Raw genomic sequence first — 72,089 nt, 5'->3', positions numbered from 1 at the left:
GGAGGAAGTGCTCCAACGATGGACGCTGGAGCGTGAGCACGCCCCATGCTTCAGGACCTCCGGAACAGGGCTAATACATCCCTGGGCCACATCTGTGATGAGAATGCACCGCACCCCCACTCGAATGACTACCCCAGCCACCTGATCTTCTTCACCGACGTGGTGACGCGCCTGGAAGCCCGGTCTGACAGGGCTCGCCGGCTCGTGGAGGAGAGAAGCCGGGGCCTGCTCGGGCGCGCGTTCTCCCGCGTCTTCAGCCACCTCAGGAACACCTTCCCCGACTTCGACTTCGACGCCGCCATTGCCCCCGTACCACAGGCCGTTCGGGGCGACTTGGCGCGGTGGGTGGAGGACAATGTGGATGCGTTGGTCAGAGCCTTCACTTCAGAGGACGGCGCGGTGGTAGTCGCCGCAGAGGGAGGCGACGTGGTCGATGATGGGGACGCCGGCGCTGGTGATGGTGGCAGCGGCGCCAACGACGACGTCAGCGACGCGAGCGGCGCGTCCGAAGATGACGCGGAGGAAGCGGCGAGCGACATATCCGGCTAATTCCTCATCCCTTTACTGCTTCACCTTGTATGCAAAAACTCGGGCGTGGCCCCTAAAGATTGTGAGAGCATTTTGGGAGGGGAGCCCCTCATGTAAATGAATCATGATTTCTATTTCTCTGTGCTGAATCAAGGGTGCGTTTTGGCTGGCCATGACTCTGATGGCAAGTCTTGCCGCTGCAGTTTACCTTAGCTGGGGCAGGCCCTAAATCGTATTGTAAGGTCGAGAGTCGCCGCGGGGCTCCTGAAGGGTCTGCTGACCTACCCGAGAGGGCCTTGTGAGGTTCCTTCGCCGATCGGCGCGCGCCCAGCCCTGCTCGCGAGGGGCCCGCGAGGGGAGGCGACGAGTGTTAGCTCGAGAACAAGGCAAGAACCAGACGGCAAGAAATCACTTTGAACGAGAAAATGCACCCCCGCACGCATCGATAAAAGCTTGACTTCAACTTAAATCCAAATCCAGAAAGCAAGGCTACAGAAGAAAAGATCCAAAGCAAATGGCCGCGTCCGGCGCCTAGTCTAGTCTTTGGGTCTTCAAGTCTTCTCACCAGCGCGGAGCTAAGTGCTGCCACTATGCATGGGAGGGAGCCCCAGGGCCTAAGGCCGGCACCCCTGAGACTCCGGGGCGTGTACAACCCCACTCATTATTACGTGAGAGTGTCACGGGCGGCGAGCTTCACAGGCACTGGGCCTTCTTCACAGGAACTGGCCTTGCTTCATATCGCTAGTCGAGGGCCCCGCCTTCCGCCTCCCTCGACCACCTTTGAGCCGACCAGCAACCTGGACGACACAAAGGGGGGAAAGGGGACGCCAGCGGTGCCCCCGGCGACCACGGGTCCTCTGCTGGGGGTAGGCTCGCCGGCACCTCCCCGACAGAGGGCCTACCTCCGGGCGTTGCCTGGCTTCGCGTGACGTGGGGAGGGGCCTTGCTCCTGGCTCCCTCCTCGTGGCCCCCAGCGTGATTTCCCCCGGCGGAAGGGATGCTGCTGCGCCGGGGTCACTGACCGACGCCGTGACCTGATTCACTTGCAGCCCATGGTTAGCGTAAGCCTGCTCCTGAGAGATTAGTGGTACCCTGTAGTCGTTGTCGCTGGCGCGATCTTTGCGTTTCTCCGTCAGTTCCTGGAAGGCTTCAATTTACAGCGTCCCTTCTTCCCACTCTTCTCCGAGGAATGAGCCAGGTTCGTCCTCCGGTGCGTACTCCTGGTCCATCATGCGGGGCACATAGGCTTCTGGGGCCGTCACCCCGAACACCTCGCCGTGCCCCACACTCCATGTTGCTCGGCCCTGCACGGCGTCCTGAGGATGGTAACGCGGCATCCCACTGGAACCATGGGAGGCGACGCTTGTACCCATGCTCGTCGCGGGCGGCATGGGGGCGGTGGAGCCCCCGGCGCTGCCGGCCGTGCTGGTGTTGACGAAGCCCCCAGGCGCACCCGATGGCGCGTGGTTGCGGCGAGGCCCGCCGTGAGACCCCGGCGTGGCTTGAGAAGGAAGCTGATAGCAGAAGGGCGGCGCTCCTGATGCCGCCGCATCCAACAGCTGGCAACGCGCTCCAGTAGTGCATCCCGGCCGCTCTCCATCAGCCGGCACCGCAGCAGCTCTCGTGCCACCGTGAGCGCTGCCCGCATGTTTGCCTGCTCCCGCCGTGAATGCAGCGCTGTTGCTGCGGCGTGGCTTGCTGCCCTTGCAGCGGCTCGCACTTGCCGTGGAGTGAGGGTGGACGACGCCTGGCTGCGCCGCCCGCGCCCCGCAGCGTTGGACGGTGCTCGCGGCGCCTGGAGCACGGGGTCGAGGTCTTCATGGGCAGGCGTCACCGCCCGGGCTGGCCAAGCTGCCCAGCGGTTGGAGTCAGCCCTTGGGTCGCTGGACATCGTGGCCACGGAGCGTCGGCAAGTTGATTGGCGGAGAAGAAGCTCCGGCGCAACCCTACTTGGCGCGCCAAATGTCGGATGTGGGGTTCCGGCAAAACCCTTAAGGTTCGAACCCTGGGGTGCGCGCGAAGTCTTTCCCCCCTACCGATCTAGGCCCTAGCTCGCTAAGATCTCGCGGACGAACTCGACGCACTCGCAACGGAGAAAGACACGAGATTTATACTGGTTCCGGCCACCATTGTGGTGTAATACCCTACTCCAGTGTGTGGTGGTGGATTGCCTCTTGGGCTGATGAAGAACAGTACAAGGGGAAGAACAACCTCCCGAGGTTGAGGCGTTCTTGTGCTCTGTGGACTGGTGGATGAGAACTCAATCAGTCCCTCTACTGTGGTGGCTAGCTCTACTTATGTAGGCCCTGGTCCTCTCCCCAAATATTGAGCGGGAAGGGAGCCAACAATGGCAGGCAAATTTGAAAGGGGACAGCTAGTACAAGCTATCCTGACAAAAGCGGTCTTCGCCTGCAAAAGGCTCTGGTGGTGACGCCGTCTTGGGCTCCACGGTGACCTCCGTCTTGCCGTCCCGCTGGTCTTGGTCTTGTTGCACCGATATGGAAACCTTTGCCTGATGCCTTGGTACTCCGTGCCTGCGCCTGCCTCCTTAGCACCAAAGAGGAAACAAGGACGCTACGCGCGCTGGCGCCCGCCTGGTGTCGATCGTCATGGCTCACGTCACGAGAGCCTCGTGAGGTTTGCCCCGCCTTGATATCTCCGCTCCTCGCGAGACAGCCTGGTGGGGCCGCTCCCGAGGAGGTCTTCCGTCGTCCGCCTCACGAGGCTTGGCCCCTCGCGAGGGTCTTGAATGCTTTGTTGATGAAGATGGGCCGTACAGGCCCGCTAGCATAGCCACGCCGTGGGCCGTAGGCAGGCAAATCTGGGGACCCCCGTTCCCAGAACGCCGACAACTGGCATCGTTCCAAAGCTTCTTGATGTTATCAGTCATCCGCCAAAACAGACGTACCGCACAGTCATCATCTGGTCCATAGTGGGAGTCGAGAAGCTGGAACCTTGAATTCTTCAGGTCAAGAAATATCAAAACCCAATGACCAACACCACCAATGTGAGCAGGAATTTCAGGCGGGTCAAAAGTGGGGAAAACAACCTGAAGCAACATAAACACACGAATCATTAAAAACTGAAAATTAATATAAAACGGTACAAAGAAAAAAAAAACGATATAAACAGAGTGGATCGCAGTGCAAACTAATACAGAGACAGATATTGCATACAGAATCATGTGCATCCATGCTATCTGGACCAGTCGCCAAGAAGTACTTCCTCACAGGGGAATCAAATTGACCTCTGAAAATCTTGTCCTAAAATAATGCAGACAACACCAACATATAAAATACAAAATGAGACAAACAAGTTTTAACTAAAATGGTAAGGAACAAAACAGAAAAGAAATTACTATACAGTTGACTTACACAAACCCAATACGACAGGATGAGTTTGTCTGATCCCTGGTATTTCGCACGTAGACAATAGAGTGCAACCTCAGCCACATTAGATCGAAGCATTCCGCGAGGAGCAAAAGATATTGCGACATCTTCAACACAAGCTTCACACTCGTTGTTTTGGAACATAATCTTTGATCTAAAACAAGCAATAGAAAGTAAAAGAAGTTCAGCATCAGGAACTCAAGAAGTTCATAACACATATAAGCACAAAAGTTCAGCTACATCACAACAGGCAGTACAGAAAGGCCAGATGTCCAGCACCACAGAAGTAAAATAGAAGTTCAGAAACATAGAGTAAAGAAGTTCAGGTATGAAACCACAGGTACTTCATAGGGGTAGATGGATGTAAATTCTGACCAGCTGCACTCACCTCTTGGAATGATAATTCTTAAGCCTAGTTACACTGAAATAAAAGTCATCAACCTTCTTTTGGACAACAACAAGGTCACTATCTTCTCAGCAAAAGAAATAGAAATTAAGAGCAACGGTCAAGCACATAGATTCATGACAGTATAATTAAGAGCAACATTCAAGCACAACATTCAAACACAAGCACATCTCAGCTGCTACACCAGAAAAGATAAAACCACAGGATTATAAACATCACAACCCATGCATTACAAACCTTCCCCCACATAGAAACAGGTTCACTTAACTTTATTTACAAACCACACGACAAAGCACAAACCAGAAGTTCAACTTGCACCACACAGGCAGTTCATAAGGATATCATGAACAAAACCAACAACAAAAGGGATGGGGATGGGGAAAGAAGAGAGAAGCATGCTCCTCTCTTTACGGATTCTTGCCTAGACCAGTGGCAGCACTGGAATGATCAACCTCCTCTCCAAAGCTATCGCTTTCAGTCTCTTCATCGTCATCCCCAGTAGACATTGCAGCGTCGTCGGGAAGGACACCAATAGCAGCTGGAGCAGCTGGAGAATCTGAAACAACAAAAACTTTTGGTTGTGCTGCACTAGGAAGAGCTGGAGAACCAGCATCAACAACAGCAGATGGTTGTGCTGCAGGAGACTTCTCCGGGCCTGCAGCAGCACTACCACCAGTCTCAACAGCAGCCTCGACGGGATCTTTCTCCAAACTGATATCTCCAGCTGTCTTGCCCTGCTCAGCATCAGAAACCTTAGCCATCTTGCCTTGCTCAGCATCAAAAATCTCAGCGCCAATGGACGACTGAGGTTCAGTTGGGTCCACCCGGTGGAGCATCCGGTGCCTGACACGGACTTGTCTGCAACCTTCTCTGGAGGAACACTAGCATCATCATTCTGTAGCAAGAACAGAAAGTCATTACAAAGGGGCACGTAGTGATAAAATGCACAAACAAGTAAAATAAAAAATGAGACAAATGGACAAGAAAAATGGTACTTTATTTTCACTGCCATGAACCTCATCAACTAATACATCACTCGCGGGAGCAGGTTCATGCACAGGGGTAGGTTCATGCACAGGAGCAGGTTCATGCACAGGTAAAACATCCTCCTCAACCCTAGCACCATCATCAACAGCCTACAAAAAAATCATGTAGAACACAAATACCTAATCAACAGAAGTTCACATTACATAATCAAAGAAGGTCAGCTATGACAACTGACACATAATGGAAGTCCAAATACAGTAAACACAACAGGTTAGATATCAAACTACTCTAATACAAAAGGGAACAAAGAGGGCCAGTTATGGAAATCATAGAAGTTCAGGTGCTGTAGCCCTTGAAGTTCAGGTACTATAAACAGAGAAGGTCAACTAGGAAACACTAGTACTAAAAAGAAAAAGTTTAGGACACATGAAATCAATAAGGGTCACCTATGACTAAAAATAGTAATAACTGAAAGCTAACAATGAACATTAGTGCAAAGAAATATCAAAAGCCAACATAAACAAACCTCTTTGGTATGCTCCACATGGCCTCCTTCACGACCCAAACGAACATAATCCTGCCTCTGAATCTGTCTCACAACAACACTTGCCTCATCTTCAAAAGGCTTGCAACGAGCATCCTGCATTTCCTTGAACAACCCAAAGCTAGCCCGGAGGTGGGAAGTGCTCTGATGAAGCTCTTCTAGAAATCTAGCTTCAATTGACAAAACCTCCTTCGAAGACTCAGCATCAAAACCGTGTCCGGGAGGAAGAATCCCATCAACGCGACTAAGTCGCTCAACAGTTGACGGAACACGGGCCAACTCCCCACAAACAGTTTCAAGAAGACCGTCAATCCTAACTAGGGAAACATTGGCGGCTTCAAAGAAACTCTCGGAAGACACGCCACCTGCAGCACTCACACGGGCAGAAGAACCTCCTGGATTTACAGGGGGGCACCAGTATTAACATCCCGGGAGAATTCAAATCTTGGGGAAGTTCCAGTCCCTAGGCCGGCGGCACGAGGCATAATAAGAATAGACGTTCAATATGCCTAAAGAACACAACCTCAGTCTGTGTCTTCCACTGCATACAAAAACAAAATTCAACGCGTCAGAAAACAAATGAAGGAACATGGAAACAAAAAATATAGAAGAGAATACCAGAAGTTAAAGTTAAACTACTCAGGAAAGAATGATGCATAGAAACACTCACATGCAGTTTCCCAAACACCCAGTTGGCTGGGTCATCATCACCCTTCTTGACCAAGTCAGCCGCAGCATGCTCAAGAACCTTGGCCTGATCCATGAAATTGATGCGAGGGGTCCTCAAGTCAGAATTAGGCGTCTTGCCAATGATAAGGCAGTCCAGATACATAAGAAGCGGCGCGATGGCACAACCCGTGACAACTTTTCCTCTGCTAGTACCTTGCTGATACCTAACAATAGCACTTCGAATATCATCAACAACCAACTGGCAGTAGTCCATATCTGCCATATCCTCAAACACAAGATTCTCAGCCATTGCTGCCTCCCTGTACACTCGTGTAGACGTTCCAGGAATAACCACCTTCATGGAAACAATCAGGTAAAACACCTGCAGAGCAAGATCATCCTTCGTCTCATCCTTCACAAGTTCCCCGAGGATATTCCGCAGATCCTTTGTCTTGATGTCGTCACTCCTAGCGTACCCAAGCTTGCCCTTCAGCCTCATAACAGCATCATCAAACCCATCATTCGAGGGCCTAGGAGGGGTACGATTACCTTGAGAGAATCCAAACAGATGGTGAATAGCATCACTTGTAATATGCAGACCCTTGTTCGCCTCACCCATGTCCAGAATCATGGTCGTAGGGTCAATCCTCGTGTAGATGTTGCCCATCAAAGGACGAGAAATGTTGGAATCAACCTTCAAGTCAAACACACAACCAAAACCAGCCTTGATAACCCTCGTCTTGTGCCTAACTTGTAGCATTTTCGCACATGTCTTGACCTCTTTCAGTGAGCAGCGAACCGTCTTATTAAAATGTTTCGCCTCATCTCCTCCTTGGCCACCTTCTTCAGGCGCTTTGCCTCCTCTCTTCCTCCTCTCAGGCCGCTCCACAAGCTGATACTAAAAAAAATACAATGACAAGGAAAAAAGGCAGAACAATGAGATACACAAGCTACACCAAAATTCCACTAATGCCTACATACGCAGTACATTTCAGAAGTCCAACTATGTCTACATAGGCAGTACAACCATGTATGACCAGAAGTAAAGATGCTTTCAAAATGTTGGAAATGTACATAGCAGAAGTTCAACCATGTACAACAAGGCAGTAATAAAACATGTATACCAACAAGTTAAGCTAATTTCTCCATGTATATATCCAGAAGTCCAACTATGTACACAAAGGCAGTACAACCACGTATGAAGTAAAGTTGCTTTCAAAATGTTGGAAATTTACATAGCAGAAGTTCAACCATGTACACCAAGGTAGTAATAAAACATGTATTTCAGAAGTCCAACTATGTCTACATAGGCAATACAACCATGTATGAACAGAAGTTAACATGCTTTCAAAATGTTAGAAATTTACATAGCAGAAGTTCAATCATGTACACCAAGGCAGTAATAAAACATGTATACCAACAAGTTAAGCTAATTTCTTCATGTATATATCCAGAAGTCCAACTATGTACACAAAGGCAGTAATACCATATAAGCAAAGCAGTTTAGCTAATTTATTCGTCTATATGAAGCAGAAGGTCAGCTATGTATGCCAAGGCAGTGCTAAAAACACAAAAACTACGACAAATCTACAAATGCTCTCAAAAGCAGTAAACATGAGACATTCATACCTGATTAGCGACAACATCATCATCATCGTCAACCTCATCATCAGCGTTGAAATCAGCATCATCCTTGTCCTCTGGATTAACACGAGAACGCTTCTTGTCACCCTTGTTGACCTTTGCAGGTGCAACCTTGCGCTTAACGCCACATTTCTTCCCCTTACCAGATGCACCAGCACTAACCGGAGAAGGTGTAGGCGCGGCAGTGGCAAGAACACGAGGACTACGGCGTGGCGTACCACCGAGGCCTAGCCCTTCATCTTCAGCAAGTTTTGCAGGCCTTGAAACATGTGGGCTCCTCTGAGGAGTAACAACTAAATGCTTCCTCGCAGCGGTCTTCTTGATTTTCTTCTTAAGAGGGACAACCGTGCCATCAGTGCCACACGGCACGTCTTCCTCAGCAACAGAGAAATGCCCAACCGTGAGCTCAGCAACAGCAACAGATTCAGGAACATCAGAACCTTTCTGAAGGCGGGCCGTCCTCTTCTTGTCAAAATCTTCTTGCTTCTTCCTCTTGCGTTGGTCCTCTAGAAGAAGCTGAAGAGGCACATCCTTAGGTTGCGTGACAGGTTCAGTGCCATCAATAGACTTCAACTGCGTCTCTGACATCTGAAGAGAGCACAAAGGATGCGGAACGGAATCACAACCTTCGACTGACAGAGCCCCCTGCTCGGCAGCAACAGTGTTTTTTGATAAATCCAATTCAGATAGAACATCGTTGATGGTATTCACAGCTTCCTCCTCTGTGAACACATCTGCAAGAACAAAAAAAGCAAAGCAAAAAAAAAGACAAGAACAAGAACAAAAACACCCGACGGGAACAACTTAAAAAAACATGGCTCGAGAATTTAAAATGAAAAGAAAAGGAGTTGCACATACTAGGTGAAGCAAGAGCTACAGAAGCAAGATCCTCGAGGCTTGAATTATTCTCAAGGCTCGAAGCAACCTTAGCAATCACAGTCAAAGAAATAATGAGTGATTTAGCCGCATCAGATATTGGAGCATCAGTATTAATTTCTGAAGCTCCATCTTGATCGCGGGCATTTTTTTGGAACTATTAAATTCATCACCAACTACAAAAAATGCAAGTAAAAAGGCAGTTGAGTTCTAATCCGCAATCCTACACCAAAGGGAGTTCTACTTTTACATCAATGTCCAATACCCAGAAGTTCAACAATACCTAACAAAGCAGTAAACACAATGAACAATCTACAATTTACATACTAAATATAGAACAATCTACACCAGAGGGGCTACTACATATAAGATGAATGTCCAAAAGTTCAACAATATATAACAAAGCAGTAAAACAAATGCGCAGAACAGAAGTTCAACCAAATTTCATTATAAAAAAACAATAATTAAAACCAGAAGTTCAACTATGTGACCCAAGCAAGTAGCACATAAAAAAGATGTAGCATGAGCAGAAATACTATTTCACAGGCAAACTAAATATCAATACCATCAAAATGATCACAAAAAAAACAAAGATATACACTATAAATATGAAACATTTGGGAAGTCCAACAACACTTGGTGACATAGTTCACCAGCAATTCATCAAATAAAAATTAAGAAACACTCTACTAACTTAAACTAAGGGTAAAATGCATACACATGACCTTTGTTAGAAGTTCACACTTTTAAGAAAGGGCAGTCCAACAAGACAACTAAGTGAAGATATGGGCAGACATATATAAGAAAACTGCTATTTAAAGTACAAGATCCAACTACAATAAAATACCTGGAGAAGGTTTTGAAGCCATGACAACACAACCCCTTGATGAATGGAACTGCAAACCCTAGAACAACCTACTAAAAACAGGGGATATATTGCATATAGTTAGCAAGTAGAAAATCATACAACAAATACAAAAAGCAACTAAATCAAACCCTCGGATGAAACAACTAGAACATATCAACAAGTATGAAGATATGAACAGTAGCACATCTAGGCAAGCACAACAAAAAAAGTATCCATAAACTAACTAGCATGTAACAGACACAATCTATACTTCGAAATCAACAACACTAAGACAATTAGATACATCAGATCCAGCATCAACCATCACACCACACCCTCTCTTACATGCATCTGACTGCTGAAATCACCAAAGGGGAAATGAAATCCACTCAAGTCTATAGGAAGAAATAGCACACACAAGCATCTCACAGATAAATCTGACCACAGGGGAATGGAATCCACCCACCACACGCACAAGAACCCTACCTAATCTCCCACCCAACCATCAGAAGAAGGGGCAGAAGGCAGATGCGAGAGCACATAGAAGAAACAGAGAGCCCTCGTCAGATGTGGCGAACACTAAGAGCAAGGATTGGGGGGAGGCATCATTTGTACCTCTCCGAACGACCCCAGCACGCATGAATCCGGGGCGGTTCTTCCACCCCCACGACGCCACGTGCACCTTGCAACCGCACAGGCAGTTGCTGCCCCTCGCTTCAGAGCAGAACAGAGCGGGCTGGGCGAGGGAGAGCGGGGCGTGGGGGAGAAATAGGAGCGTAGAGGGTGCCGGCTACTACATGCACGACCGCAGGGGACAGCAACGGAGAAATGGGGGGGGGGTTGGAGGCACCGGAGCGACAGAGAGGGAGAAGAGAGCGAGCGAGAGGGAGGGGGTTTTCTGACAGGTGGTGGCGAGGGAGAGAGACACTTAATGCCTCTCTGTAGCGGAGTGTTGTAGCGCCATGGTAATTACAGTTTTACCCCCCCCCCCCAACAACTAAAAAAGTAAATGCAACTATTGATAAATGAATGCACCATTTGAATGCATCTATTTTTAAAAGTTAAGCACAGAACAAATCTGCTGGTATCCTTAAAACAAAAAATTGATTGCAAGCACAAAGGTCAAGTACTCTACCAAGGGAAGAAAAATACATACACAAATAAGCACCTACAAACAAGAGAAAGAAGTTCAAAAAATAAAGAACAGAAGTTCAAGTACACTAATCAGAGAAGTAAAGGCATATGAATAAATAAACACTAAGAAACAAAAAGAAGAAGTTCAAATGCAAAAACAGATGAAGTCCATATCTAACTAAAAGACACAACTTAAAAACAATATAAAAGTTCAACATTCAAATACACACAAGCTACACATGCGGCTCGGCCTCGCGCTACCGCATTGCACCCCACCGCACGCACCCCACAGCCACACCCCTAAGATAGATAGTGGGGTCACGGATGTGACGGACTCGCCTCCGCATGGACGACGCGGCATGCCGTGTTGTCGCCTACTCCGACTTGTTCCTGTCTCGGCCTCGCAGGGGGAGGGGAGGGGGTCCCGACCCCCCCTCTCCCCCTGCTCGGCCTCGCGCTACCGCATTGCTGCGCGCTAGGTTTTGACACGACACAATGCGGTTATTCTGTTTCCACCCCACCGCACTCACCCAGAGCCACACCCCTAAGATAGATAGTGGGGTCACGGATGTGACGGACTCGCCTCCGCATGCGACGACGCGGCACGCCGCGTCGTCGCCTACTCCAGCTCGTTCCTGTCTCGGCCTCGTAGGGGAAGGGGAGGGGGGGTCCCTCCCCCTCCCCCCTGCTCGGCCTCGCGCTACCGCATTGCTGCGTGCTAGGTTTTGACAGGACGCAATGCGATTATTCTGTTTCGACCCCCACCGCACGCACCCCAGAGCCACACTCCTAAGATAGATAGTGGGGTCATGGATGTGACGGACTCGCCTCCGCATGCGACGACGCGACACACTGCATCATCGCCTGCTCCGGCTCGTTCCTGTCTCGGCCTCGCAGGGGGAGGGGAGGGGGTCCCGATCCCCCTCCCCCTGCTTGGCCTCGCGCTACCGCATTGCTTCGCGCTAGGTTTTGACAGGACGCAATGCAGTTATTCTGTTTCCACCCCCACCGCACACACCCCAAAGCGACACCCCTAAGATAGATAGTGGGGTCACGGATGTGACGGACTCGCCTCCGCATGCAACGACGGGGCACGCCGCGTCGTCGCCTGCTCTAGCTCGTTCCTGTCTCGGCCTCACAGGGGGAGGGGCCCGACCCCCCTCCCCCCTGCTCGGCCTCGCTCTACCACATTTGTCAATAGGTGCAATGCCGATTTCAATGTCTACAATTATTTAAATCCAAAAATAACAAACAAAAATATAAATAAGAAGTTCAAATAGTGAAGATAAAGTTTGGGGTTTTGTAAAACTCAAATTAACATGTTAAAAACGATTATCATACAGAAGTTCAGGATATTTATTCAGCGAAGACCAACAACTATTATAAGTACAAAAGCATACTAGAAAAAATAAAAAATATACGCATATCCGTCGGCCAATTCCATGGTTGCTCATGGGACTAAGTCAAAAAATCCAAACCAACGTAAAGAATGAAAAATAACATAAAAAAAAGAAATACAGAGGACTTGCTGCATTACCTTCCAAAGAAGGAAGATCAGAAGTTCACGTATGAACAACACAGAAGTCGAGCTTGTACAACGACCCTTAGATGATCTAGAAAAAGTGCATGCATACTTGGGCTAATCCCATGATTGCTCACGAGACAAAGTCTAAAAAGAACATCTCAAGAATTAAAATTACAAAAAAACAAAACAAAGAAAATATAGAGCACCATGCACCTTCGCCTTGCAAATGTGGAATGCAATGTGGAAAACCAGAAGTTCAACATTAATAAAAAAGAAGTCCAACTTCTACTAAAGATAGAGGATGATCAAAAAACTATCCCAAAACATAGATTAATGGAAAAGAGGATGCATGTGCCTGTGGTGCAGCTCCATAGTTACACACATGACGACAGTCAACAACATAAAACATACTTGATTTTTTATATAACAACATCAAAAGACTAGATCGTATTGCCTCATCTCCTACAAGCATGCGTAAGGAGCACAGAAGTTCAAGTACGAATGTTATAGCAGTCCAGCTTGTACAACAGAACGTAAAATGATTGAAAAAACAACCCCGATCAAATTTGGTTCCCAGATTTAATCGTTTGGGTCAATTCCAACACGTCAACAGCCATTTCGAACGTCATCATACTCCAGATAAAACATCAAAAATGATCCGCCATCAAGCTGTCCGCTCGAACAACGAACCACGGCAGGAGGCAGAAGGTCCAATCCACAAATTCGGAATGAATGAGCCAACCAAATCAAATTAACAACGCGGGAAGGATTCAACCGCCATTTCAAACGTCATCATGCGCCAGATAAACATGAAAATGATTCTCATCATGTTGTCCCTCGAACAGAAAACCACGGTGGGAGGCAGAAGATCCAATTGCCGGATTTCGATTTGTATGAGCCTGCATAATCAAATTAACAACATGGGCAGGATTCAGTCTCACTAATGCACGCAAATCCGCCGCCAATTTGAACAACAAAACTACAAATCTACAACAGCGGCCGAAACCACTCCCGCGGATGAAGAACAGAGGCGGCAGAACACCAAATCGAATTCGTTTGAAAATAACAACAAAACATACAGTAAACTCGTACCTCAACCCAATTCTAATCATGTTAGAGATTCGAGAACATCCAGTAGATGCAACAAACTTGTAACAGACCCATGTTCATCACTGCCCGAGAGCAAATCCGCCAACAAGCTAGATTCCGAATCAAAACAAACATTTAGATTCTAAAAAATGTGTCCACATTACACTTACATCACAAACAACACGAATGATCAGAAAAACTCGCGGTAGAAGGCACGGTTGCGAAGATAACCCGAAGGTCGGGTTCGTACAGAGGGAAGTTCAGGCGCGTTACTCAGGCAGTTCAGGTTGTGATCAGAATATTATTCTGATCCCGTGATCAGAATAGTGTTTATGTATATATATATAATAAAAGGAGATGATATTCTTGGCATGTTCCCTCATGCAATTTTATAGAAAACCCCCTAACTTTTTTAGATAAATAAGGCGCGGTCCGTTTGTCCATCCAAATGTAGCGTTTTCGGACACACATGTTGCATGCACTCATCGTGCCCATACTGGGCCACGTCGTTCCACCGTTAAGCCTTTTCTTATGGGTTGTTGAGTCACGTGAGAGAAATTCTAGCAATGGTTGATCGAACTCATGTTAAACTGTCCCACAAAGTTCATTTAGGACAATTCACACGTATCTATATACATAATTTAATTACCTACAATATCAGCAAGACGGTGAGAACGAACGAGGGGCTTCACAATGAGCGCTGATGTGCATATCATAGTTTAATGACGAATCAGTCTTGGATCCCACAGATGGGAGCGGCAATAGGGAATACATCCGAGAGGAGCAAACCTTTCCACGTGGGCTCACGGGCGCCATACTGAATGGATTTGACAGCGACATGAGCACACCCCGTGATGGGGGCATCAATACCATTGTTACACCCACAACCCCTGCTGCTATACATACTGGACCAATTACTAGAGCTCGCGCACGCCAATTGAATTACCAGGTACTTTCATTTCTTGGTGACAATTCTAATGTTCATGAGAATATGATGCTGCCTAAATTGGATACATTTGCGTTGATTACTAATGAAGGGCCTAGCATGGACAAGAGGAATGAACACTGGAGCAGGATCAATCATGGAGATAAAGGCGCGCACGAAGGGATCCAGAATTGTGTTTCTAGTGCATATTTGAGCACTTTGAAGCCTCTGTGATGACCTACAAGGACATGGACGAAATATACAAGATGCCCCTTCATAAATTTTGTCCATAGCTTATTTTAGGTGCTACGCCACCTTATTTCTGGGCCATGCCCATGTAATTTCGAAATACAGAAGTATAGGCTATTTTTAGAGTCCATATGTGTGAGGAAAAGAGAGTTAGGGTTGGTTTCGGACCCGTCCTACAAGGGGCCACGAAATTCCCCCCTCTTCCTCCATATATACAGCCTTTAGGGCCTCGTTTAGACCTTGGGTGTTTTTAGATTAAAAGTTCATCATAGTTGCAACTTCGCGTACTTCGTTTGTGTTCAACGACCAGACCAAGACGTCACAGAACCAAACCTTGATAAATAAAGCTTTCATCTTATATTCACAATATCCAGATTGCAATCTTAGTTTCTTGCTTGTTCTTCGATTGCTTGTAGGAAATAGACCTTCGTGGTCAGGTTGATCGTGCTCCGACGTGGTCAATTACCTCCCGGAGTTGGTTTAGTGATTGCTAAGGCGCGGTGTCCTCGCATGTTTGTAGTCGGATCATCAAAGCCTACTCCTCTGAAATGATGATCACCATCTCATCAAAAGATGAGACACCTTTGCCTCTATCAAGTGGTATCAGATTTCCAGGTTGCTCAGTGAGATTTTCTAGTTTTTCGTAGTTTAGATCGAGTTTGTTCTCCATACCTATAGTCCACGAAAAAGCAAAAAAAAAAGGTTAGTTCATCATATCCGAACCAATCTGAGCCTTTGCATGGTCTTTTTAGAGTTTTGCTTTGTTGAATTTGCGGTTGCATCATCGTGTCGAGTTGCTGGTCTTAGTGTCTAGTCCCTTAGAGTTTCGAATTTTGTTCGCACGTTGTCACGCCACCGCCGCACCGTCGTCATCACCGCTGCCATATACCACTATTGTCATCACCGCTGCCATATACCACCATCGTCATCACCGCTGCCATATACCACCATCGTCATCACCACTGACATATACCACATATCCATCGCCATCACGATAATCCAAGTCCACCTCCATCACAGATTCACCACCAGTCCATGTTCCACCGCCCTACATATATCCGCCACCAGTCCGAGTTTCCACCAGATTCATCTCCGCCACCAGTCCTAGTCCGAGTCAAGTATTTATTTCTTTGTTTTTGATTTCCAAATCACGCCATACTTTGAGTCGTGACAAAGTCGGATTCCGCAACTTATGTGCCACCGCACAAGAAAATAGTTCCAGTAAAAAAACTAAGTCTGGAAAATTCTTGCTAGGCAGTTTATAGACCATTTGTAGACTTTTTCGAAAAAAATTGTTGCGGCACAAAACAAAGAGGAAAAATTGCAATAAAAAGTGAAAAAAAGAAAAAAATTCAGAGCGTGCTACTCCCTTGTTTACGTGTAGCACCGTGATTTTGTTAGTGTTCTAGGCTCCCGTCTCTAGCATGGTCTAGCCTAGGACCAGCACAGTACCGTCGTTGAAGTTTATTCAACTTTGCATCTCTGGATTGACTATTTCTGACATTTTTGCTACCATATCATAAGCCTTCCCAGCTCCACATACATCTACGTCGTGCGTTTGACTCTCCCTGGTAATCGCTCTATCCAAGCTTTGAGAGTTTTGACTACAACGGTTGCCGATCACCACCTGCTGCTAGGTAAGAACTGGTAAGAATTTGAGATTTGCTTGACGGATTTGTGACACACTTCCACTTTCTAGTAATCTATCGGATCATATTCTTGTGTGTTTCTACTGCTGCTAACCATGGTAGGACCACAAGCCGACGAGATTGGCTGGGAGAACATGACGAAGAAGGAGCTTCATGATAAATTTCAGCAAATGTTGAGTCAACAGGTGGAAGACGTCATGGCCAGCTTTGGAATGGCACTGGAGAGGATTGATGATGTTGAGAAGACAATTGACACCAAGTTGGACGCCAAGTTCGATGAAGTACTCGCGCGTCTTCCACAACCACCACCTGCATCTGCTACACCATTACAACAACAACAACGACCTCCACATCGTGAAACAGCCCTCTGCAGAGTGGGCCGTGTTCCTCTTGAGCCAGGACAAAATTCTGGTGCCGCTGCTACTGCTATTGATGCTTCTGTAGCTCTTGCTGCTATTACAGATGTGGAGGACTATTACAAGGATGAGGTTGATCAAAATATGAACTACATGCAACCACCTGCACCACCACCACCAGGTCGACCTCATGCATATGATCGCAATGGTAGGGCTATAGCACCACCTCAGGTACGAGATTATGACCATATTCCTAAACTGAAATTGAATATTCCACCGTTTTAGGGTAGATACATTCTTGATGTACATCTTACTTGGGAGTTAGAAACTGAACAATGTTTCACATGCTTACAATATCCTGAGGAGAGACGTGTTGCTGCTGCTTGTTAATTCACTAGTTTTGCTTCTGTTTGGTCGTCTGAACATTGTAGATTATATCATGATAATATCCCTACTACTTGGGCTGCTTTGAAACTGCTATGCGTACTCGTTGGGTTCCACCATATTATTAACGTGAATTACTTCAAAAACTGCAGCGTTTGAGACAAGGAAAAAATTCTATAGAGTATTATTAGGAATTACAAACTGGCATGATTATATGTGGTATTGATGAGGATAATGAAGCTATGCTTGCAAGTTTTGTGGGTGGATTAAGTAAAGAGATTCATACAATTTTAGAGTATAAGGAATATAATAATATCACTCGTTTATTCCAACTTACTAGCAAAGCTGAACGTGAAGTGCAGGATCGACATGCATTGGCACGGACTAACTTCACAGCAGGTCGAACTTCATCATGGACACCGCGTGTATCCTCTACTTCCACACATTCTACTACACCGACACCTCCATCAGCTGCCACCTCCAGCCGTGATACAAGAAAGCAGGCACCACCACCACTATCTATCAAGAGCACACCTGCTGGGCCTGCACAGAGCTCTTCTTCTTCCATGGCATCAACAGGGCACACAAGTGATATTATTTGTCGTCATTGTAAGGGGAGAGGTCATTATGCGAGAAAATGCAAATCTCAGCATGTGATGATTGCTACTGAGGATGGTGTGTATGAGTTCGCTAGTGACTATGCTGAGGAGACTTTGGCTCTTATTACAAGTGAAGAACACTGTGGAGATGATTCTAATCATGAGACGCAATACATGGGTGCTGAAGATGCTGACATGTATGAAAGTTTAGTTGCTCAATGTGTTTTGAGTGTGCAGGTCACACAAGCTAAGCAAAATCAGAGGAATAATTTGTTCCATACAAAGGGAGTTGTGAAGGAACGTTCTGTCCGCGTCATCATAGATGGAGGGAGCTGCAACAACTTGGCTAGCATGGAGATGGTGGAGAAGCTCTCTCTCACCACAAGACCACATCCGCATCCTTACTACATCCAATGGTTCAACAACAGCGGCAAGGTTAAGGTAACACGTACTGTTCGTGTGCATTTTAGTATCGCTACATATGCTGATTTTGTTGATTGTGATGTGGTACCCATGCAAGCATGTTCCTTATTACTTGGTATACCATGGCAATTCGATAAAAAATTCTCTACACCATTGTAGAAACAATCACTATACTCTTGTTCATAAGGATAAACATATTAGTTTGCTTCCTATGACTCCTGATTCCATTTTGAAAGTTGATATTAATCGAGCTAGTAAAGCAAAACAGGAGCAAAATAAGAGTGAAAATCAGATAGTGGCAAAAGAATTTGAGCAACAAATGAAACCTAATAATAAACCATCTAGTGTTGCTTCAGAAATTAAATTGAAAAGTGGATATTTACTTGCCACCAAATCTGATATTGATGATCTAGATTGCAACAAATCTGTTTGCTATGCTTTTGTGTGCTAAGAGGCATTATTTTCATTCTAGGACGTGCCTTCCTCTTTGCCTCCTGCTGTCACTAACATTTTGCAGGAGTTTGCTGACGTCTTTCCACAAGACGTGCCACCGGGATTACCACCTATTCGAGGGATTCTGCATTAGATTGACTTAATTCCCGGTGCATCACTACCCAACCGTGCACGATACCGTACCAATCCAGAGAAGACGAAGGAGATTATGCGTCAAGTACATGAGCTGCTCGACAAAGGTTATATATGCGAATCCCTTAGTCCTTGTGTTGTAGGGTGAAACCCTAGAGGGGATCTTTTCACACTTGGAGGGGGTAAAGAGGAAGAAGACACAAGAACACAAGGAGCAAATCACTCAAACAAACCCAAATAACGCATCCACTAGAGTAGCATACATGAGATCCACAAGTATACAAGAACAATTCAAGGAAAGTAGCACTAGGGTAAAGTTCTTCCCACTCCTAGGAGATGAGGTCTGGATGTTGATCTTCTCCAAGAGGAGGCCTTGATAATCCACAAGGATTCTTCCCAAGGTGGGGGCTTGATCTCCAAGAGGAGGGGATACAAGGAGCAAAGCTCTCTAGTGTCTATCAAATACTTTGCTAACCTCTCAAATGAGCTAGGGGAAGAGTTTATGTAACTTAGGGACGAAATATGAGGGAAAGAGGGGTACAAGGGTCAAAAGTCCATAGTGCACGCATGCACTCTCGGAGGGGTCCGGGCACCTGGGGTAAAGGGGTCCGGGCACCCTGACCGGACAGAGGCTGGCGCAGGGGGGTGGCCGGGCAACCGGGCGAAGGACGGCCGGGCACCCGAGCCGGTCAGGGCCTCCGCTTGGCTGGCGGCTGTAGGGGGCCGCGCACCTGAGGGTTGACAGCCTGGGCACCCGGGGGTTGATAGCCCGGGCACCTGGGGTGGGCTGCTGGCATCCAGGCGAGGGAGGCCGGGCACCCAAGCCGGTTGCTGGTTCCCAGGTGGAGGGCCAGGCACCCGGGGCAGGCCGGAGCAACGCCTGGGCAGTGGGGGGCCGGGCACCAGGGGCTGTAGGCCGGGCACCCGGGGCCGGCTGGGAGCAGCGCCTAGGGAGGGCCGTGTAACACCCCAGATGTAAAACTTCCATATTTGGCAATGTATCCAACCTTGTCATGATCAATCCCAAGTGGTTTTCCTCCTTGTTGGTTTCATTTTGGGTTGTGCCTTGTTTCATATTGCTTTGTCTTGTCATTTTTTGTCATGTTTCTTTTTGCCATTAATTGTTGCATCACGGCCTCATCATAGTGTTGCATTTGTGCTTCTTGTCATGTTGCAATTCATCATGCCCATCATGTGCATTGTGGTATTAACATTGTTGTGGTGAAATGTGCATCACTCCAAGGCCATCTCTCTCTAACCTTGCATCACCTCTCCCCTCCTTCCCTTCTCTTTTATTTGGCAAGTGCCATTTTCCCTACTCCATTAATGTTCAAGACTTCCTCACAAATCTTGCACCATGCCCAAAATCTCTCTGCCAAACTTCATCAAATTTGAAGCTGTTGTGGTTAGGTTTTAAAATGGCTAAAGTTTAAATTTAATTCAAACTTGAATTATTTTACTTCCTTTAAAAATGTCCAAAACAATTTTATTAAATAGAGCACAATTCCAGGAGCTTGAGTATATTTTCATTATTCTCAAATTCTTCTCCAATTCCCCTGTGTTTTTCTTTTTGTTTTCTGTTTGAGGAGCGTCAAAAGAAGCAGCAGTAGCAGCGTGCAGCCCAGCCGCGAAAGCGGCCGAACTCCTTGCGCAGCAGCAGCTCCTGCCACAGCCCATCCAGCCCGCCAGCGCCGGCTCTTTCCCTCTATCTCGCCGGGCCTGCCTGCCAGTGACCCACCCCCCTCACGCCTACCTGCCTCGTGCTGTCGTCGTCTCTGTTTCTAAGAGAGAGCACCCGCGCCCGCGCCGTGAGCTTCACAGACGTTGAGGCCGCGCCGTCTCTTCCCCTCCTTTTAAGCCCCCACAGCTCCCTAGGGTTTCCCCTTCCTGCTCTCCCTCTTCTTCGCCGCCGCCGTGCAGGTAAGGACACCCCAAGCGCTCTGCTACTTCGCTTCCGATCACCATGCACGACGCGGGCCGGAGCTCTCCTCCGACGTAGGAGCTTCAACGCCGGCCCCGTCGTCATCCACGCGCAAGAGTGAACCTCCCCGTGTTGTTCCCGCGCACAGCAGAGCCCGGAGACGCCAAGTTCCTCGACGCCCCTCCTCTGCTTCCTCTCCGTCATGTTCATGTTTTTTTTGCGAAGATTCAGAGCTCCCTTCCATCGTATCCGGCTAGTCTCCGTCGACCTTGCTGTGTCCTAGGTGAGCTAAGTAACCCCCGTCTCTGTCCCTGCTACTTCTCGCGCCCTATAGTTCACCGTAGGCGTTGCTTCTTCCATGCCTATTCCGTGATCTCGATGCTCCGGCGTAGTCTGAAACTGTTAGTGTAGCTGCTGTTCCTCTGGGTCCTGCATGACCGCTGCCACTTGCCGAGCTCCGCTGTCGCTGTTGCTGTCGCCGGTGATGACGTCGTCGCCTGTACCGCGACAGTAATAGCCAGCCCCGCTTCTGGTTGGTTCAAAAGGAGCGAGCTCCCCTCCTATCATGAACACACGCACAACCTGACTGGTTCCCGCACCGCGCCTCCACCCAGGCGATCCGGGTTCGATCCCTGTGGGCGAAATTAAACTCCCCTTTTTTCTGTTTCACTTGAGCCACTGACACAGAGGCCCCACATGTCATACTCTCAAACCGCAGGGCCCCACTTGTCACTCCCACAAACCCCCTGATCCCTTTTTCTTTTATTTAACCCAGCTAATATTCCATTTCAGGGAAAGGAATCTTTCCATTTCGGGCTAGTCCATTTTTGGTCATTTTCAGTTTTGGAAATTGCCATTTCTGTTAATTCCATTATAGGCAGTTTTGTTTTGCAAAGTTGTGGGGATTTTTCTACTGCAACCTAGACATATTATATATGTTTTTGGGGTAGAAAAATCCCACCAATCCAGTGGTGGCATTGGTTTATGCATTTGAGCAAGTTTGCACATATGTCATTTTACATCATGTTGCTATTTTGTCATTTATGTGTATATTTATGCCATTATGCTATGGGGTAGTTTTGCAGATGAACATGCTCTCCATAATGCCTACTTCATGCTAGGTTTTATTATATGCCGTGACATGCTTTATATTAAGTTAAACAAGCTTGCAAAGTTGCTATCGTGAATCTGTTTCTGCCATGCCATTAAATTCTACCGTCTAAAATCAGTCATATCACATTCCATGTTTGCATTGGTGCTATCATCATTTCTGTAGATCTTTGGAACAAGTTCAGTAAGGGAGTTTTGTTAATTGCATTTAGTAATAGCATGACATGCTCAAGTTTGCCATGATAGGTTACTGTAACATGTAGTTTACTGGCTCTAAACATTGCAACCTGATGCTGTTTCTGTCATGATCAGTGAATTTCTGCTGTCTGTTAAGCTGTTGTCATTTGCATTTTTTCCATGCTGTTTTAAACATGTTCTAGGAAGTTCTAGCAGTAGCTCAGTGTTCATGATTTGTAGAGCTTCACCTGTAATTCACTGCCATGTTTATTATTTTCATGTTTGGGTGCTGTAACATATTTAAACTTTGCATCTAAGTTGTTATGTTGCTGTTTTCAACATATTGCATTGCATCTTGTTTTGCTCGTCTTTTGCAAACCGTGCATCCGTTTCCGGTGATCTTCATATCGATTTCAACCGAAATCTTTCAATCTTTCCAGTGGCATCCTTGGGTTACCAAGATTCTTCCCATGTCCATGTTGTCTCCACCGTTTCCTTCACATGGTCATTCCCCTTCGTTCCGATATATCCGTAACTCCGTGCATGCCGTTCTTATTATGCATCCTTGTTAATCTTGCATATAGAACATGTTCTTGTCATGAGTGGTTGTTCATTGTATGCTTGTATTTTCTTTGGGTAGTTCCGGGAGACGAGTTCGTGTTTGAGGACCATGTCGAGTACGTTCACGAGGAGCAAGGATTCGATACCTCTGAAAACATTGCAGGCAAGATGATCATTACCCCTGATATCACTTCTATCTTTACTAGCTAGTTGTTCGTTCTATCGCTATGTCGCCCTACCTACCGCTTGTTTATCAAGCCTCCCATATTGCCATGTCAAGCCTGATGCGGAGCATCCTACGATCATCCCCATGTACACTACGACTACTCCCCAAGCCCCAAGTGGACATATGACGAGACCTCAAGCATACGCCATTGGACACAAGGTGAAGCTGCTCATAAATGCTTCCCCTTTCCATTCATGCGAGACATGGTTGCTACCTTATGCGAAGACACTACATGTTCTCATGAACCGAGGAGACAACCATGGAGATGCTCGAAGCATAGGACAAGTCCACACGGAAGCGGATCCAGAAGTGCCTCAAGTGGAGTCGCCTCGGAGCTACAGCGGTCGAACATCCGGCAGGAGCCCGGACATCCGGCGCCACCAGCCAGAAGAAGACCAGAGAGAGACGGACGCCAGGCGACTCTACAGTGGCCGGACATCCGGCCGACCCCCGGACATCCGGCACCCCACGACGGGCCGGACATCCGGCACCTGCCCGGAAATCCGGCGCAGGCTATCCAGAGAGCACCGAGACCAGCCCCGCCAGCCCGGACATCCGGCCCGCAAGCCCGGACATCCGGCTCATCACGAAGGCCCGGACATCCGGCCCGACTCCCGGACATCCGGCTCCGCCTGTCTGTGCACAGTGAAGGGCCGAGGCCCATGTACCCCTTCACCCACCTAGACTATATTTACTCCTCCTCCTCCCTCTTTCTAGGGTTAGCATTGGTTTAGCTCATATGTGAGATAGAGCTTTGCTCATCCAGACAGATCTACTCCTTGAGAGATACTGCGGCCCCTCTACGGAGAAGATCCCCCTTGGATTCAACACCCCCTCTTGGGTAGCCCCATCAAGACCTCCTCTTGGAGAAGAACCGGTTACCTTTTGTATCGTCCTTTGTTGATCGTGGATCTTGTATCTCCTCTCATGTTTCAAGGATCTAGCACATGTGTGACTTAATCTTGTTGGTTTGAGTGATTTCTCTTGTGTTTTCCCTCGTGTTCTTCGTGTTCTTAGTTGGGATCCGCTCCTTTCGTGAAAGATCGGCCATATAGGGTTCCACCCTACATCATCTTGGTATCAGAGCAAGGTTGATCACGAATTTGGAGACCCTACCCCCTCTGTTCTAGCCTTGTTTTGTTTGATTTCATCCTAAATTCGAAAATCTCCACCAAAAATAGCCCCCAAATTTTATTTTTTGTTGTGATTTGTTGGTTTGATGATGTTTTGTTGGATTTTACCCATGGATTTGCTTGGTTTCAAGTGGATCTAGCATATCCCCAAGTTTCCCCACCTTCCATCCATGAAATCCCATCAATTTTGCACTTGGATCATCAATTTCCGCCCCCAATTCGAAAATTTCCGCCCCAAACGAGATCTGGAATTGTCGGGCCGGGCCTCAGGCCGGACATCCGGGCCATTGGGCCGGACATCCGGGTCCCCGGCCGGACATCTGGCCCCTTGAACGCAAAATCAGCGCTCTCTGACTAGACAGATCCCGGACATCTGACCCCCGACCCCGGATGTTCGACCCCTGGGATTTCAGCCTTCCCCGTTTGATCGTTTTGACCATAACTTTCACATCCGGAGTCCGATTTTCGCGTTCTTTAGCTCGTTGAGTAGCTATTGACATCCTCTATCCCTATAGATAGGTTCCATCACCATTTGACTCCATCAAAGTTTTGGCACTTTGACATCTTTGCCTAGGGCTCTCACCATATCATCCGCATAACCACCACCGACTTCCGCAACCTAACCCATTTTGTTCCCCTTAGCATTAGAGGTTGTTTGAGTAGTGATTCGAGTCTCCTAAGGTGTTTCGGCTACTTAGGGACGATTGCTTCTTCATCAACCACCAGCATAACTTCCGCATAGGCTTACCCACCATACACTCCCGCCACCCCAACTTAACCCAATTTTGTTTGTGTTGTGAGTTGTGTCTCCTAAGGTGCTTCGGCTACTTAGGGACCGTGCTTGCAACTACGACACCGTGTATAGTCCACCACCTTACCCTCCACTTCCGTATCGCGTACTCCTAAACCCATCATTGCATTTCCGCAATCCCATTGAGCTTCCGCAACCACCACCGCCTTCCCACCACCATTTGACATTTGACATTTGAGATTTTGAGTTCGCGGTTTTTTCGTTTCCTAAGGTGTTTCGGCTAATTAGGGACGGTTCGACATCAAGAACACCGCCACTCATCATTGCCTCGAGGTCCTCATCGACATTGACCACTTCACCATTGATAAACCATTGACGGTAACCTCAACGACACCATTGTATATTCCCCTTGCAATTGCATTGATAACCCCTAGCCCATTTTGTGTCACTTGCCTATAAAGACTAGCCATTTGAGTTTTGCCGGCAACGTTACTTGTGCACATTAGTGATCTACACCTTCCATTGCATACATACCATATCATATCGGTATCATATCATCTCGTGTGTCACAAGATTGTTCCCGCATATACACAATTGCTATCTTGGTTTGTGCATTTCGCATAAGTGGCCATAAAAAAGAAGAATAAGCTTTTAAGCAAAGGAAAAGAGAGCAAAGAAGCTTGTAAGCAAGAGCCATATCATCTTTTCATAGTGCATTACAATATATCATATTGTGTCATATCTGATCATCTTGGATCATCTTGAGAAAAACACCAGGAACCACATATACATATCATACTTGTGATAGAAGTCGTTGCATTTGTCTCCTATAGGTTGTGCACAAGTGTCGTATCCGCCTATTGAGCAATCATGGTAGCGTCTCTCTAGAGTTGAGCAACAAGAGCATTTTCTATGGATTCCACATTTTGAGCTCATTCCTTGGTTGCACGATCCCATTTATCTATCTGTGTGTGCGTTTCCGTGTGCCATTCGTTGCTATTGGTCTACTTGTTTCACTTGCGAATTTGTGAATCTTTTTCAACATTATTAACTCTTGCTAACATTTTGCATCAACTTTTTGTGCCACTATCCTCACCGAGCTCCACCATAAGCCTTATTTGTGTAGGTGAGAAATTGACAAGATCGGTACCAATTGTGCTATTTCCTTGTTACATCATTGAGTGATCATCGATCCATTTTCAACATCGGTTAAGGTACATTTGGTACAATTCTTCTGTTTCTCCCACTCATATTTTCTCGAGTCTTGTGATGGATAGGCAAGGCATTTCATCTCCGGTCTTCGACAACAATGATGGTGCGAACAACTACATCACCAAAGCGTCCATTTTCGGCCTACAACAAAAAATGCAAGGCGCACATTCTACCTTGCGAGAGCGCATCGAGAACCTTTCCATCGACATTCATCACTCCGAAGCAAGGAAAAGGGACTACATCGACAACAAGCTTTCTGCACAAATGGAGGAGCAAGATGCAAGGATGGAGGAGATTCGAACCTTGTAGATCAACCGTTCTTCCCCTTCATCATCCTCAAGGCGACGGCGAGCAAGTCCATCATCTTCGGAGCGCCCAAGCAATGCAAGCGCAAGTCGTCCACGTCCACATCTCCATGGCGACAAACATCACGTTCGTGATCCACATCGTCATGAAGGGCAAGTCATCTCCAAGCATCACGTGCACGACGACGACGAACAACATCTACTACGAGCTGAAGTGCGACAACGACACCATCATCATGAAGATGCTCCACAAGCCGTACTTCACGCCAAATCCAAACTTCATGAGCACAAGAGAAGACCGCGAGAGAAGCACCACCAAGAGGACGCTACGGCTACTACCACCACCACTTCGGCATCTTCACCAAGTGCTATCAATGCATCTTCGCCTTTGGACGTACGCCATCGTCGCCTACTTCCCACGAGTTCGCCTATATCGACATCTTCAAGTCCAAGGCGACCAACTACGAGCGAGGGCGACACTTCCATCTTCGGAAGCCCCTCAAGGAAGAAGGTTGAGCATGGGAAATTCCCTTCGGTCATGGTGACGAGCTACGAGGTGCCACATCATATGGGCTTCCAACAATAAGACGGCGACAAGACGGTCGAGCAAGGGCCATCCCCTTCGACAATGGCGACGAGCACGAACCTCTTCAACAACATGAAGACGGCGCCCCAATATGTCTCCTACTCCGAGTCAAGCTACGAGACCGCGCATGAGATACTCTCTTTTATCTCGGAGGAGAATGATGTTTTGCCACATCCTACGACATCCATGTTTGGAGGCGTTATGGATGAGGAGTTTGAGCATGGGACTATCCCTTCAACCAAGGCGGCGATAGGAGTTGAGCATGGAGACATTTGCACCAACATCCCTCCGACACCCACATATGAAGAGATGCCCCAATTCCCATGTGAGGAGAGCCACCCCAACATGAGTGATATGAGTGACTCCACCATATGTGACATTGAGTGCATTTCCTATGAGAGGATGAGTGTGACCACCACTAGCCCCACACATGAGAGCATGCCACACATCCTATGTGAGGTTGAGAGCCATTTGAGTGACTCCACCAACCATACGAGTGAGAGCATCCAAGAGGGAGTGAGTGAGCCACAACACTTAGTGAGTGCGGTAGTTGACACGGCATGTGAGGCCACTATGATTTCTAAGAACTTAACCTCTACTCTGAGTGTGTTTTCTTTGGTGCTAGGTGTCCTACATGACGACATGCCTACCCTCGACGAGTCCATCCCTCCGATGGAGACGACGATGGCCACGGTGGACAATGATGCACCCCACGTGGTTCCATCAAGATGAAGATGATCACGACTTGGTCTTCGACACCTCACCTACAACACATGAGCGACGCTCCAAAGGTAATATAGGTGATGGTGCTTCTCTTGTCCCACTAGTGGACTATCTTACCAATGATTGCTTGCATGATGTTGATCCACCTATTCCCATGCTTCATGCTAGTGCGACTTCTTCATGTCATGACTTACCAATTTATGATAAATACGATGATGAGCATGTTGAGTTGCCTAGTTGTGATGCTATGCTCCATAGGATATCATGTGAAAATTCTATTGGTCACTTCATGTTTGACAATCCATTTAACTTGTCATATGATATGAGTGAGATCTCCCATATTGCTTCATTTCAACCTCAACATAGTAACTATGCATGCCCCATTAAAATAAATCCCATTTGCACTTATGGCATAGATGACGAGATGATGGTCCTTGGCTTTTGTTTTTCATGCGATGATATTGCTATGCTTCCTTTACATGATTTGCGCAATTCATCTCCTATGCCATGCCATGATCACATTGTTCCAAATATGCATTGTTTTGGATGTTGTCAATATTCTCCATGTGATGTTTCTACAAATGCTCATGAGGAGACCCCCATAGTTTCCTCATACATATTAGGAGATTTTGAGACATCCTATCCTTTACATGCCTCCCATAATTGCTTGCACCATATGCATTCCATGAATAACAATGCTCTACATATTTCTCATGATGCATTACACAATTTGAGTCTCCATTATGCTATACGTAATACCAAACCTCTCATGATGAATGACATGTTTTTATATCACGCATCTCATTTATTTGAGCATTGGCTATTTTGTGCTAACCACCACATGCACGTATGCATCATGATGGATGATGTGTACATATACCACGCACACGCAATTTTTCCTTTGTCTTTGTTTTGTGTAGGTACTCACGTATACTCGTCAACCTCTCAATCCCAAGAGTTGACGAAACGAGCTCCTGAGAGCAACAATGATTTGGGACCCCGTGGACTATCCTTACCACCGTTCCCTTCGCGCAAGGACTACGCGCATCTCTTTTACTTTTCTCTCACACAGCTATGGGCTATTTACCACTTGTCACCTTATGCCCATTCTATCGTGTTCACTTTGCATGTTATGCTTGCTTCTATGCCTTTGCCATGCAATTATGACCCTTGCTTGCATTTACCCATGATACACCATTATGCTACTTCTATGTGTATTTGCATGCTTGGTGGAGATCCTTGTTGCTATTACCATGCTTTCCTTGTATCTCGTGCTATTGATGATTGTTGTGTTGGGAGAGTCATGATGTCCCATTGCGATTTACATACGGCCTCTCGCCAATACATTGATGCTATTTTACTCATATCTTGCTTTCATGCTTGTGATATGTCATGTGCATTATTCATGACCATTATTTGCACACATGACATGCTTGCCATGATTCCTTCTAGTACGTTGCATCTTCGCACTACTAGCATGCATGACTTGATCACTATGATTGATTGCTTTGTTGCATCACCCATGTTCCATTATACTCGCTTTCTTGGGTTGATGACATATATGTTCATGCCTCTCACATGATATATCTTGATCATTGCCTCTTGTGTCCATTAGTTGCCTCTCTCATATCTACTTGTAGTGAGTGCAACCATACTATGCTTATTGATCTTGGAGACTTTGACACCTTACTTGTGACACATGCTTGTTTGATTGAGCTTCTTGTTTTTGGTTGTTCTCGCATCATATGCCTCCATACTATGAAATACTCCCTCGTCCTTTCTTATGATGAGCATGGTGCATACACTTGTTGGGTATTTCACCACACGAATGTTTGGTTTTGCATTTTCGCTAACCTCATTTGTTTTTCCGAGTGTTTGTCTTGAAACACCTTGGTCATGTGAAGGTGTACATGATGCGCAACACCAACATTTTTGACATCCTCATAAAGGTGAACTCCTTCCATTTGAGCCATCCTCAAATATGCATATTTGATGGGTCATTCTTTCATTGTTGTCTCCTTCTTCTTGTCTACATGATACATCTATTGGATGGAGGACCAACATTGGAGATCGTCCCTATGGACCTTCAAGTTGAGGAGTGCCCGGACTTAGTGGATGCACCACCGACCAACACTTCTACCACGCCATTAAGCTATGGTACAACACCACCCATAACAAATTTGCACCTTATGCATGGATTGACTTGCATGATGATTGTCTTCTTGCATCTATTTCCATGTCATCCATGATATATGAGCTTGTGCACTTCCTTAGCAAATTTGTTGTGATCTTTCTTGATGGTATATTCATACATCATGATCATATTGCCTACCATCAATTGCATGATAACTTATTCATATTGAGCATCCATTGACATATTCATGCTATCGATAAACCATCTCACTATGACATCATTTTGCACCGTGGTTGCATTGATCATATTCACAATACATTTGTGTGCACAATGAATGCTTTTGCTCCCATGAACTCTTTGCATATCATTCTATATCATCTTGATAAGCTTCATGCGTTTTGCCACGAACAATCTTGCCGCACGGACTCATTCTTACATGATGGACACCTTGTGTGCGCTAACCATTGTATTTCCAAGTGTCGTTTGTGTTTGCTCTTTTTGCATGTGTACCACTCTGGAGACACCTTGGAGTACTTGGATTGCGCCATGACTTCCACTCCGTCCAACTACAAGTTCGTCCACGACTACCGTTTCCATGGTGATGAGGTTCATGATCCGAGGTCGGATCTTTACCAAGGGAGGGGAGATGATGTGGAGCATCCTATGATCATCCCCATGTACACTACGACTACTCCCCAAGCCCCAAGTGGACATACGACGAGGCCTCAAGCATACGCCATTGGACACAAGGTGAACCCACTCCTAAATGCTTCCCCTTTCCATTCATGCGAGACATGGTTGCTACCTAATGCAAAGGCACTACATGTGCTCATGAACCGAGGAGACAACCATGGAGATGCTCGAAGCATAGGACAAGTCCACACGGAAGCGGATCAAGAAGTGCCTCAAGTGGAGTCGCCGCGGAGCTACAGCGGCCGGACATCCGACAGGAGCCCGGACATCTGGCGCCACCAACCAGAAGAAGACCAGAGAGAGACGGACGCCAGGCGACTCTACAGCGACTAGACATCCGGCCAACCCCCGGACATCCGACGCCCCACGACAGGCCGGACATCCGGCACCTGCCTGGAAATCCGGCGCAAGCTATCCAGAGAGCACCGAGACCAGCCCCGCCAACCCGGACATCCGGCCCGCAAGCCCGGACATCCAGCTCATCACGAAGGCCCGGACATCCAGCTCCGCCTGTCTGTGCACAGTGAAGGGCCGAGGCCCATGTACCCCTTCGCCCACCTGGACTATATATACTCCTCCTCCTCCCTCTTTCTAGGGTTAGCATTGGTTTAGCTCGTATGTGAGATAGAACTTTGCTCATCCATACGGATGTACTCCTTGAGAGAGACCGCGGCCCCTCTACGGAGAAGATCCCCCTTGGATTCAAGACCCCCTCTTGGGTGGCCCCATCAAGACCTCCTCTCAGAGAAGAACCGGTTACCTTTTGTATCGTCCTTTGTTGATCGTGGATCTTGTATCTCCTCTCGTGTTTCGAGGATCTAGCACATGTGTGAGTTAATCTTGTTAGTTTGAGTGATTTCTCTTGTGTTTTCCCTCGTGTTCTTCGTGTTCTTAATTGGGATCCGCTCCTTTCATGAAAGATCGGCCGTATAGGGTTCCACCCTACATCTAAGCCTCTAACCCACCTTCCTAGCAAACAATTGTTTGTCTATCTTACCGCTTTTTCTCAGCCCCTCTTATAGCGTTACTAGTTGCAGGTGTAGTGCAGGTTGTTCCATGTTGGAACATGGATATGTTGGGATATCACAATATCTCTTATTTAATTAATGCATCTATATACTTGGTAAAGGCTGGAAGGCTTGGCTTTTTGCTCAGTGTTTTGTTCCACTCTTGCCGCCCTAGTTTCCGTCATACCAGTGTTATGTTCCTTGAATTTTGTGTCCCTAACATGGTGAGGGTTTATGGGCCCCTCTTGACAGTTCGCTTTGAATAAAACTCTTCTAGCAAGGCCCAACATTGGTTTTACCATTTGCCAAATAACAACTAAAATTTGCATAGGGAGTAATTAACCCGAGGATTCTTAATCAACAACCCGGGCCAATGCTCTTCATGAGTATTGGTCGAAACTAGAGCACCTTGCAGTGCCCCCTTGGCAACTTGGGTCTCAGCGCCCATAAGCTTAGCTCATCCGACCATGGCCTGAGACGAGATACGTGCGGCTACTATCGGGGTGTCGGCACGTCGGGAGGTCTTGCTGGTTTTGTTTTACCATTGCCGAAATGTCTTGTGCACCGGGATTCCGAGTTTGATCGAAGGGTCCCGTGATGGAGGATTGTCTCCGCGGATCATGAGCTTTTCATGGGCTAAGTTGGGACACCCCTGCAGGGTTTAATCTTTCAAAAGTCGTGCCCGCGGTTATGTGGCAGACGGGAGTTTTTAATATCCGATTGTAGTGAACTTGAAACCAAACTCAATTAAAATACACCAACCGCGTGTGTAACCGTGATGGTCTATTTTAGATGAGGGTCGGGAAGAGAACATGGTGGGGTTATGTTTGAACGTAAGTAGTTTAGGATCACTTATTGATCATTACTAGTTTGCGACCGTTGTGTAGCTTCTCATCTTATTCTTGTATGCCTAAGTTAGCCACCATACATATGCTTAGAACTGCTGCAACTCCACCAATTAACCATACCGAGGGTGATATGATAGCCGAGTCCCCGTGGCACACAGAATACTACAACCACAGTTGCAGGTACCGACAAGATTGATGCAGGTGGTGCCACTGAACTTAAGTGGGAGTTCGATGAAGACCGTGGTCGTTACTATGTTTCCTTTTCGGACGATCAGTAGTGGTGCCCAGTAGGGTCCATCGGACTTAGCATGGGTGGCTGTCTTGTATTCGCTTGATTTCGTCTGTAGCCGGACTTTGTGTTCATCTTGAATGATTGTATAACTTGATGATATTGTGTGACATTGTGGCGATTGTAAGCCAAAGCTCGTATTCTATCTATTCAGTACATGAGATGAGCAAAGATACAACCACTCTTGCGACCATATCAATATGCGCTTATACCCCAAGTCGTGCCTCGACACATATGGAGTATAGTCGCATATTGGGCGTTACAAGTTGGTAATCAGAGCCATCCCGACTTAGGAGCCCCTGCTTGATCGAACCACTGACGTTGTTGAGTCTAGAACAAAACTATTTTGAGTCTTAGGAATATATATATCAGAGAGTAGGATTCTTTTTACTCCTTATCCCCTTTGTCGCTCTGGTGAGGACTCCTGACTTAGATGTTTTGACTTCCCTCTCCTCATTTTCACTAAAAAAAATTAGGATCACGCGGGTATCTTGGGATCGTTTTGATATTGTTGTGACGAGGACATTGTTCTTGGTGCCTCCTGTCATTTAGGGTTGTGGTAGTGTCCCGAGGAGTTGAGCTCCGAGGTGTTGTCGTCACAGTTTTATCGTTGTAGTTCCGGTATAACTGAGCTCGCCGACATGGAAAATCTCTTCTATGCGTGTTAGTGGTGAGATAACCTCAACGCCACCCAGTACTGGGGAGGGAGTTCGGGAGTATTGCCACAGCTAGTATAGCGGATGCTTTTCGAAGGTCCGAGGTACACGATTTCAGGAGATTTCAGGAGGTTTCTTGGTTATGTGTTGATGGATGGATACAGTTGGAGCGTAGGGATTGTTAGTTGTTTGAGATATTTGTGCCTCCCTGTATCCCCAACACCAGATTGCATAACCAGAATGTTTCGGGAGTTTACAGGTGGGAATTCAAGTAGCTCTTAGTTATTTTTCCGACAGATATTTGGTATGGGATTGGGGAATCTCTACCATTTATTTGTTCCAGTCATACCTTGTTGTTTTATTCATCAACCTTTGTCTAAGTGGCTTCTCATCATAATGGTTGTATCATATTAACTTTGGAATGCATTCGTTCAACCTCTCTGTTCAGATGCTTATTGTCAAGACTATATGTTGCAATATGCCTAGCCTTTGTTTCAACTTATCTATCAATCCAATGGTGGTTCTAACGGATGTCATCTTTTTCAGGATGGCTCCCGCAATTCGCAATAATCTGGACCGTAATGAAGGAGAGCAGTCGAATCCTCCGCCACCTCCTCCGCCTCCGCAAGCATGGCAAGCTTTGATGGAGGCCACCAACGCCAACACTCAGATGCTGATTCAGCTCATGCAAGAGCGGAATCAAGGCCAACGCAACCAAGGGAACCAAGGCCAAGGCAACAACAACAATCAGCCTCAATTTGCTACCCTCAACCAGTTTCTCGCAAATCATCCAAAGTCTTTTAGTGCTTGTGTCAAGGCCATCGATGCCAAAAATTGGCTCGCGGACATCAACAATCATTTTGAGTGTAGCAATGTCAGACCTGAGGACTTTGTCAAGTTTGCCGCCGTTCAGCTCAAGGACCAAGCAGCAGATTGGTGGCAGTAGTATAAAGACTCCAGAGGGGGTCGAGTGGTCACTTGGACCGACTTCTACCGGGATTTTCGAGCTCATCATATTCCAGCAAGTGTCACCGAGGGCATGCATGAGCAATTCCGCAATCTCAAGCAAGGCAGCATGTGTGTGTATTAATATAACACCAAGTTTCAAAAACTTCTCGCTATGCAAGGCAAGACATTCCAGATGAAAAGAGCATGATCTACCACTTCAGGGGTGGCCTCAGAGAGGATCTACAGTTAGCTCTCATTCTTGTTGTGCCTACTCAGTTCGATCAGTTCTATAACATGGCCCTCAAGCAAGAAGCTGCTCAGTTCAAGTGTGAAGCTTCCAAAAAGAGACTCAGGGCTGTAGTCCAGTCTTCCTCTTCCTATCAGGTGGCAGCTAAGCAACCAAAGTTCTGGCTTCCTCCACCTCCTCTGTTTCGTCAGCCCTACCAACAGAAGCAATCAGGTGGTCATGGATCTTCCCACCCACCCAACCCAAGCTATTAGACAAGTCTCAGACTTAGGCTCCGAGGACAGGTGGTATTCCTCCTCCACCTTTTCGCCCACTTTGAGAGGTCACTTGTACAAGTGTGATATGATGGGTCACTATTCCAACAAGTGCTCCAACTAGAGGCGCCTTCCGCCTCCTCCTCCTGTGAGGTCACCAAGCAATGTAGTTGTCAAGCACAATCCCAAGTCTGCAAAGGTGAACATGGTGAATTCAGCTCAAGCAGAGGATTCTTCAGAAGTGATCATGGTAACCTTTCAGTTAACTCTATTCCTGCAAAACTTTTATTCGATACTGGTGCACCACATAGTTTCATGTCAAGACGATTTGTTGCTAAGCATGATTTCATTTCTGAGATGTTGAAAAAACCTATGGGAGTTGTTTCTCCGGGCTTGCCTATGAGGGCTACCACGATGATTGCTAATGTTGGCATCAAGATGGGCAATTATTTTTTTTGGCTTCTCCAATGGTTCTTGGCGATTCCGATATTGATATCATTCTTGGCATGGATTGGCTTTCTAAGCACAAGGCTTTTCTTGATTGTGCTGCCAAGGAGATTAAATTGACGCATCCGTCTGAAGATGTGATTATCTTTACGGCTCGTGATGAAACCATTCGGTTGTTCTCTCTCAATGAGAAAGGCGAGATCAACGCTATTTCTTATATTCCAATTGTCTGTGAGTATCAAAATGTCTTTCCTGAAGAGCTTCCGGGTATGCCTCCTCACCGGCCAGTCGAGTTCGTTATTGACCTTGAGCCAGGTATAGAACCCGTTTGCAAGCGCCCATACAAGCTTGGGCCAGAAGAGCTGAAAGAATTGAAGAAACAACTCGATGAACAAGTCTGATCAGACCAAGTTCATATCCTTAGGGTTGTGGTATTCTCTTTGTCTAGAAGAAGGATGGCACGGAACGACTTTGCGTCGATTACCGCCCATTGAACAAGAATACAATCAACAAGAAATACCCACTTCCCAATATCAATGAGTTATTCGAGCAACTCAAAGGCGCAAAGGTGTTTTCCAAGCTTGACCTCCGTATGGGGTATCACCAGATTCACATTCGTGAAGAAGATATCCCTAAGACAACATTCAGAACAAGCTTTGGTTCTTATGAATATACGGTCATGTCTTTCGGGCTTGCAAATGCCCATCCAACATTCTCTGAAATGATGAACTTCATCTTCAACCCCTACACCAATGAATTCGTCTTGGTGTATCTCGATGATATCCTGGTGTTCTCGGAATAAAAAGGATCATGCCAAGCATTTACGATTGGTGCTCGACAAGCTCAGAGACTATCAATTCTACGCGAAGTTCTCCAAATGTGAGTTTTGGCTTGATGAAGTTCTTTATCTTGGTCACATCATCTTTTCCAAGGGCATTTTTGTTAATTCGGAGAAGGTTGCTTCAATTGTCAATTGGGAGCCTCCTCAGAATGTCAAGCAGCTCCGCAGTTTCCTTGGGCTTGCAAGCTATTGCCGAATATTTATCGAGAACTTCTCAAAGATTTCTAAGCCTCTCTCAGACCACCTCCAGAAGCATGTCAAGTATTCCTGGACTCCTGAGTGTGACGTTGCTTTCAACACTCTCAAAGAGAAACTCGTCACAACTCCTGTCCTTACTCCTCCTAATGAGTCCAAGCCCTACCAAGTATTCTGTGATGCTTCGTTGCAAGGTCTTGGTGCTGTCCTGATGCAAGAAAGGAAAGTTGTGGCTTACACTTCTCATCAGTTGAAGCCAAATGAGAAGAACTACCCCACTCACGATCTTGAATTGGCGACAGTTGTCCATGCATTGATCACATGGAGACATCTCTTGTTGGGTAGGCAAGTGTACATCTTCGCCGATCACAAGAGCCTCAAGTATATCTTCACTCAACCCAATCTCAACCTCTGGCAAACTCGTTGGGTCGAAATGATTCAAGAGTACAATCCAAGCATTGATTACACTCCAGGGAAGGCTAATGTGATTGCAGATGCTTTGAGTAGAAATGCATATTGCAACAGCTTAATTCTCAAGCCATTCCAACCGAATCTTTGTGAAGCATTCCAAAAGCTCAACCTCCAAGTTGTTCCTCAAGGTTTTCTTGCCAACCTTCAAGTCACTCCAACTTTGGAAGACCAAATTCGTGAGGCACAACTCCTTGATTCTATGGTGAAGAAGGTGAAACATGGTGTTGCCAAGGGCTTACCCAAATACAAGTGCTATCGCATTGATGACAAGGACACCTTATTCTTCGAGGACCGGTTAGTGGTTCCTAAGGGTGATCTAAGGAAGGTCATAATGAACGAAATTCACAATTCTCTTCTTTCCATCCATCCAGGCAGTTCGAAGATGTACCATGACCTCAAGCAGTCGTATTGGTGGACTCGCATGAAGCGCGAGATTGCTCAATTCATGAATGAATGTGATGTCTGTCGATGGGTGAAAGCAGAACATCAGCGACCAGCTGGTCTCCTCCAACCTCTTGCTATTCCTGAATGAAAGTTTGATCATATCGAGATGGACATTGTCACTAGCTTTCCCAAGTCCAAGCGAGGGAATGATGCTATCTTCGTTGTCATTGACAAGATTAAAAAAGTGGCTCATTTCCTTCCAGTCAAAGAATCTATCACGGCAGCTAAGTTGGCAGAGCTATACACCTCCAGAATTGTCTCGTTGCATGGGATTCCTCAATTGATCTCCTCAGATCGTGGAAGCATTTTCACTTCCAAGTTCCGGGACTCCTTCTAGAAGGCCATGGGCACAAACATTCCTTTCAGGATGACCTTTCATCCTCAAACAAGTGGCCAAGTCGAAAGAGTCAATCAAATCCTCGAAGACATGCTCAGAGCTTGTGTCATCTCTTTCAGTATGAAGTGGGAAGATTGTCTCCCGTTTGCCGAGTTCTCCTACAACAACAGCTTCCAAGCAAGTTCGGGCAAGGCCCCTTTCGAAATCCTATATGGCAGAAAGTCTCGTACTCCTCTCAACTGGTCCGAGACTGGTGAACGCCAACTTCTTGGTAATGACTTGATCACAGAAGCTGAAGAAATGTGCAAAGTCATCCGTGAAAATCTCGTAGCCGGACACAGAGGCCCCACATGTCATACTCTCACACCATAGGGCCCCACTTGACACTCCCACAAACCCCCTGATTCCTTTTTCTTTTATTTAACCCAGCGAATATTCCATTTCAGGGAAAGAAATCTTTCCATTTCGGGCTAGTCCATTTCTAGACATTTTCAGTTTTGGAAATTGCCATTTCTATTAATTCCATTATAGGCAGTTTTGTTTTGCAAAGTTGTGGGGATTTTTCTAGTGTGTTTTGGGGTAGAAAAATCCTACCAATCCAGTGGTGGCATTAGTTTATGCATTTGAGCAAGTTTGCACATATGTCATTTTACATCATGTTGCTGTTTTGTCATTTATGTGTATATTTATGCCATTATGCTATGGGTTAGTTTTGGCCATGAAAATGCTCTCCATAATGCTGACTTTATGCTAGATTTTATTATATGCCATGACATGCTTTATATTGAGTTAAACAAGCTTGCAAAGTTGCTATCATGACTCTGTTTTTGCCATGCCATTAAATTCTACTGTCTGAAATCAGTCATATCACTTGCCATGTTTGCATTGGTGCTATCTTAGGTGAGTTTTGGCTTGATGAAGTTCTTTATCTTGGTCACATCATCTTTGCCAAGGGCATTTTTGTTAATATGGAGAAGGTTGCTTCAATTGTCAATTGGGAGACTCCTCAGAATGTCAAGCAGCTCCGCAGTTTCCTTGGGCTTGCAAGCTATTGCCGAAGATTTATTGAGAACTTCTCAAAGATTGCTAAGCCTCTCTCCAACCTCCTCCAGAAGCATGTCAAGTATTCCTGGACTCCTGAGTGTGACGTTGCTTTCAACACTCTCAAAGAGAAACTCGTCACAGCTCCTGTCCTTACTCCTCTTGATGAGTCCAAGCCCTACCAAGTATTCTGTGATGCTTCGTTGTAAGGTCTTGGTGCTGTCCTGATGCAAGAAAGGAAAGTTGTGGCTTACACTTCTCGTCAGTTGAAGCCAAATGAGAAGAACTACCCCACTCACGATCTTAAGTTGGCGGCAGTTGTCCATGCATTGATCACATGGAGACATCTCTTGTTGGGTAGGCAAGTGGACATCTTCACCGATCACAAGAGCCTCAAGTATATCTTCACTCAACCCAACCTCAACCTCTAGAAAACTTGTTGGGTCGAAATGATTAAGGAGTACAATCCAAGCATTGATTACACTCCGGGGAAGGCTAATGTGATTGCAGATGCTTTGAGCAGAAAGGCATATTGCAATAGCTTAATTCTCCACCCATTCCAACCGGATCTTTGTGAAGCATTCCGAAAGCTCAACCTCCAAGTTGTTCCTCAAGGTTTTCTTGCCAACCTTCAAGTCATTCCAACTTTGGAAGACCAAATTCGTAAGGCACAACTCCTTGATTCTATGGTGAAGAAGGTGAAACATGGTGTTGCCAAGGGCTTACCCAAATACAAGTGCTATCGCATTGATGACAAGGACACCTTATTCTTCGAGGACCGGTTAGTGGTTCCTAAGGGTGATCTAAGGAAGGTCATAATGATCGAAGCGCACAATTCTCTTATTTCCATCCATCCAGGCAGTTCGAAGATGTACCATGACCTCAAGCAGTCGTATTGGTGGACTCGCATGAAGCGAGAGATAGCTCAATTCATGAATGAATGTGATGTCTGTCGAAGGGTGAAAGCAGAACATCAGCGACTGGCTGGTCTCCTCCAACCTCTTGCTATTCCAGAATGGAAGTTTGATCATTCGAGATGGACTTTGTCACTGGCTTTCCCAAGTCAAAGCAAGGGAATGATGCTATCTTCATTGTCATTGACAAGCTTACAAAAGTGGCTCATTTCCTTCTGGCCAAAGAATCTATCACGGCAGCTTAGTTGGCAGAGCTATACACCTCTAGAATTGTCTCGTTGCACGGGATTCCTCAATTGATCTCCTCAGATCATGGAAGCATTTTCACTTCCAAGTTCAGGGACTCCTTCCAGATGGCCATGGGCACAAACATTCGTTTCAGGATGAACTTTCATCCTCCAACAAGTGGCCAAGTCGAAAGAGTCAATCAAATCCTCGAAGACATGCTTAGAGCTTGTGTCATCTCTTTCGGTATGAAGTGGGACGATTGTCTCCCGTTTGCCGAGTTCTCCTACAACAACCTCTTCCAAGCAAGTTCGGGCAAGGCCCCTTTCGAAACCCTATATGGCAGAAAGTGGTGTACTTCTCTCAACTGGTGCGAGACTAGTGAATGCCAACTTCTTGGCAATGACTTGATCATAGAAACTGAAGAAATGTGCAAAGTCATCCGTGAAAATCTCAAAGCCGCGCAATCGCGCCAGAAGAGTTACTATGATAGCAAACACCGTGACTTGGCTTTCGAGATTGGAGACCATGTCTATCTCCGCGTCTCTCCCATGAAAGGCACTTGACGCTTCGGTATCAAAGGGAAGCTTGCCCCAACATATGTGGGTCCTTTCAAGATTATTGGCAAAAGAGGCGACCTTGCCTATCAACTTGATCTCCCTTCTAACTTCTCAAATGTGAACGATGTGTTTCACGTGTGACAACTTTGAAAGTGCTTCAAGACGCCCGAGCGCACTATCAACTTCGAAGAAATTGACCTCCAAGAAGACTTGTCTTATCATGAGCATCCCGTTGCCATTCTTGAAGAAACCGAGCGCAAAACTTGCAAAAAGTCAATCAAATTCCTCAAAATTAAGTGGTCTCACCATTCCGACCGAGAATCTACTTGGGAGCACGAGGATTACCTTCGTTCCGAATATCTGGAGTTCTTTCAGTCTTAGATCTTGGGACGAGATCCTGTTGTAGTGGAGGAGAGTTGTAACACCCCAGATGTAAAACTTCCATATTTGGCAATGTATCCAACCTTGTCATGATCAATCCCAAGTGGTTTTCCTCCTTGTTGGTTTCATTTTGGGTTGTGCCTTGTTTCAAATTGCTTTGTCTTGTCATTTTTTGTCATGTTTCTTTTTGCCATTAATTGTTGCATCATGGCCTCATCATAGTGTTGCATTTGTGCTTCTTGTCATGTTGCAATTCATCATGCCCATCATGTGCATTGTGGTATTAACATTGTTGTGGTGAAATGTGCATCACTCCAAGGCCATCTCTCTCTAACCTTGCATCACCTCTCCCCTCCTTCCCTTCTCTCTTATTTGGCAAGTGCCATTTTCCCTACTCCATTAATGTTCAAGACTTCCTCACAAATCTTGCACCATGCCCAAAATCTCTCTGCCAAACTTCATCAAATTTGAAGTTGTTTTGGTTAGGTTTTAAAATGGCTCAAGTTTGAATTTAATTCAAACTTGAATTATTTTACTTCCTTTAAAAATGTCCAAACCAATTTTATTAAATAGAGCACAATTCCGGGCGCTTGACTATATTTTCACTATTCTCAAATTCCTCTCATATTCCCATGTGTTTTTATTTTTATTTTCTGTTTGAGGAGACGTCAAAAGAAGCAGCAGTAGCAGCATGCAGCCTAGCCGCAAAAGCGGCCCAGCTCCTGGCACGGCAGCAGCTCCCGTCGCGGCCCATCCAGTCCGCCAGCGCTGGCTCTTTCCCTCTCTCTCTCTCGCCGGGCCCGCCTGCCAGCGAACCATCCTCCTCACGCCTACCTGCCCCGTGCTGTCGCCGTCTCTGTTTCTGAGAGAGAGTGCCCGCGCCTGTGCCGTGAGCTTCACGGGCATCGAGGCTGCGCCGTCTCTTCCCCTCCTTTTAAGCCCCCGCAGCTCCCTTGGGTTTCCCCTTCCTCCTCTCCCTCTTCTTCGCTGCCGCCGCGCAAGTAAGGACACCCCAAGCACCATGCTGCTTCACTTCCGATCACCATGGCTGATGAGAGCCAGAGTTCTCCTCTGTCGTAGGAGCTTCAACGACGGCCCCGTCGTCGTCCACGCGCAAGAGTGAACCTCCCCGTGCCGTTCCCGCGCAAAACAGAGCCCGGAGACGCCAACTTCCTCGACGCCCCTCCTCTGCTTCCTCTCCGTCACATTCAGGGTTTTTTTCGCCAAGGTTCAGAGCTCCCTTCCGTCGTCTCCGACGAGTCTCCATCGACCTTGCCGTGTCCTAGGTGAGCTAGGTAACCCCCGTCTCCGTCCCTGCTTCTTCTCGCGCCCTCTAGTTCACCATAGGCGTCGCTTCTTCCATACCTATTCCGTGATCTCGATGCTCCGGCGTAGTATGAAACTGTTAGTGTAGTTCCTGTTCCTCTGGGTCCTGCACGCCCGCTGCCACTTGCCGAGCGCCGCCGTAGCTATTGTTGTCGCCGAACGATGTCGTCGCCTCTACCGCGACAGTAATAGCCAGCCCCGCTTCTAGTTGGTTCAAAAGGAGCGAGCTCCCCTCCTATCACGAACACACGCACAGCCTGACTTGTTCCTGCCGCGCCTCCACCCAGGTGACCCAGGTTCGATCCCTGTGGGCAAAATTAACTCCCCCTTTTTTCTGTTTCACTTGAGCCGCTGACACAGAGGCCCCACATGTCATACTCTCACACCGCAGGGCCCCACTTGTCGCTCCCACAACCCCCCTTATTCCTTTTTCTTTTATTTAACCCAGCGAATATTCCATTTCAAGGAAAGGAATCTTTCCATTTCGGGCTAGTCCATTTCTGGACATTTTCAGTTTTGGAAATTGCCATTTCTGTTAATTCCATTATAGGCAGTTTCGTTTTGCAAAGTTGTGGGGCTTTTGTACTGCAACCTAGACATATTATATATGTTTTTGGGGTAGCAAAATCCCACCAATCCAGTGCTGGCATTAGTTTATGCATTTGAGCAAGTTTGCACATATGTCATTTTACATCATGTTGTTGTTTTGTCATTTATGTGTATATTTATGCCGTTATGCTATGGGGTAGTTTTGCACATGAACATGCTCTCCATAATGCGTACTTCATTCTAGATTTTATTATATGCCATGACATGCTTTATATTGAGTTAAACAAGCTTGCAAAGTTGCTAGCATGAATCTGTTTCTGCCATGCCATTAAATTCTACCGTCTGAAATCAGTCATATCACTTGCCATGTTTGCATTGGTGCTATCATCTGTAGATCTTTGGAACAAGTTCAGTAAGGGAGTTTCGTTATTTGCATTTAGTACTAGCATGCCATGCTCAAGTTGGCCATAATAGGTTATTGTAACATGTAGTTTAATGGCTCTAAACATTGCAACCTGATGCTGTTTCTGTCATGATCAGTGAATTTCTGCTAAGTCTGTTAAGCTGTTCTCATTTGCATTTTTTTCCAAGCTGTTTTAAACATGTTCTAGGGAGTTCTTGCAGTAGCTCAGTGTTCATGATTAGTAGAGCTTCACCTGTACTTCACTGCCATGTTTTTTGTTTTCATGTTTGGGTGATGTAGCATATTTAAACTTCGCATCTAAGTTGTTATGTTGCTGTTTTCAACATATTGCATTGCATCTTGTTTTGCTCGTCTTTTGCAAACCGTGCATCCGTTTCCGGTGATCTTCATATCAATTTCAACTGAAATCTTTCAATCTTTTTAGTGGCATGCTTGGGTTATCAAGATTCTGCCCATGTCCATGTTGTCTCCACCGTTTCCTTCACGTGGTCATTCCCCTTCGTTCCGATAGATCCGTAACTCCGTGCATGCCGTTCTTATTATGCATCAGTGTTAGTCTTGCATATAGAACATGTTCTTGTCATGAGTGGTTGTTCATTGTATGCTTGTCTTTTCTTTGGGTAGTTCCGGGAGACGAGTTCGTGTTTGAGGACCCTGTCGAGTACGTTCACGAGGAGCAAGGATTCGATAGCTCTGAAAACATTGCAGGCAAGATGATCATTACCCCCGTTATCACTTCTATATTTGCTTGCTAGTTGTTCGTTCTATCGCTATGTCACACTACCTACCACTTGTTTATCAAGCCCCTCTTATAGTGTTGCTAGTTGCAGGTGCAGTGCAGGTTGTTCCATGTTGGAACATGGATATGTTGGGATATCACAATATCTCTTATTTAATTAATGCATCTATATACTTGGTAAAGGGTGGAAGGCTTGGCCTTTTGCTCGGTGTTTTGTTCCATTCTTATCGCCCTAGTTTCCGTCATACCGGTGTTATGTTCCTTGAATTTTGCGTCCCTAACACGGTGAGGGTTTATGGGCCCCTCTTGACAGTTCACGTTGAATAAAACTCTTCCAGCAAGGCCCAACATTGGTTTTACCATTTGCCTAATAACAACTAAAATTTGCATAGGGAGTAATTAACCCGAGGATTCTTAATCAACAACCCGGGCCAATGCTCCTCATGAGTGTTGGTCCAAACTAGAGCACCTTGCGACGCCCCCTTGGCAACTTGGGTCTCAGCGCCCATAAGCTTAGCTCATCCGACCATGGCCTGAGACAAGATACGCGCGGCTACTATCAGGGTGTCGGCACGTCGGGAGGTCTTGCTGGTTTTTTTACCATTGTCGAAATGTCTTGTGCACTGGGATTCCGAGTATGATCGGAGGGTCCCGCGATGGAGGATTTTCTCCGCGGATCGTGAGCTTGTCATGGGCTAAGTTGGGACACCCCTGCAGGATTTAATCTTTCGAAAGCCGTGCCCGCGGTTATGTGGCAGACAGGAGTTTTTAATATCCGATTGTAGTGAACTTGAAACCAAACTCAGTTAAAATACACCAACCGCATGTGTAATCGTGATGGTCTCTTTTCGATGAGGGTCAGGAAGAGAACACAGTGGGGTTATGTTCGAACGTAAGTAGTTTAGGATCACTTATTGATCATTAGTAGTTTGCGACCGTTGCGTAGCTTCTCATCTTATTCTTGTATGCGTAAGTTAGCTACCATACATTGGCTTAGAGCTTGCTGCAACTCGACCACTTAACCATACCTTTCCCATTTAAGCTTTGTTAGTCTTGATACCGAGGGTGATATGATTGCTGAGTCCCCGTGGCTCACAGAATACTACAACCACAGTTGCAGGTACCGACGAGATTGATGCAGGTGGTGCCACTGAACTCAAGTGGGAGTTCGACGAAGACCATGGTCCGGACGATCAGTAGTGGTGCCCAGTAGGGTCGGTGGTTGTCTTTTATTCGTTTGATTTCGTCCGTAGCCGGACTTTGTGTTCATCTTGAATGATTGTATAACTTGATGATATTGTGTGACATTGTGGCGATTGTAAGCCAAAGCTCGTATTCTATCTATTTAGTACATGATATGAGTAAAGATACAACCACTCTCGCGACCATACCAATATGCGCTTATACCCCATGTCATGCCTCGACACGTATGGAGTATAGTCGCATATTGGGCGTTACAAGTTGGTAATCAGAGCCACCCCGACTTAGGAGCCCCTGCTTGATCGAACCGCTGACGTTGTTGAGTCTAGAACAAAACTATTTTGAGTCTTAGGAATATATATATCGGAGAGTAGGATACTTTTTACTCCTTATCCCTTTCTTCGCTCTGCTGAGGACTCCTGACGTAGATGTTTTGACTTCCCTCTCCTCATTTTCACTAAAAAAAATTAGGATCACGCGGGTATCTTGGGATCGTTCTGATATTGTTGTGACGAGAACATTGTTCTTGGTGACTCCGGTCATTTAGGGGTTGTGGCAGTGTCCCGAGGAGTTGAGCTCCGAGGTGTTGTCGTAACAATTTTATCATTGCAGTTCCAGTATACCTGAGCTCGCCGACATCAAAAATCTCTTCTATGCGTGTTAGTGGTGAGATAACCTCGACGCCACCCAGTACCGGGGAGGGAGTTCGGGAGTATTGCCACAACTAGTATAGCGGATGCTTTTTGAAGGTCTGAGGTACACGATTTTCGGAGATCTCTTGGTTATGTGTTGACGGATGGATACAGTTGGAGCGTAGGGCTTGTTAGTTGTTTGAGATATTTGTGCCTCCCTCTATCCCCAACACCAGATTGCATAATAAGAAATTTTCGGGAGTTTATAGGTGGGAATTCAAGTAGCTCTTAATTATCTTTCCGACATATATTTGGTATGAGATTGGGGAATCTTTACCATTTATTTGTTCCAGTCGTACCTTGTTGTTTTATTCATCAACCTTTGTCTAAGTGGATTCTTATCATAATGGTCGTATCATATTAACTTTGGAATGCATTCGTTCAACCACTCTGTTCGTATGCTTATTGTCAAGACTATATGTTGCAACATGTCTAGCCTTTGTTTCAACTTATCTATCAATTCAATGGTGGTTCTAACGGATGTCATCTTCTTCAGGATGGTTCCTGCAATTCGCAATAATCCGGGCGACCCGGGTTCCCGTGCTGCGCCTCCACCCAGGCGACCCGGGTTCGATCCCTATGGGCGAAATTAACCCCCCCCCCCTCTTTTTTCTCTTTCACTTGAGCCGCTCACACAGAGGCCCCACATGTGATATTCTCACACCGCAGGGCCCCACTTGTCACTCCCACAAACCCGCTGATTCCTTTTTCTTTTATTTAACCCAGCGAATATTCCATTTCAGAGAAAGGAATCTTTCCATTTCGGGCTAGTCCATTTCTGGATATTTTCAGTTTTGGAAATTGCCATTTCTGTTAATTCCATTATAGGCAGTTTTGTTTTGCAAAGTTGTGGGGATTTTTCTACTGCAACCTAGACATATTATATATGTTTTTGGGGTAGAAAAATACCACCAATCCATTGGTGGCATTAGTTTATGCATTTGAGCAAGTTTGCACATATGTCATTTTACATCATGTTGCTGTTTTGTCATTTATGTGTATATTTATGCCATTATGACATGGGGTAGTTTTGCACAAGAACATGCTCTCCATAATGCCTACTTCATGCTAGATTTTATTATATGCCATGACATGCTTTATATTGAGTTAAACAAGCTTGCAAAGTTGCTATCATGAATCTGTTTCTGCCATGCTATTAAATTCTACCGTCTGAAATCTGTCATATCACTTGCCATGTTTGCATTGGTGCTATCATCTGTAGATCTTTGGAACAAGTTCAGTAAGGGAGTTCCGTTAATTGAATTTAGTACTAGCATGCCATGCTTAAGTTTTCCATGATAGGTTACTGTAACATGTAGTTTGCTGGCTCTAAACATTGCAACCCGATGTTGTTTCTGTCATGATCGGCGAATTTCTCTAAGTTAGTTAAGCTGTTGTCATTTGCATTCTCTCCATGTTGTTTTAAACATGTTCTAGGGAGTCCTAGGAGTAGCTCACTATTCATCATTTGTAGACCTTCACCTGTACTTCACTGCCATGTTTTTTGTTTTCATGTTTGGGTGCTGTAGCATATTTAAACTTTGCATCTAAGTTGTTATGTTGCTGTTTTCCACATATTGCATTACATCTTGTTTTGCTCGTCTTTTGCAAACCGTGTATCCGTTTCCGATGATCTTCATATCGATTTCAACCGAAATCTTTCAATCTTTCCAGTGGCATGCTTGGGTTACCAAGATTCTTCCCATGTCCATGTTGTCTCCACCGTTTCCTTCACATGGTCATTCCCCTTCGTTCCGTTAGATCCGTAACTCCATGCATGCCGTTTTTATTATGCATCATCATTAGTCTTACATATAGAACATGTTATTGTCATGAGTGGTTGTTCATTATATGCTTGTATTTTCTTTGGGTAGTTCCGGGAGACGAGTTCGTGTTCGAGGACCCTGTCGAGTACATTCATGAGGAGCAAGCATACGATACCTTTGAAAACTTTGCAGGCAAGATGATCATTACCACAGATATCACTTCTATCTTTGCTTGCTAGTTGTTCATTCTATCGCTATGTCGCGCTACCTACCACTTGTTTATCAAGCCACCCATATTGCCATGTCAATCCTCTAACCCACCTTCCTAGCAAACCGTTGTTTGGCTATGTTACCGCTTTTGGACAGCCCCTCTTATAGCGTTGCTAGTTGCAGGTGCAGTGCAGGTTGTTCCATGTTGGAACATGGATATGTCGGGATATCACAATATCTCTTATTTAATTAATGCATCTATATACTTGGTAAATGGTGGAAGGCTTGGCCTTTTGCTCGGTGTTTTGTTCCACTCTTGCCGCCCTAGTTTCCGTCATACCAGTGTTATCTTCCTTGAATTTTGCGTCCCTAACACGGTGAGGGTTTATGGTCCCCTCTTGACAGTTCACTTTGAATAAAACTCTTCCAGCAAGTCCCAACATTGGTTTTACCATTTGCCTGATAACAACTAAAATTTGCATAGGATGTAATTAACCCGAGGATTCTTAATCAACAACCCGGGCCAATGCTCCTCATGAGTGTTGGTCCAAACTAGAGCACCTTGCGGCACCCCCTTGGCAACTTGGGTCTCAGCACCCGTAAGCTTAGCTCATCCAACCATGGCCTGAGAGGAGATACGCGCGGCTACTATAGGGGTGTCGGCACGTCGAGAGGTCTTGCTGTTTTGTTTTAGCATTGTCGAAATGTCTTGTGCACCGGGATTCCAAGTTTGATCGGAGGGTCCCGCGATGGAGGATTGTCTCCGCGGATCATGAGCTTGTCATGGACTAAGTTGGGACACCCCTGTAGGGTTTAATCTTTCGAAAGTCGTGCCATGGTTATGTGGCAGACGGGAGTTTTTAATATCCTATTGTAGTGAACTTGAAACCAAACTCAATTAAGATACACCAACCGCGTGTGTAACCTTGATGGTCTCTTTTTAATGAGGGTCAGGAAGAGAACACGGTGGGGTTATGTTTGAACGTAAGTAGTTCAGGATCACTTATTGATCATTATTATTTTGCGACTGTTGTGTAGGTTCTCATCTTATTCTTGTATGCGTAAGTTAGCCACCATACATATGCTTAGAGCTTGATGCAACTCCACCACTTAACCATACCTTTCCCATTTAAGCTTTGTTAGTATTGATACCGAGGGTGATATGATTGCTGAGTCCCCGTGGCTCACAGAATACTACAACCACAGTTGCAGGTACCGACGAGATTGATGCAGGTGGTGCCACTGAACTCGAGTGGGAGTTCGACGAAGACCGTGGTCGTTACTATGTTTCCTTTCCGGACGATCAGTAGTGGTGCCTAGTAGGGCCGATCGGGACTTAGCATGGGTGGTTGTATTTTATTTGTTTGATTTCGTCTGTAGCCGGACTTTGTGTTCATCTTGAAGGATTGTATAACTTGATGATATTGTGTGACATTGTGGCAATTGTAAGCAAAAGCTCATATTCTATCTATTGAGTACATGAGATGAGCAAAGATACAACCACTCTTGCGACCATACCAATATGCGCTTATACCCAAGTCGTGCCTCGACACGTATGGAGTATAGTTGCATATTGGGCATTACAGGCTGGGCCTTCGGGACCAAAGAGGCCGGGCACCCGGAGTGTCCAGGACCTCTCCTTCTTCATTCTTCTCGCTCCTTTCTTCCTTCTCCTTGTCCATAGGTGCTCGAGTCTCCACGGTAGCCTCTTCATAATCATCACTTTGGTACCTAAGCATGCATAACACTTCCGTCTAAGGTAGGACCCAACTCTCGTGTGAATTTGAATGGAGCTCGAAGAGGAAGGAGTTAACCTCGATTTCGATGGCACGTGCACGAGCTCTCTTCATCGGTTCTCTTAGTGCTTGCGGTGGTGATAGAGTGTCCGTGGGGATGGTCGAGGGATGCTCCGCATCATCTCCCCCCCGGGAGAGATCCGTCCGTGGATCGTTTTCTTCATCACCATGTGTAGCGCCCCGGACACACCCGCCGGTGGCTGTTACTCCTGGTGGGGTCTAGACTTGCCCCACAGATCAATACTAGTCTTTTCTGCGCACTTTGTCCTCAGTCATGCGCACCCGGGATCAACTTCCCGGTCGGTCACCCATCCTGAAACTACTCCAAGCTGAGCACACTTAACTTTGGAGTTCTGTCCGAATGGGCTCCCGAAAAAGAAGGAATTCCTTATTGATATGAGTAGTCTATCATCCCTAATAAGCCAGGCTATCACATACACCCCCACTCAGAGGAACTGACGTCCTCGTCGGGCCACATGAACGTTCCCTCTTGGCACATACGTCTATGCTTGTAGTCCGGCACATGTGCCATGCCATGTGTTGCGACGGGTCACAAACATCATGCACAACATGACGCACACATGTCTGCAAACATCCATGTAACCGCGAGGGTGGGCTCTGAAACCAACTTGTAGTGCCCCGGACATACCCGCCAGTGGTCGTTAATCCTCGCGGGATCTAGACTGGCCCCACAGATCAATACTAGTGTTTTCTGCGCACTTTGTCCTCACTCATATGCGCACTTGGGAGCAACTTCCCGGTCGGTCACCCATCCTGAAACTACTCCAAGCTGAGCACGCTTAACTTTGGAGTTCCGTCTGAATGGGCTCCCGGAAAAGAAGGAATTCCTTATTGATAGAGTAGTCTATCATACCTAATAAGCTGGGCTATCACACCATGGTATGTGTCCAAGTCTTTGATGTTGAAGATGTTGCTTATGTTGTACTTGTCACCTAGAATGTCGATCTTGTAGGCTTGTTGTTGTAGCGCGCGAGCACCTTGAAGGGTTCGTCGGCTCTCGGAAGGAGCTTGGACTTGAGCTCCTTAGGGAAGCGGTCCTTTCGGAGATGTAACCATACAAGATCTCCCAGTTGGAACACCGTCGGTGACTTGTTGATGTTGAGCTTGTTGGCGAGGTGGTGTACTTGACGCTCGATCGTGGACCTTGTTTCTTCATGCATCTTCTTGAGGCAGGTGGCTCTTGCGCTAGCGTCCATGTTTGCTCGTTTTTGTAGCGGTAGAGGAAGGATGTCCAATGGCGACAAAGGGTTGGCCATAGACAACCTCGAAGGGGGACTTGCCGGTAGTAGAGTGTCTTGCACGGTTGTAGGCGTACTCGGTGATGGGTAAGCACTCCTCCCACTCCTTGATGTTCTTCTTGATCAGCACGCGGAGGAGAGTGGAGAGCGTTCGATTGGTGACTTCCGTTTGGCCATCGGTTTGAGGATGATAAGCCGTGGAGAATAGAAGCTTGATTCCGAGCTTGGCGCATAACGTCTTCCAAAAGTAGCTTAATAACTTGACGTGTCGGTCTGACACAATTGTCTTTTGCACTCTGTGTAACCTCAAGATTCCCCTACAAAAAAGATTTGCAACATGTGAAGCATCGTCTATCTTATTGCATGGGATAAAATGAGCCATTTTAGAGAATTGGTCCACAACAAAAAATACGGAATCCTTGCCATTTTGAGTCCTAGGTAATCCAAGCACAAAATCCATGCTAATATCTTCCCATTGTTGATGTGGAATAGGAAGTGGCATATGTAAACCATGGGATTGAGATTGTGACTCAGCTTTGTGGCATGTAGAGCACCGGTTGGTGAAGCGTGAGACATCGCGAAACATCTTGGGCCAAAAGTAGGTCTTGGAGAGCGTGGAAAAAGTCTTGTCGCATCCAAAATGTCCCATGAGTCCGCCTCCATGAGCCTCTTGCAAAAGTAACAAACGAAGAGAAGACTCGGGGATGCATAGTTTGTTAGCTCTCATTAGATAACCATCTTTGATATAATATCGTTCCCAAGATGTATGCGTCACACACTTAACAAAAGGAGTAGCAAAAGTCACATCGCGCTCATACAAATCTTTGATATGATTAAATCCGACAACATTCAATTCAAGTTGAGTAATTAACATGCATTTGCGGGAAAGAGCATGCGCCACAACATTTTCTTTGCCCTTAATGTACTTGATCATGTAAGGGGAAGATTCAATAAATTCACTCCATTTAGCATGTCGTTTATTCAACTTGGTTTGACCTTTAAGGTATTTAAGAGTCTCATGATCAGTATGTATGACAAACTCATGTGGGCAAAGATAATGCTCCCAAACATGCAATACACGTACTAAAGCATACAATTCTTTATCATAGATGGGATAGTTAAGTTGAGCACCGGAGAGTTTTTCACTAAAATATGCAATGGCTCGCTTTTCTTGCATCAAAACTCCACCAATTCCATTACCATTAGCATCACAATGAACCTCAAAAGTTTTGTCAAAGTTAGGCAAAGCAAGAATCGGAGCATGAGTAAGCAAAGATTTGAGCGCGTCAAATGCGGTAGGTTGCAAATATCCCAGAACAAAGGGTGCATTTTTCTTACTCAAGGCATGCAATGGTGCAGCAACGGTGCTAAAGTCTTTTACAAAGCGACGATAAAACCCGCAAGACCAAGGAAACTACGCACTTGTTGCAAATTAGTGGGTTGAGGCCAAGTTTTAATTACTTCAATTTTATACTCCTCAACATAGACACCCTTTGAAGAAACAACGAAACCCAAGAAAACAAGCTTGTCAACAGCAAAAGTGCATTTTTCCATATTGGCATAAAGAATTTACTTTCGAAGAGTTTGCAAGACGGCCCTAAGATGAGTTACATGATCTTTGATGGCTTTGCTAAACACAAGTATGTTGTCAAAGTAGACCACAACAAACACTCCAATGTATGGACGAAGCACAAAATTCATAACACGCATGAAAGTACTGGGAGCTTCTGATAAACCCATAGGCATAACTAGCCACTCGTACAAGCCAAATTTAGTTTTTAAAACGGTTTTCCATTCATCCCCTTCTTGAATGCGGATTTGGTAATAGCCACTTTTAAGATCATTTTTTGAGAAAATGGTGGCATCGCTAAGCTCATCTAGCATATCATCAAGGCGAGGACTGGGGTGCCTATAACGAACGGTGATAGCATTGATGGGTCTACAATCGGAACACATGCGAAAACTACCGTCTTTCTTAGGCACAAGGATAACCGGAACGGCACAAGGGCTTAAGCTTTCACGTACATGACCATTGTCGATGAGTTGTTGTACTTGTCGTTGGATCTCCTTAGTTTCTTCGGGGTTGACAAGGTAGGGAGCTTTGTCCAGTGTTCGATGCCACGTATAGGAGGAAGCCTGGAGGAAGCTCATCGGGGAAGACATCCGCGAATTCCTGCAACAAGTTAGAGAACACTAGAGGAAGAGGGTTGAAGTGTTAGTTTTTGCCACCTCATGTTTGCATAGTAGGACATAGTGGATGACACTCGATGGGTTCTCACACACTTCTTTCATCTCTCGTTTGGTGGCTAGGAGGACTAAGTTTTTCTCTCGTGGCGAAGAGTCACTCAATTAGGGCTTGTGGCGCTCACTTTCTTTGTGGTGGTTCACTCTCTCACTAGTCTCTCCATGATGTGTGGATGCTTGCTTGTCGGCGATCACTTGGCTCGGTGACATAGGTTGTAACACGTACTCCTTGCCATTCATCTTGAAGCTATAGTGGTTTGTTCTTCCATTGTGGATGACGCCGCGGTCGAATTGCCAAGGGCTTTGTTGGCACGCGAAATCGCCGCGCAACACCAGGATAACCGTCGTGCTTTCGTGACGACGAACGATTGCTTTACGAGCAAAGCAACAAAGATTTCCTCGCTTTCGTGGAGGAGAACCGGCCGCTTTCCAGCGCAAAACGGCAAAGATCGCCAAACCCTAGGGCTGCTAGGGCTCGGCAGGAAGTAGCGACAGAAAATAGACGTACGTGAAAAAGTAGTTTGTATTGATAGATCGATTGTTGGGGGCTTTTTCCACTCGGCCGTGGCCTTATAAATAAGGTACGCTGGACTTTGCATATACAAGGCAAGACCTGGTTACGTAGCATGCCTTGCCGTAGAGGAATACAACTCCAAAACTAAAACCGAACAGGACTCGATTCGGTTACCATGTAATACATGCGTACAAAATCTGCATGCTATCTGTAGTACTATCTAGGCCATATTCACGTACAAAGACTCTTGGATATATGAATAAAATATTCCGGCAAGGTCGCTATCACACTATATAATAAGGACTAATGACCCACCATCTGTGCTTGCTTTTGTTTAGGTGACTTCATTGCCCATGCTAAAATTCCTTCATCTTAGCAACCACGGTTTAGCCCAGCACATGAGAATTTGTCCATGTAGCCGCTAGTCCATACAGAATTCTATATACTTGTCTTGGGTAAAATAACTTCCTACGCCTGACAAGCCTGCATTTCAAAATAAACAGCAAGTCCAAAAACATATATGTCAACCACACATTTAAATTAATTTGGCCCATAGAATACCTAGCAGCCAAATTATACATTCAACACATGCCCCCTTTTTTGTTACAATTGGATTTATCAAAAACACCATAACAATACCTTAGGGCGATGTTGATCAATCCACCGGCCATATTATTTCTTAGGGCGATGTTCAAAGAATACATCGGCCAAAATTTCTTAGGGCGATATCTCAAATAATATATCGGCCAAATTTGCTCAAGCCTCCTGCCACATGCTAGGATAGTACTTCTTCAAATATTTCCCATTGAGAGCTTTGGGCAACTTCTCTCCCTGCAAAGATTGTACAAAATATGAATTTCCAGGAACGATCTCTACAACCTTATACGGGCCTTCCCAACTCGGCGACCATTTGCCGAATTTCCTATCTTTAGTTCCAATAGGTAAAATCGTTTTCCACACTAAATCTCCTATTTGAAACGATTTTTCTCTCACCTTTTTATTATAAGCCTTGGCTACTCTTAATTTCTCCTTCTCAATTTCTCGCAAAGCTCTTAATCTTCTTCTGAAATGTCATCTATCTTATCCATCATCAGGTCATTATAATCTACAGCCGACAAATCATTTTGTCTGGCCACTCTAAGAGCTTGTAAATTGACCTCTACGGGTAACACCGCCTCCTGGCCATATACTAGATCATACGGTGCTACTTGAGTCGCTCCGTGCTTAGATATCCAATGAGCCCATAAAGCTTCCGAAAGTACCTCATGCCACCTTTTCGGATGTTCCTCAATTTTCTTCTTTATAAGTTTAATTAAAGTTTTATTGCTAGATTCGGCCTGTCCATTAGCTTGAGCATAATAAGGCGACGAATTTAACAACTTAATTCCTAAAGATTCGGCAAATTCACGAAATTGATGAGACATAAAAGAAGCACCTTGATCAGTAGTTAAAGTTTGAGGAATACCGGATCTATGAATAATATGCTCTAAAACAAAACTAATAACCTCTTTATGAGTCATATTTTTCAAAGGAACTGCTTCAGTCCATTTAGTAAAATAATCTGTGGCAACTAGGACGAAGCGATGTCTTTTAGAAGACGAAGGATGTATCTCACCAATAAAATCTAAACCCCATCCTCTAAATGGCCATGGCCTAATTATGGGATTTAACATAGACGCGGGCGCTAACTGTACATTACCAAAATTTTGACATGCCTCACAACCTTTATAATACCGAAAACAATCCTCTAACAAAGTCGGCCAATAAAACCCTGCTCGTTTTAATAACCATCGCATTTTGTGAGCCGACTGATGTGTTCCACATATTCCTTCGTGCACTTCACCCATAGCTATTCTAGACTGATCAGAATCCAAGCATTTTAAAAATAACCCATCTATTGTTCGGCGATACAACTCGTCATTAAACAAAGTATATTTTAAAGCTTGTCGCCAATTTTCCTATCTCTTGTTTGACTTGGATCCTTTAAATGATTAACTAGAGGAACTCTCCAATCACTTAATTCTAATTTATTTGCTAATTCGGTCGTTTGTGACCCATGCACCGAATCTGCAGTACATTGTACAGCTAGTTGTTCAACTGTACTAGGCCCAAGTGCACCCTGTGGCAAAGTATCCATCATTATAGACTCAACATGCATCGGCTTGTCTATTATAAAAAACATTCCTTTACTAATGTGATAACCGGATGCTTGCTGTGCTAAACAATTAGCTCTAGAATTCTCTTCTCTAGGTATATGATGGATGGTGAACATATCTAGAGACTTAATTATATCTAAACATCGGTCCAAATAACTATTTAATAATCCATCAAAACATTGAAACTCGCCTTTAATTTGTTGTACTACCAAAAGAGAATCCCCAAAAGCATCTACATCCTTTACGCCCATATCAACTAAAGTTTGTAAACCAAACAGTAGAGCTTCATACTTAGCTTGGTTATTAGTGCAAGGATATTCCAAACGGACCTATGTATCATAAAAAACATTATTAGGTGAAACTAAAACATTACCGACGCCTTGCCCTTCCCTACAAACCGATCCATCAAAATAAAGCTTCCATGGGCATACACTAACATAATTAATGTTTTCATCATCTTTAATCCTATGATCAACAATGAAATCGGCGATAACTTGAACCTTCATAGCACGCAACGATTCATATGTTAAATCATATTCTATTAGTGCGTAAGCCCGCTTTCCAATCCTACCACTAAGAATCGGTCATTGCAACATATACTTAATGACGTCAGCCTGGCAAGCTACTACACACGTACTAGAAAGACGATAAGGCCGAAACTTGGTACATGCATAGTATAAAGATAAGCATAACTTTTCAATAAACACGTACCGACTTTCGGCGTCGAGCAAACGACGGCTTAAGTATGCAATGATGTATTCTTTCCCGCTGACCTCTTGCGCCAACACCGCACCGATCACCATGTCTTCTGCAGCAATGTACAGCCTAAACGGCGCACCGGACTTAGGCGCCCGCAATATTGGAGGATTCGACAAGCATCGTTTTATATAATTAAAAGCATCTCATTGCTCTGCCCCCCAAGTAAATTTGGCTTCATTCTTTAGCCGAAGTAGAGGAACAAACGATTCAATTTTCCCTGCAAGGTTAGATATGAATCGTCTCAAGTAATTAATTTTTCCTAACAACTTTTGCACATCCCTTTTACACGTGGGTTCCTCCAAATTTCTAATTGCCTCCACTTTCTTAGGGTCAATATCTATGCCATTTTCATGAATTATGAATCCTAAAAACTTACCAGCCGACACGCCAAAAGCACATTTGAGTGGGTTCATTTTTAATCCATACCGGCGCATCCTTTCAAAAGCTAATCTTAAATCGGTTAAATGATGATCAAACCCATCCAATTTAACAACTATGTCATCAATATATATTTCTAGTACAATGCCTAGAAGATCATGAAAAATTAAATTCATAGCTCGTTGGTATGTAGCGCCGGCATTTTTCAACCCAAATGTCATAACGACCCACTCAAATAAACCAACAAAACCTGGGCAACGAAAAGCAGTCTTAGACATATCTTGTTCGGCCATAAATATTTGATTATAACCTGCATTACCATCTAAAAAGCTAATTACTTTATGTCCCGAGGCATCATTAATAAGCATGTCAGCTATAGGCATAGGATATTCATCTTTTGGAGTAGCCTTATTCAAATCTCTAAAATCAACACAGATTCTAATATTTCCAGTATTTTTCTTTTCCACAGGCACAATATTAGAAACCCAATCTGCATATCTACACGGCCGAATAAATTTAGCTTTTAACAACTGATCAACTTCTTCTTTGATGCGGTCATACAAATTAGGATTGAAACTTCTACGAGGTTGTTTATACGGCCTAAAACCAGATTTAATAGGTAATCTATGTTCTACCAAATCTCTACTCAAACCGGGCATCTCAGTATAATTCCAAGCAAAGCAATCAACGAATTCTTTAAGTAATAAACATACCTTACTTTTCTGATCGGCTTTCAAGCTAGCTTTGATAAATGTAGGCCTCAGAATACTTCCATCACCAATACCAATTTCTTCAAGTGGATCAGCCGATGAGAATCCCTGTCCAAGCTTTTCCATGTTATCAAAATCTTCAATGGTCTCATGCATATCGTTCTTTCCGGAACGATACTCCTCCGTGCGTCTTTGCAGCCACTTAATATTGTCGTCTTTATTCATCATTTATATAGATAAATCATTAAGCCGAGCTACATTAGCCGGCTGTGCATTTATAGGTACAAAACCATCTCTACCAATACTGATATAATCATAGTCCGATAAACCCTACCGGTCAAACATCGCATCTCACCGTGTTGCCAATCAACCGGCGCGTCCGTCATAGCAATGCATGAAGAATTATCGCCCTCAATCACCTCCACATCATCATTAACCCACTGAATTAAGCACTGATGTAAGGTAGAAGGGATGCAACAATTTGCATGATCCAGTCGCGTCCCAATAGAATATTATACCGGCCTTTGACATCGACAACAAAAAACGCAGTCGGCAATGTTTTGCTTCTGACTGTGAGCTCCATGGAAACAACACCCTTAGCCTCGGACAATTCTCCTGAGAACCCACTAAGTCCCATGTTGGTTTTCATTAACTCGCTCTCTTTTCGGTTCAGTTTAGAAAATACCGAAAAGGGCATAATATTAACACCTGCACCGCCATCAACAAGCATGCGACCAATAGGCTTACCATCAATGTGACCTCTGATAAATAATGGCTTTAGGTGCTGCCCATGCTTCTCTGGTTTCTCAAATGTAGCATTCTTTGGGCCAAGAACAAGTTCAGCAATTTCTGCCTCGGGCGCGCGAAATTCAGCAGGCAATGCGAACACCATATTAACATCCATATCAGTTGGTACATCTTTAATATTCTCTGAATTTTCTGCAATAATGGTGTCATCCGTATTTTTATTTTCCTCTGCTGCGATGCGCTTCTCCTTCCAAGTCTTCGTAGGCATCATTGGTTTATCCTGATTGAACCATCTATCGCACTTCTTCTCAGCTATCTCTTCCTTTATTTCCAATGTCCGCAGTCGCTGTACATGTCGTTTCTGAGTGTGGGTAAGTCCATTCGGGCACCACTGTGGTGCTGGTTTAGTCCCTCACGTGACAGACTTAATTTGGCTGCCCCCCAGGTCCTTCGGCCTATACTGACGTACTTCTGTTTTTCTGGCAAACATTTTATCTCTGGCCAAAAAACTTCTCTGCTGATCATATACGGTACTGGCATTAAATCCCTGGACGCGTACATTGCCTGAGTCCCATCATGTAGATGCACTAGTATTATACTTGAAACTCCTCGGAGGCAAACTCCCGGACATTCCTATGCAACAATTCTTTATGATCAAATCAGCTTGTGTGTTAGCCGATTTAGGCTTCTGAATAATACGTGAGGATATAGTATCTGGCCGTGCATGCGGGTCATGCCCAGAATTAGTTTGCTTTTCAAATTGATCAGACTGGCCAGCTTGCCGCAACTTTACGCCATTACCTTTCTCCTCTGTACCGAGTGCTTCTTTCGAGACACTGCTTGTTTCTGTACAATTGACAACACCTTCATCTGACTGGTGTTCCGCTATTTTCAGACCATGATCAACATCTAAATCATCTGAATTTTTTGCCGCTTTATTTTCAGCACGCTTCACCGGCACCCACATGCTCTTGTGACCACCCTTACTGTTTTTGCCATCTGCATTGCGTATCGGTGATCGACTTCCTCGAATCTCGATGGCATTATGTGATCTAGCTTCCTCATTGAACCGAGCCCTTTTCTCATGCACGTTTGGTTTGAACATAGGCCTTGGCGGAGTCCATCTCGGCTGAAAAAAACATGCTGGCCCTGTAGGATATGGCGCCCAAGGATTAAACCCCCATGGAGGAAACTGCGGATACATAGGAGGTGCACAACCCCAATATGTCGTCTCCATTGCAAAATACGGTTGTTGGTCATATGCACTGGCTTGCCTTGCTCATGACTGCGAGGTCCAGAAGGAGATCTTGGACGCTTATTACCTCCGAGCCGATTAAACACATTGCTGGTCTTGTGTGAGGTATAATTTTCCAACAACATGCTAACTGCCGGCTTTGGCCTTGGAGCTTGTCTCCTCCCTTCGTTGACTTTCCGCACTCCTATTTCTGGATTTTTTGGTTTGATCATCCTTGGAGGAGCACTGTTATCAACAACGTTTTTCTCTCTTGCGGATTCGGTCTGATCCGACCGAATAAGCATTTTTTTACTCTCAAGCTCGACCACATTGATAGGAAAAGGGTCGCTGTCGAGCTTCATCTTAGAACCTTCTGCAAACGTCAATCGTCCTTCATTGATGGCCGATTGCACCTGTCGACGAAACACGTTACAATCATTAGTAGCATGAGACAAAGAATTGTGCCATTTACAATAAGCTCTTCTACCCAATTCTTCTGGAGGTGGAATTACATGACCCTCCCTCACTCTAATTAATTTATTTTGCAGTAACATATCAAAAATTCTATCACACTTGCTTACATCAAAAGTATATTTAATTTCATCTCTTCTAGCAGGTGTAGGTTTTAAAGCAGAACATGCAAAAGGTTTTGACTTTGGCGCTTGAACCCATTCGGCTACACATATATTAACATCATCCTCACTAGCCGAATCACTATCATAATCTAAGGCATTAACCGCATGATTATCTTTCTCTTTATTTCTGTTATCTTTAAACCGGCTATATTGTTTAATTTCCTTAGCCCGGTTTTCTTGCGCCAAAGCCTTCTGCAAAACTTGGTTAACATCTAAAAATTCTTGCCCTTCTAGTTTATCCTTAATATGAGCGAGTAAACCCAAAAAGGCAAGATCGGCTAAGTCCTTTTCGGCTATGGTCAAGCTGAAACATCGGTTTTTTACATCCCTAAAGCTCCTAATATAATCATGAACATGCTCATTATATTTCTGCCTAACCATAGTTAAATCTGAAAGCCGAAGTTCTGTTTCACCGCTATAAAAATACTCATGAAATTTTTGCTCCAAGTGTGCCCATGTTGAAATAGAATTAGGAGCAAGCGATGTAAACCAAGTAAATGCAGTACCGGATAGAGATAAAGGAAATAATTTTAATCTAAAAACATCAGATGTGCCGACCTCGCTGCAGTGTGCTAAAAATTGTCCTACATGCTCAGAAGTAGATCTACCATGTTCCCCCATAAATTTAACAAAATCTGGAATTCTAAAACCACGAGGATATGGTGTCGAGTCAAAGTAATCAGGGTATGGTTTTTGATATGCACGTGCTCTACCCTTAGGTTCTAAACCAAATTCTCTAAGTATACTAGCAAGCTGATCCTTAAAGTTATCATTGGGCTGTAGAGAACTAGTTTGTGGATCAGATGGAACACAAGCACGTGGCGGAAGCTCCGGCAACGAAATTTGAGCATGTGAAGTTTGCAACGGAGACCCACTAAAGTATGAATCGGGTACCGGCCCGTACGGAACCCCGGTACCAACAGGCAGTAGTGGTGGCGTACTATATGCCACTGTCCGATAACTAGGCTGCTGCATATTAGAATTAAAACCAAAACTTTGGTTATTGCTATTGTGATTTTGTGGAGCCGAACTCGAAACGATAGGAGCAGTGGTACTAGGAACAAAATTATTAGCCGAAGTGCCCACATAATTCCGGCCATCTTGATTATTTGTTAAAGGGACAGGAAGTTGCGTAACATTAGCCGATGCACTAGGTGTATGTATATGATTAGGCAAATTAATGAATCCGCTATTTTGTGGTGACATCGGCTTTTTCCCGGAATATTCATCATTGACTTGCAGCACTAATGAGCATACATGACCAGGTAGACAATTTTCAAGATCTTTATTAAATTGTATCTTAAATTCTTCAAGTCTATTAGCTACTACTCGAGTAATTGTACGTGTCGTATTTTCCATATCAGAACCATATTTACTAGCTACAGACACATCAATTAGATGAGCAATTTCTTCGGTTGAGTTTTTTACCTGAGCACCGGAAGGGCTCGGAACTACCTTTTTGACGACACTGTTCCTCGTCTTCGCGTATCTAGCCAACTTCAGCTTCAACCTCTCAACCTTTTCTTTCTCAAGCTCCTCTTCAAGCTCGCGCCGAACATCTTCCGACAGATCGTCGAGTGTGATGGCGATGACGTTCTTCGGGTCGATGTCGCTCCCGTTCTTGGACTCGGTACTCATCGTGTACCTCTTCTTCTTCTTCTCGTCCCCAGCGGAGTCGCCAATTGTGTTGGCACGCGAAATCGCCGCGCAACACCAGGATAACCTTCGTGCTTTCGTGACGACGAACGATTGCTTTACGAGCAAAGCAACAAAGATTTCCTCGCTTTCGTGGAGGAGAACCGGCCGCTTTCCAGCGCAAAACGGCAAAGATCGCCAAACCCTAGGGCTGCTAGGGCTCGGCAGGAAGTAGCGACAGAAAATAGACGTACGTGAAAAAGTAGTTTGTATTGATAGATCGATTGTTGGGGACTTTTTCCAGTCGGCCGTGGCCTTATAAATAAGGTACGCTGGACTTTGCGTATACAAGGCAAGACCTGGTTACGTAGCATGCCTTGCTGTAGAGGAATACAACTCCAAAACTAAAACCGAACAGGACTCGATTCGGTTACCATGTAATACATGCGTATAAAATCTGCATGCTATCTGTAGTACGTATCTAGGCCATATTCATGTACAAAGACTCTTGGATATATGAATAAAATATTCCGGCAAGTTCGCTATCACACTATATAATAAGGACTAATGACCCACCATCTGTGCTTGCTTTTGTTTAGGTGACTTCATTGCCCATGCTAAAATTCCTTCATCTTAGCAACCACGGTTTATCCCAGCACATGAGAATTTGTCCATGTAGCCGCTAGTCCATACATAATTCTATATACTTGTCTTGGGTAAAATAACTTCCTACGCCTGACAAGCCTGCATTTCAAAATAAACAGCAAGTCCAAAAACATATATGTCAACCACACATTTAAATTAATTTGGCCCATAGAATACCTAGCAGCCAAATTATACATTCAACAGTCTTCCCAAGAGAAGATGGCACACAGACATAGGAACCACGTCACACTCCAAGGTGTCCTCGTAGGCACTGACCTTGAAGGAAACTTGCACCGTATGCTCCAATTGAATACTGCCGGTGTCGCTTAACCATTGGACCTTGTAGGGACGAGGATGCTTCTTCTTGACCAATTGCAGCTTGGAACGTAGCTCTTCTCTTTCCAAGTTGTGACAACTTCCTCCGTTGATGATGACTTTCACGGAACGCCCATTGATGCCGGCCTTGGTGTGGAAGATGTGGCACCGTTGGTCTTCTTCTTGGTGGTGTTGGAGTGTCAAGACCTTGGAGACCATGAGAGAGGGACTTGAGTCATTGTCACAAAAGACTTGATCATCTTCATCTTCGTTCACGCGCCGGTGCATGGCCATGTGCTCAAGGGCTTCCATTTCTTCTTCACTCATGGAGTCGTATGTGCTGTCATCGTTGAAGATCATGGTTCGCTTGTTGGTGCATTCGAAGGACTTGTGCCCTCGGCCACCACATGTGAATCACTTGATAGAACTTGTATTGACAGGGTCATTCGGTGGCGCTGAAGATGAGGGAGTCTTGGATTTGTAGGTGCTTGCCGAAGGACGAGTCGAGGAAGGCGTAACTTGCTTGGAACTTGACTTGTTGCCGGTACTTGGTGATGCTCTACTTGAGGTAGGAGGTGCCGAAGTTGCGGGAGCTTGAGTGTAGGAGCCGTAGGTCTTGGAAGAGTACTTGGCTTATTTGAACTCATCTTGCACTTGTAGCTCGGCCTTGGTCACTTGATGAACTAGCTCAAGAAGGTTGGAGTAGGGTTGGAAGTCGGCGATCCGCTTGATTGGGTGGTTGAGGCCATTCAAGAAGCGTGCCATAGTTGGCTCGCCATCTTCCTTGACATTGGCTCTTATCATGGCAACCTCCATTTCTTGGTAGTATTCTTCCACCGTCTTCGTGCCTTGCTTGAGGAGTTGCAACTTCTTGAAAAGATCACGGGTGTGGTGTGTAGGCACGAAGCGAGCTCTCATGACATCCTTCATTTGCGTCCAAGTTGTAATTGGTGGTTCGCCTCTTGCTTGTCGTCGCTCGATCACTTGTTCCCACCAAATGAGGACATAATCTTGAAACTCGAGGGAGGCCATGGAGATCTTCTTTTCCTCGTCGTAGTTGTGAAGGTGGAATATCTTGTCCACCTTCAATGCCCATGAGAGATATTGCTTCCGGAGAACTTGGGCATGGTGAACTTGAGCTTGCCGTAGCGTAGTTCTTCATCATAGTGGCGGTTTTGATGTCGCTCTTGCCGGTGTTGTTCTTGTCGTGGAGGACGAGGCATATGCGCTTGGTTTCTCCTTTCTTGTTGCTCTTCACGTCGAGCGGCTTCTTCTTGTCGTGCTTGACGAAGTGCTACCTCTTGTTCACGCACTTGGTGGTTGCGCTTGTCGACTGCTCTGGTGGCCTCGCGGAGTACACGTTGTGCATCGAGTGCTTGTGCTTCACGCTCAACTGCTTGTGCTTCACGGCGCTCTTGTGCTTGTCGTATTGCATCATCGTCTTGAGGTTCGTGACATTGCACTTGTGGAGCTATTTGCTCTTGCTCCATTGATTCTTGCTCTTGTCGTCACGCCCTATCACGTGCTCAACCTCGGTCTTGTAAGCCATTGCCATGGAATGGATTTTCTTGAGCTTGGCGACCTTGGGGATCATCACATCGATCAAAGCGAGCTCCTGGAGGACTTGCATCATAAGAAGATTAGTCCAAAGATTGACGACTTGAGCGGTGGCTTTATTGGCGCCGTCTTGGCGAAGAGGTTGAGGAAGGCGCGCGGCTCACGATCATGTTGCGGAATTCTTCCATTTGTGTGGTGAGCTTGGCATCGAGGTAGTCGCGGTTCCTTGCTTCCGATTGACGAAGGTCGGTGGCGAGTTGCTCGAGGCGCTCACCCAAAGCTTCACTTTCTTGATGTAGAGCTCGTTGGGTGACGAAGAAGTGGTTCTTGGTGACGTAGTCGTGATCATCACCTTGCTCCTCGAAAAGTGGGTTAGCCAAAGAACTTGGCCTATCCATCATAACCAAGTGTGGTGAGTAGGAAAATGAGAGAACAATACCGAAGTTACCTTTTCCGGGGATTGTGGATGTACCAAGTATCGCTCAATGTAATGCCACAATAGGAGAATTGGTACCGGGTTTGTTTCTCACACCTAGACAAGTAAAGCTTATGGAGTATCTTGGTTAGGATGGTGGCACAAAATTTCAAGCAAATGTTAGTCAAGATATCGATAAGGTAGAGAAGGTTCACAAAATTCCAATTAAATAAAATAGATCAAACCCAAGAATAACACTAGGAACACACACACGGAAGATAGATGGGATCCGCACAACCAAGGAGTGAGCTCAAAATGTGTAACCACGGAAAATGCTCTTGTTGTACGGATGCTAGAGAGACGCTAGTTCGATTGCTCAAATGGGCAAGATACGCTTGTGCACCAACCTATGAGAGAAAGGTGTCGTCTTCAATCCCAACTATGGTATGTATGTGATGACCAAGATGATGTTTCGATGCAAAATGGCTCAATGCTATTGCTTACAAGTTCTTTGTTTCTCCTCTTTTGCTTAAAAGCTCTTTTTTCACTATGCTTGATGCTCAAGCCAAGTATGATATGAGACAAGTATGTAAGATATGAACGGGAGAGACTTAGGGCACAGTGATGATAGCAAGATCACTATGGTGCACAATATAGCATGGCCCGACAATTCTCAACTCGCTAGTCTCGATGGGTAAGTGACGCAAAATGGCTCGGGTTATCAATGCAAAAGCAAGTAAATGAACTAATTGTCTTCGAGGTTACCGTCCTTGCAATCGTTGGCGAAGACGACTCCGAGGCGATGATGTCGATATCACACGTTCCTAAGTAGCCGAAACACCTTAGGAAACAGAAACCGCAACTCAAAATCAGTCAAATGCGGAAGGTGGATGTTTTTGTGGTGAAACTTTTAATGGAGGAAAATGGTGGTGGTAATGATATATGTGGATGGGGGATGTCAAGAGCTTCCAAACGAGCTAAAGAACACGAAAAACGGATTTGGGAGGTGAAAGTTATGGCCAAATTGGTGGTGTAGTTGGGCTGTTTCAGAGGGGTAAGGGCACCTGGGGGTGGGAGGTGCGGGTGCCCGGGGTGGTCAAGGGAAATTGGCCCGGAGGTGCGGGCACCTGGTGGTCTCCGATTTGGGCGGAAATCTTTGGGAAATGGCCAAATTCGGTGGATTTCGTGGTGGGAAGGGTGGAGATTGATGGGTAGGGGCTAGATCCAGTTGCCAAAAAACAAATCCATGGACCAAAACAACCAAATCTCACAAGATCCAACAAATTGCAAGAAATTTTTTTTGGGGCTATTTTTCTGGGGATTTTTTAATTAGGACGAAAAACAACAAGATCAAGCTAGCAAATGGGGGGATGGGACTCCAAGATGTGAATCAACCTTGCTCATGATACCAAGATGTTGTAGGGTGAAACCCTAGATGGGGTATTTTCACACTTGGAGGGGGTAAAGAGGAAGAACACACAAGAACACAAGGAGCAAATCACTCAAACAAACCCAAATAACACATCCACTAGAGTAACATACATGAGATCCACAAGTATAGAAGAACAATTCAAGGAAAGTAGCACTAGGGTAGAGTTCTTCCCACTCCTAGGAGATGAGTTCTTGATGCTGATCTTCTCCAAGAGGAGGCCTTGGTAATCCACAAGGATTCTTCCCAAGGTGGGGGCTTGATCTCCAAGAGGAGGGGATACAAGGAGCAAAGCTCTCTAGTGTCTATCAAATACTTTTCTAACCTCTCAAATGAGATAGGGGAAGAGTTTATATAGCCTAGAGACGAAATATGAGGGAAAGAGGGGTACAAGGGTCAAAAGCCCATAGTGCATGCACGCACTCTCGGAGGGGTCTGGGCACCCGGGATAAAGGGGTCCGGTCACCCGGACCGGACAGAGGCTAGCGCAGGGGGTGGCCGGGCACCCGGGGGAAGGATGATCGGGCACCCGGACCGATCAGGGCCTCCGCCCGGCTGGCAGCTGTAGGGGACCGGGCACCCGGGGGTTGATAGCCCGGGCACCTGGGGTGGGCTGCTAGAACCCAGACAAGGGAGGCCGGGCACCCGGGGTCAAAGGTGCGGGCACCCGGGCCGGCTGCTGGTTCCCAAGTGGAGGGTCGGGCACCCGGGGCAGGCCGGGGCAGCGCTTGGGCAGTGGGGGGCGGGCACCCGAGGCTGTAGGCCGAGCACCCGGGGCCGGCTGGGAGCAGCGCCCGGGGGGGCCGGGCCTCCGGGGCCAAAGTGGCCAGGCACCCGGAGTGTCCAGGACCTCTCCTTCTTCATTCTTCTCACTCATTTCTTCCTTCTCCTTGTCCATAGGTGCCCGGGCCTCCGCGCTAGCCTCTTCATGATCATCACTTTGGTACCTAAGAATGCATAACACTTCCGGTTGAGGCAGGACCCAATTCTCGTGTGAATTTGAATGGAGCTCGAAGAGGAAGGAGTTAACCTCGGTTTCGATGGCACGTGCGCGAGCTCTCGTCATTGGTCCTCTTAGTGCTTGCAGTGGTGACGGAGTGTCCATGGGGATGGTCAAGGGATGCTCCGCATCACCTTGTGTTGTTCCTATTATTTTAGTGCTGAAAAAGGATGGTACATCATGTGTGTGTTGATTGTAGAGGCATTAATAATATTACTATTCGTTATCGTCATCCTATTCCTAGGCTAGATGACATGCTTCATGAATTGAGTGGCTCTACAATATTCTCCAAAGTTGATTTACGTAGTGGATACCATCAAATTTGTATGAAATTGGGAGATGAATGGAAAACAACATTTAAAACTAAGTTTGGTTTATATGAGTGGTTAGTCATGCCTTTTGGGTTAACTAATGCACCTAGTACTTTCATGAGATTAATGAATGAAGTTTTACATGCTTTCATTGGACGATTTGTGGTAGTCTATTTTGATGATATACTGATTTATAGCAAATCTTTGGAAGAACATTTGGAACATTTACGTGATGTTTTTATTGCTCTACGGGATGCACGTTTGTTTGGTAACCTTGGGAAGTTCACCTTTTGCACCGACCGAGTATCTTTTCTTGGCTATGTTGTTACTCCACAGGGAATTGGAGTTGATAAAGCCAAGATTGAAGCTATTGAAAGTTGGCCGCAGCCCAAAACGGTCAGACAAGTGAGGAGTTTCCTTGGTCTCGTTGGTTTCTATAGGCGTTTTGTGAGAGATTTCACCACCATTGCTGCACCTCTCAACGAGCTTACAAAGAAGCATGTGCCTTTTGTTTGGGGTACCGCACAGGAAGAGGCCTTCACGGTGTTGAAAAATATGTTGATACATGCTCCTTTACTCCAACTTCCTGATTTTAATAAGACTTTTGAGCTTGAATTGATGCTAGTGGAATTGGATTAGGAGATGTGTTATTACAAGATGGCGAACCTGTTACATACTTTTCTGAAAAATTGAGTGGGCCTAGTCTGAATTATTCTACTTATGATAAAGAATTATATGCTCTTGTTCGGAGTTTAGACACATGGCAAGATTATTTATGGCCCAAAGAATTTGTTATACATTCTGATCATGAATCTTTGAAACATATTAAAAGTCAAGCTAAACTGAATCGTAGACATGCTAAATGGGTTGAATTCATTGAGACTTTCCCTTATGTCATTAAACACAAGAAGGGTAAAGAAAATGTTATTGTTGATGCATTGTCTCATCGCTATACTATGCTTTCACAACTTGACTTCAAAATATTTGGTTTGGAGACCATCAAAGATCAATATGTGCATGATGGTGATTTTAAAGATGGAACGCAAAATTGTAAATAAGGAAGAACATGGAACAAGTTGGTCGTTAATGATGGATTTGTGTTCTGTGCTAACAAGCTATGCATTCCAGCTAACTCCGTTCGTCTTTTATTGTTGTAGGAGGCGCATGGAGGAGGATTAATGGGACACTTTAGCATGAAGAAGACGGAGGATATACTTGATACACATTTCTTTTGGCCAAAGATGAGACGGGATGCTGAGCGTTTTGGTGCTCGTTGCACTACATGTCAAAAAGCTAAGTCACGACTCAATTCTCATGGTTTATATATGCCTTTGCCTGTACCTAGTGTTCCTTGGGAGGATATATCTATGGACTTTGTTTTAGGTTTACCTCGAACAAAGAAGGGGAGGGATAGCATATTTTTTGTCGTGGATAGATTTTCGAAAATGGCACACTTCATACCATGTCATAAAAGCGATGATGCTGCTAATGTTGCTGATTTGTTCTTTCGTGAAATTATTCGCTTGCATGGTGTGTCAAATACAATTGTTTCAGATCGTGATACTAAATTTCTTAGCCACTTTTGGAGATGTTTATGGGCTAAGTTGGGGACTAAACTGCTTTTTTAGTACTACATGTCACCCCCAAACTGATGCACAAACTGAAGTAGTCAATAGAACATTGTCTACTATGCTTAGGGTTGTTTTTAAGACTAACCTTGAAATGTGGGAAGAATGCTTGCCTCATATTGAATTTGCTTATAATCGTTCGTTGCATTCTACTACTAAGATGTGCCCTTTTGAGATTGTGTATGGTTTCCTACCTCGTGCACCCATTGATTTGTTTCCTGTTCCATCTTTAGTGAAGGTTAATTTTGATGCTAAATAACATGTTGAATTGATCTTAAAAATGCATGAGTTAACTAAGGAAAATATTGACCGCATGAATGCTAAATATAAACTTGCTGGAGATAAGGGTAGAAAATGTGTTGTCTTTGCACCTGGAGATCTTGTTTGGTTACATTTGCGTAAGGATAGATTTCCTGATTTGCGCAAATCAAAGCTAATGCCACATGATGATGGTCCTTTTAAAGTGGTAGGGAAAATAAATGATAATTCATATAAACTTGAGTTGCCTGCAGATTTTGGGATTAGTCCCACTTTTAACATTGCAGATTTGAAACCTTATTTGGGTGAGGAAGATGAGCTTCCGTCAAGGACAACTTCATTTCAAGAAGGGGGTGACGATGAGGACATCAATACCATTGTTACACCCACAGCCCGTGTTGCTATACATACTGGACTAATTATTGGAGCTCGCGCATGCCAATTGAATTACCAGGTACTTTCGTTTCTTCGTGACAATTCTAATGTTCATGAGAATATGATGCTGCCTAAATTGGATACATTTGTGTTGATTACTAATGAAGGGCCTAGCATGGACAAGAGGAATGAACACTAGAGCAAGATCAAGCATGGAGATGAAGGCGCACGCGAAGGGATCCAGAATGGCGTTTCTAGTGCATATTTGAGCACTTTGAAGCCTACAAGGACATGGGCGAAATATACAAGATGCCCATTCATAAATTTCGTCCATAGCTTATTTTAGGTGCTGCACCACCTTATTTTTGGGCCAGGCCAATGTAATTTCAAAATACAGAAGCATAGGCTGTTTTTAGAGTCCGTATGTGTTGGGAAAAGAGAGTTAGGGTTCGTTTCGGACCCCTCCTACAAGGGGTCACGAAATTCCCCCATCTTCCTCCATATATACAGCCCTTAGGGCGTCGTTTAGACCTTGGGTTTTGTTTAGATTAAAAGTTCGCCATAGCTGCAACTTCGCATACTTCATTTGTGTTCAACGACCAGACCAAGACGTCACAGAACCCCACCTTGATCAATAAAGATTTCATCTTATATTCTCAATATCCATATTGCAATCTTATTTTCTTGCTTGTTCTTTGTTTGCTTGCAGGAAATAGACCTTTGTGGTCAGGTTGATCGTGCTTCGGCATGGTCAATAACCTCTCAGAGTTGGTTTAGCGATTGATAAGGTGTGACGTCCTCGAACGTTCGTAGTCGGATCGTCAAAGTCTACTCCTCCGAAATGATAATCACCATCTCATTGAAAGACAGGACATCTTTGCCTCTATCACCCAGCATCGTGTTGGATGGATTTGACTGCGGAGAATCCCAGGATATGGGTGGTGTGATGGCCGCCAATACAACGACGACTCTCTCTCTCTCATGGAAGAACAACGTAGTTTTACCTGTGGAGATATTGATTTCCTATGAAACAAAGAACAAGTAGAAAACATGAATTGACACTTGGCAATAAATTAATAGGTTAGTCCAAAAAATAATATAAATGAAGTAAAATGATAATAAAAGTATATATAATGATAATATGGCAACATGAAACAATAAATAAATTATAGATATGTTTGAGACGTATCAGCACCCCCAAGCTTAATTCTTTCTCCTCCTCACGTAGGTAAATGATAAAGAAAGATAATTATTGTCGTGCGTACGACCATCTATGGGATCATGGCGATCCCTTTGCGGTTTGACTGGAGCGATCGACGAGCACAATGAGCAGAGCTAGCAAAAATGCACGAGGTTTACCCAGGTTTGGGCCCCTGAGAAGCATAAAAACCTACTCCTGCTTTGTATATTGGGTGTGTATGTGTCTAGTTACAAGGTGCGCACGTCCCGGAAAGGTGCAATTACATGTGCAAATGGACAGGGTTTCGACCTTTGCTAAGGTAGCCATGGGCCTCCTTTTATAGACTAAGGGGTCACCACAGAGCCAAATGGTAAATAAACACTGTAAATAGTGGATACAATGCCAAATACCTATCTCTGACGGGTAGGTCAAACACATTTATTGTGCTGTGAGGTGTCTTGTGGATGGAGCTCCTCGGTAAGAGTGGTCTCTCCTTCTGTGTCGTTCGCCCATCTACCTCTTATTTCCTTGACACATCACCTGGACGGGTGTCATTAAAGCCATATCTTCAGAGGCGAGCTGCCACGTGCCCAGAAAAGACTCACCTAATACTGGTGCATGTCGGTGCTATACAAACGGGTTTTAACCCCTTTCCGCGACGGCATTTGGAACCATCGCCAAGTAAGTGTGGGCGATAGGGGGGTCCTTCCCACACGACCCAGAAACCGTCGGGGATAGGGAGCCTTGGTGCATACAGTTGTCCCTATATAACCGTTTCCGATATCTCGAATATCCCATATGCTTCATCCTTGCTACTCGTTTGTGCTCGCATTGCCATCGCAGTCGGAGTTTTGTGGTTTTACCTAAAACCAGGAAGATTCCAGGCACGTACCAAACTGGCTCTACGTTTATGATGCCTGACGCATCACAAAAAGTTCATAATTATAAACCGTGTACGATAGGTAGACAATCAGACACATTTAGTTTTCCCGCACCGTATGTGATAGTGTCTGACATCACACACCATTTGCAAACAGCAACTGTGTGCATTGTTACACACGTTTCCTCTCCGTGAACCGTGTCAGATTATGATGTATATCGCACACGCTGTGCTTTATTAACCGTGTGCGCCGTAATGACCTGCACACCGTAATTTTCCCCTAATTTAATTGCTGCTATTTAAAATTGTACCTAATTTAAACTTGAAACTAGGCTATAACTTTATTCATATCCATCAGGTTAAAACAAGAATCTCAGGTTTTTATAAACTTTGAATTTCTCTGTTATTTTAATTTGAACTTCTTAGTTTTATTCCTTAGTCACGAGGAAAATCGAGTTTTTTGAACTTCTTTGTTTTAAAATTTTGAACTCCTTGGTTTTTATTTTTTGATAATGTGAAAAATCTAATCTTTTTATAGACATCGAACTTCACCATTTTTTAAATTTGAACTTCTTAGTTTTATTGGTTAGTAACGGGGAAAATGTTTTTTTATATAAACAATGATACCGTGCCGTTATTTTAATTTCAACTTCTAGTTTTTATACAATAGGGAAAATC

This window comes from Triticum aestivum, chromosome 4D (genome assembly GCF_018294505.1).
Source record: "Triticum aestivum cultivar Chinese Spring chromosome 4D, IWGSC CS RefSeq v2.1, whole genome shotgun sequence".
NCBI lineage: Eukaryota > Viridiplantae > Streptophyta > Magnoliopsida > Poales > Poaceae > Triticum > Triticum aestivum.
The sequence above is the reverse complement of the archived record's forward strand: the minus strand, read 5'-3'. Positions refer to the sequence as shown.